This window comes from Coenobita brevimanus, chromosome 74, assembly GCF_032717465.1.
Source record: "Coenobita brevimanus isolate Jiangsu-jjx chromosome 74, ASM3271746v2, whole genome shotgun sequence".
Taxonomy (NCBI): Eukaryota; Metazoa; Arthropoda; class Malacostraca; order Decapoda; family Coenobitidae; genus Coenobita; species Coenobita brevimanus.
In genome coordinates this window covers 7,862,464-7,934,552 of record NC_137027.1, presented here as the reverse complement: position 1 = coordinate 7,934,552, position 72,089 = coordinate 7,862,464, and the positions used below count along the sequence as shown (strand labels likewise).

General features: G+C 42.0%; 4 protein-coding genes across 5 annotated transcripts; 2 read left to right on the top strand and 2 right to left on the bottom strand.

Moving 5' to 3' along the window:
- Window positions 1–36,392: 36,392 nt before the first annotated feature.
- On the top strand, window positions 36,393–37,523 carry LOC145407736 (actin-3, muscle-specific-like). The gene has a single exon (XM_080278610.1). It carries the CDS (start codon window positions 36,393–36,395, stop codon window positions 37,521–37,523), a length of 1,131 nt encoding a protein of 376 aa, XP_080134736.1.
- A 12,906-nt stretch (window positions 37,524–50,429) lies between these two features.
- On the top strand, window positions 50,430–55,777 carry LOC145407741 (actin, muscle-like). 2 transcript variants are annotated; one of them, XM_080278614.1, is made up of 2 exons: window positions 50,445–51,511; window positions 55,731–55,777. In XM_080278614.1, the coding sequence occupies exons 1-2, from the start codon at window positions 50,445–50,447 to the stop codon at window positions 55,759–55,761; spliced, it is 1,098 nt and encodes a 365-aa protein (XP_080134740.1). In that variant the 3' UTR covers window positions 55,762–55,777. The 2 variants fall into 2 exon arrangements, with proteins under 2 accessions (XP_080134742.1, XP_080134740.1); XM_080278616.1 differs by lacking the exon at window positions 55,731–55,777 and having other exon boundaries at window positions 50,430–51,575.
- Window positions 55,619–56,749, bottom strand: LOC145407725 (actin, muscle). Its single transcript, XM_080278597.1, has one exon. The coding sequence runs from the start codon at window positions 56,747–56,749 to the stop codon at window positions 55,619–55,621; it is 1,131 nt and encodes a 376-aa protein (XP_080134723.1).
- An 11,290-nt stretch (window positions 56,750–68,039) lies between these two features.
- LOC145407758 (actin, muscle-like) lies at window positions 68,040–69,170 on the bottom strand. The gene has a single exon (XM_080278629.1). It carries the CDS (start codon window positions 69,168–69,170, stop codon window positions 68,040–68,042), a length of 1,131 nt encoding a protein of 376 aa, XP_080134755.1.
- Between the last annotated feature and the right edge of the window lie 2,919 nt (window positions 69,171–72,089).

Below are 72,089 nucleotides of genomic sequence, written 5' to 3'. Positions count from 1 at the left end.
TCATTCACCTCTAATACCTAATCTACCCATTATTACCTTCTTATATAACAGTAGCATCAGATTAAGGTATACTCGGATAGTGAGTCTGTTTTACCTTTTGTTTCAGATATTAAGATAACACGGGATGGTTACGGTGCCCTTAGTGTGATATGTTTTCAGCCTTCAACCTTCTCCACCACCCAGCGTCTCTCCCAAGCTGAGTAAAATCGTCTGGTAGTAACAAGATTAAGATGAATAGCACGTCCTCGGATGGAAGGGGCTCAGGGAGATCTTTTGTTCTAGTGAAGGCGATACCGACACCCTCCTGTTGGCAAAAGCCTCTCCTAAGATGCATAAAATCTTTGTGCACTCCCCATAGTAAGAAAAATAACGTTTTGGGGCTGTTTATATATTAATTGATTGGTTATTAGTATTATTATTATTATTCTATCTAGCTATCTATTGCCAGACGCCTTAATCACGTAAGGAGTGGCCACAGTCAAATCGCCTCCTTGTCACTCTGACCCCTGCCATTTCACTGCCCTTCCCCAGCTCACACACCTCTCATATACCTACCCACTCCATCCCATCATCTCATCCTTGGCCTCCCCCTCCCTGTCTCCCCGTCCACCTCACTCACATACTCTCCTTGTCAGTCTCTCACTCTCCATCTTCCATTATTATTATTATTATTATTATTATTATTATTTCATTTATCAGTATGTGTTAGTGTGGATATAATAAATGACTGGGATATTCTCACAGCTTTATTTTTCGTCTTTGTCATTAGGTAACGAGAGAGAGAGAGAGAGAGAGAGAGAGAGAGAGAGAGAGAGAGAGAGAGAGAGAGAGAGAGAGAGAATCATCCTAAAGAATTCAAGGATATTCCCCCGTTTTTATTATAACAGGTAAATCAAAACAGCATAGGAATAAAGATTTGCCTGTGATTTTTATTTTTACACATAAATTCAGATAACAGTAAAGTTACCTCTTCTCTAGTGAAGGGTTAGTAAAGGCTTTAACTAATCCCCCCTGCTGTTCCAATATTCTCTCTCTCTCTCTCTCTCTCTCTCTCAGCTTAATAAAATTGTCTGAAGGCAGCAAGACACACTAACAGGGACGCCACTTGGACTAAAAGGATTTAAGAAAGTACTGTAACCTCTTCAAAATAAAGGTCAAATGAAAGAAAACAATACTAAGGTCAATGTTTTTTTTTTTTTCCTATATATAAGTAGATATTATATACTCTTTTCATTTTCACTAAGTACAGATTTCGTTCTTTTGCTGCACTTCTTCATGACTATCATTAAATTACTTATATATTCTAAGTGGCTATGGAGGTTTCCTGACACCTCTTCCTTAGCGGCTTTGCACGTTTCACTTCAGTCCCCCCTGTATATGACGTTATAGTATTCCGTTCTTTTTTATTGGTACGAAAGAAATAAAATATGGTAGGTGTTTTTAGCCGCAACTCTACGGGAGCGAGGTAGCATGGTCAGTTTAGAGCTGGCCTGCGAATGTAGAGGACCTGAGTTCGATTCCCGATGGGCTCAGAGGTATATTTAAAACTTTGTGAAGGCGCTCCCTGACATAGGAAGTTTGCGTAGCAGACCTCCTGGGACACGTACACACACGTCACTAACCAGACATGCACATCCCGCTGACATACACATCTCATACACACACCAGACCTAAGTGAACACGTACGCAGTGATGGGTATGTACAAAAAGAGCGAAGTGAGAATGGAGGGGTTTTATTAAAGAGTCGGATACAGCCATTTCAGTCGGGAAATTTTTTTAACCTCCCCCTGCTTTCTATATTTCCGGTCTCCCTCAGGCTCCTATGACCCACTCAACTGGACCAAATCATCTGGCATCAGCTGGAACATAATATACTAGAGTTATGCCGGTCATGTGAGGGGGTTAATGATGACCGTATTAACACTCAGGCTCCCATGACTCACTCCCAGCCGAATAAAATCGTCTGAGCCAGCTGGAATGGCATACTAGAGTTCTCCCAAGCATTGGGGGGTTAAGGATATACCTTCTTTAACCCCCTAATGCTAGGATCTACTCTAGTTCTTTATTCCGGCTGACGAGAGAGAATTTTATTCGGCTGAGAGTGTGTCCAAGGAGCCTGAGAGAGTTAATACCGTCACCATTAACCCCCTCACAGTCGGCATAACTCTAGCATTATGTTCCAGCTGACGCCAGACGATTTTAGTCAGCAGAAAGTGAGTCATAGGAGCCTGAGAGAGAGATAACAAAATGCTATACATTGTTCATCTTAACTAGGCGAAAAAATCTGTCCACTCTCTACCTTGATTTTTGACCTGTAGCGATACATGAACACTAAAATACGATGCTAGTCACGAAGAAGTGCTATGGAAAGGATGCAGAGCCGTAGGACAAATTCTGCCACTGAGCTACGGAAAATAAGCCACAAAAGGACGAAAAATTCCGCCTAGTTAAGGTGAATTAACAATAGGTAAAAAATACAGTAGGTGAAAAATTGCATGGTGTCGTCTGCTTGGCCTCTTCTCTTCGCAGCAGTGTACCGGTGACGCCATCTTGTGCGTGGAATGCTTGAAGTCCATTCTCTTCTCGACCGGATGGGGTCTGCAGCCGTGGGAGACTGAGTAATAATCTGTCGTCAGCCTGAAAATAATAATAATAATAATAATAATAACAAAACATCAAAAACAATAATTATAAATGATGATGATGATAATAATGATGATGATGATGAAGACGATGACGATGCATTTTTGTACATTTTTCGAAAAGGGGGGTTAAATATGTCTCACAGCCCTTCCAACCTAAAGCTGAATAAAATTGTCTGAATGTAGCAAGAATAAAACATAAAGCATGTCAACTTAAGCAATGAGTAGTCAGTTAAGCAGTCTAAATAATAAAGGTGTATGTCAGTCTAATCTACTAAGGTCAGTGTATCTACCAAATAATCAGTTAATCAGTCAACCATTTCATCAACTGTCCAACTTATCTGTCAATATACTTTAGTCAATCGGTTAGTCTCCCAGTTATTAGAAAGTTGTGTGTGTGTGTGTGTGTGTGATAATTATCGTGATGCAAGTAACTAACAAATCCTATTTATTAGAGCATAGGGGCACGAGGCTTAGTCCAGAACATTTAAGGGTAGGACACCAACCTACGCCCAGGTAACCTCTACATGATATAAAAACATCTGGTCACCTCCGGGCCTCGAACCGGCATAGGACAAAGCGTGCTCAATCTCCTGACGTCATTTACACTCTTATTCTTTGCTAGTTTCAGACGATTTCATGCAGTTTCAGGAAACCCTCTCAGGATGATGGGAGAGAAACATTGACCTCTTCAGACTTAGAACGACTTATTTACTATGTTCAAAGTAACCGCGATTTTATTCAGCTTAGGTGATCCCCAGGAAGTGAAGGGGTTGATGATGGCTGTATCCTCTAATTCCAAGTCTCTCCAGAGCTAATGAGAATTGTCCAAGTTAGAAGGAACAATAAAATAAAGATACTGTTAAAGGGTTTCATTGAGGTATGCTTGGGTAGAGCAGGGTACGGTAGGGTCAGTTATGGCAGTGTAAGGTAGGACCGGAAGATGTAGGGTAGAGTAGGGTAGAGTAGGATAGGGTAGGGACAGTTCGGGGAGGGCAGGGCAGGGTAGGGTAGGGAAGGGAAAGTTATGGTACTGTAGCCTGGGGTAGGTAGCGTTAGGTAGGCTGGGGTATGGTAGGGTAGGGTAGACTGTGGTACGGTAATGTAAGGTATGAAAATGTCAGATAGGGTAGGTTAGTTTAGGCTAAGGCAGGGCAGAACAGAGGGGGAGATAAAACATGTCCACTGCAGGACCAAGAATTATATATTAGTTACCCATGTAACTGCTGCTTTCTATAGTCATCCGAGTTTGTGGTGGTGATGATGATGATGTCACAAATAACTATCAAATTCTATTTATTAGAGAGTGGGAACACAAGGCTAGGCTACCGTTAGTTCAGAACATTTAACGGCAGGACACCAACCTACGTTCTAGCAACGTCTACGTGATATAAAAACATTTGGCCACCTCCAGACCTCGAACTGTGGCTCGTAGGACACAGCGCGCTCAATCTGTTGACGTCATTTTTACTCTTACTCTTTGCTAGGTTCAGACGATTTCTTGCAGCTTTAGGAAACCCTCTCAGGATGATGGGACAGAAACATTGATCCCTTCAGACTGAGAACGACTTAATTACTTTGTTCAAGCAAACTCTACGATTTTATTTTGCTTAGGAAGAGACCCTGGTAATGCTGGGGTTAATTATGGCTGCATCTATCTCTGCATATTGATGGACTAATCAACTAACTATCTCTTGCCTATGTTGGCATGCCATATATTTTATTCTTGCTACTTTCAGGCGATTTTTTTCAGCATAAGGTAGTCCTGTCATATGGAAGGACTCAGTGAAACATATCAGACTTCTCGAGTTAGAAAAATAACCAACAGAATGCATCATAACGGTGAAGGAATAAAATCTATTGTTTGACAGACAGACTGAATTTAAGCAGCAGCAACAGCAGCATCACCTTCGTGACTTTATAGAAAACAGTAAGTTACATGGATACCTAAGATATAATTTTCGTTCCTGCTATAGGCACACTTTGTCCCCCTCCTGTTCTGCCATGCAGGGCTGGCTTTAATCCAACTGGACCAATTGCTCCCAGTTGGGCCACACGCCTAAGGGGGCCCCTCACTAGGGAGCTAAGGTAAGCCAGATCTAATTTAGTCTTGTGACGCACGCACAATGGTACATTGCAACCTACACCCAGCACCACACTGCAGGTTTTGCAGAGAACTAAGTACTTTTCAAAGGTCATCAATACATTTTGTTTGTTTAATTGTAGGCTTACATGTATGCAGTTTTAAAACGTAGCTTAGATCTATTTGGTCCATTAACTCACACACACTTTTTAAGTGCCATTTTGATTGCTTTCCATTCTACCATAAAGATATAAAGTCTATAACAGACTTTATATCTCTGTGATTCTACAGACCTTGGCTGCGAACCTGGGGGCCCCACCGATAATGTTCCCAGTTGGGCCCCGCAGCTCCTAAGGCCGGCCCTGCTGCCCTGCCTTGGCCTAAACCAACATACTTTATCCAACTTTTCGCTGCCCTACCCTGCCGTACCCCAGCCTACCCTATCCTGCCGTACCCCGGCCTACCTTACCCTGCCGTACCCAAGCTTACCCTACCTTGCCGTACCCCAGCTTCCCCTACCCTGCCGTACCCCAGCCTATCCTACCCTGCTGTACCCAAGCTTATACTTCCTTGCCGTACCCCAGCTTACCCTACCCTGCCGTACCCCAGCCTACCCTACCCTACCGTACCCCAGCCTACATTAGCATAACTTTCCCTACCTTACCCTACCCTATTCTAACTTTCCCTACCCTGACCTAACCTATCCTATTCTACCTTACATTACCCTGCCTCTGCCTACCCTACCTTACACTGCCATAACCGACCCAAGCATACCCTACGCAAGCATACCCTATTTGGCCACTTAAATATATATTTTTTCTAACTGATGAGAGTTTTCTTCCCATCTTGAACTGGAGGGGTTAGATAGTCATACTCAACTCTTCACTACCTGGAATCTCCTAAGCTGAATAAATTCATGCGGTTAGCTACAACAAATCAAGTCATTCACGGTCTGAAGAGGTCAATGTTTCTGTCCCATCATCCTAAGAGGGTTTCCTAAGGCTGCATGAAATCGTCCGAGGTAAGAGTTAAAATGATGTCCGCAGATTGAGCGCGCTGTACCTTACGCACCACGGTTCAAGTCCATAAGGTGGCCAAATGTTTTTAAGTCACGTAGTTGTTACCAGAACATAGGTGGATGTCCTACTTTTAAATGTTCTGAACTAACGGGAGCCTAGCCTCGTGCCCCTACGCTCTAATAAATAGGATTTCTTTGTTACTGGCATCATATTATCTCTCTCTCTCTCTCTCTCTCTCTCTCTCTCTCACACACACACACACACACACACAAATATTTCTTCCCTTCCTTGTAATCTGCATGCCTATCATACTGCCATATCCTATAAGCATGCAAGACAACACCTATATTTTATAAGTCATTTTTAAAAAAGATGGTTCACCTCTTTTTATAATACAGTCCTGAGAACTATGATGATGATGATGATGATGATGATGATGAGGGAAAAAATGGGTGATATGAGGATAATGAGAGAGAGAAGGCTGAAGGTGATAGTGAATATTATGTATATTAACGTGACAAATGCAATACTAAGCAGGCCAGGGAGAGGTGCTAGGGAGCCTAACCCTACCGTGACATCTTCCATGCATTTATTAATTTTGATGCCACAAGATGGTTTTATTAATCTTAGTAGCTATCCATTGTAGTGAATGGGTTAATGCACACTGCTTGTATCACCTTGATGACGAGAAATCTATCTTAAGCTCAGCAAACTCGCCTGGTGTGTGTGTGTGTGTGTGTGTGTGTGTGTGTGAGAGAGAGAGAGAGAGAGAGAGAGAGAGAGAGAGAGAGAGAGAGAGAGAGAGAGAGAGAGTATCAGTAAGATATCTCCAGAATGAAGGGGTTGATAAAATGATGTGAAAATGCTACGTGTCTTATAACCACTCACCTGTAGGCTATTGTCAGAATTTCACCTCTTGATCATTCTTCTTCAGTCTGCCTCTCTCCCTGCCTTCCATCTCTATTCTTCTGAGGCAGTGTGTCCAGGCTTGGCCTTGACTTTGGCTTGCTTAGGTGTTCAGCTTTTGGTTCCTTCTCTCTGAAAAAAAAAAATAATAATAATAGCATCAGTATAGTGTACTACTACTTTTTACTGTTAGGAATGAGGCGGGCAGGAACAGGCAGGAGAAAAAGGTAAAAAATAAAAATAAATAAATAGAGAAGGCAGACTTGTCATAGGGGTATCCAGTAAACTGGCCTTTAGTTCCTTCCTATTTGTATGAAAAAATATGCATAGAGATATAAGTTTCATGATAATGTTAGGCTTTATTCTTAAAACGAAGAGACAAAATGAGTAAGAAAGACTACAATTTTTGACGGACACTAATGTCCGTGCATCAGATTTAGAAGCCTGCATCCCACATTTTGAGTTCATCATGAAAATATACAAGTACAATCATTAAATGTCATCATAACAGGTGAATAATATCTGGGGTAGTTTTATATTTTCCTGAAAATTCTTTACTTCCTCGATAACATGACGCTTTATATTTTTTATTCTTGTACAAAGTGGGATAATAAGTGCCTTAGGGGTGAACTCTCCTCGTAAATGGGTTGTCAGCAGTCTCCAGCAACCTAGTCGGCTACCAGAGATCTCTTCTACGATGGATAATACCGTACCGATTGGCTTAATATATGTACACAATTTTTGCAAAGTCTATGCGTGGTAGAGACAGAAGATGAGGCTGTGTGTGTATGAGTGTGTGTGTGTGGTAGGAGACAGGTGAGGCTGCGTGTGTGTGTGTGTGTGTGTGTGTGTGTGTGTGTTATAATTAACGTGATGTAACTAATAAATCCTATTTATTTGATCGTAGGGGCACGAGGCTAGGCTCCCGTTAGTCCAGAACATTTAATTGTATGATACCAACCTACTCCCTGGTAACGTCTACATGATATAAAAGCATCTGGCCAGTTCCATTATTCAAACTGTGGCCCGCAGGACACAGCTCTTTTACTCTTACTCTTTGCTAGTTTCAGACGATTTCATGCAGCTTTAGGAAACCCTCTCAGGATGATGGGACAGAAGCATTAATCCCTTCAGACTGAGAACGGTTATTTACTTTATTCCAGCTAACCCTACGGTTTTATTCATCTTTGGGGATCCCCTGGTAGTGAAGGGGTTGATGATGGCTGTATTTAACGCCTGTTGTTCGATAAGTCTCTCCAGAGCTGATGAATATTGTCTTGAGTTAATAAGAATAAAAAAAAGGCATAGTGCTAAAGAGGTCAGATAAGGCATACTTTGGCAGTGTAGGGTAGGGTAGGGTAGGGATGGGTCGGTTATGGCAGTGTAACATAGCGTAGGCAGAGGTAGGGTAGTGTAGGGTAAAGTTGGGGTGGGAAGGTTAGGGTAGAGAAAGTTAGGGTAGGGTAGGATAGGGAAAGCTAGAGTAGGGTAGGATAGGGAAAGTTATGGTAGTGTAGACCGGGGTAAGGTAGGGTAAGATAAGTTGGGATATGGCACGGTAGATTAAGCTGGGGTACGGTAGGGTAGTACAGGTTAGGGTAGGCTGAGGAAGCGCAGAATAGGACGGAATAAAAGAAGATTTTTGCAGGAACCAAAATTATATATTAGTTATCCATGCAATTGCTATTTTCTAGGAAGTCATGAAGGTAATGCTGCTGCTGTGTTGAAGTCACTCAGTCAACAATAAATTTCAGTCCCTTTAGCATGACAACGGATTTCTACAGGTTATTTTTCTAACTGAAGGAGTTAGATATGTTTCACTGAGCCTTTCTAAATGACAGGACTTCCAAATGCTGCATAAAATCATCTGAAGGTAGCAAGAATAAAATATAAAGCATGTCATCGCAGGCAAAAGGTTGACAGTTGATTGGTCTATCAATATGCAAAGTCAGACACATCCATCATCAACCCCTCAACTATCAGGGTTATTTCCTAAGGTGAACAAAATCGTGCGGTTCACTAGGACAAATTAAATACGTCGCCCTCGGTCTGAAGTTGTCAATGCTTCTGTCCCATCACCCTGAGAGGGCTTCCTAAAGCTGCATGAAATCGTCTGAAGCTGACAAAGAATAAGAGTAAAAAATGAAGCCAGTAGATGAGCATGTTACGTCCAATGCGTCACGGTACGAGTCCTGGAGGTGGCCAGATGTTTTTTTATAAAGTAGACGTTAACAGAGCGTAGCTTGGTATCTTATCCTTAAATACTGTGAACTAACGGCAGCCTAGCCTCGTGTCCCTGCGTTCCAATAAATAGGATTTTTTAGTTTCTTGCGTCACGTTTAATTATTACACCTTCCCCTCCCCCCCCCCAACACCACACAACACACAGTTATAGATACTTCAGTAACTTTTTGTTTCTGTTTTACTTGCTGTATGAATAACTTGATTGTTGCTTTCCGCACACACACACACACACACACACACACACACACACACACACACACACAGTTATTCTACCCTTACTTGTATTTAGCAGGCCTTTCGTACTGCCATATCTTATGAACTTGCAGAACAACGCATACTATAATTTGTGTCACATGTAAGAAAGATGGATCACCCCTTTTATAACACAGTACTGGGAAATATAATGATGATGATGAGAGAGAGAGAGAGAGAGAGAGAGAGAGAGAGAGAGAGTATTGGACGTCATCAGAAAAATGGGTTTGATGAAATGATGTGAAAATGCTGTCTTATAATTACTAACCTGCATTACAAGTGTTTCACCTCCTGAGCATCCATCCTCAGTCTGCCTCTCTTCCGGCCTCCCACCTCCATCCTTCTAGTGCAGTGTGTCTAGGAATGGTTTTGACTTTGGCTTGCATTTGCTTGACTCTACCTTCAGTACAAACTTGCATAGATGTTCAGCTTTTGGTTCCTTCTTCCTGAAAAAAAATATATACTATTACTACTGAATGTTAGGAATGAGGCAGACAGGAACTAGCAGGAAAAAGGAAAAAAATGAAAATAATAATTAATAAAACAATAATGAATAAAAAAAATGATGGAGACCTGTCATCGGGATATCCAATAAAATAGCCTTGGGTTCCTTCTTCCTTGAATGAAAAAATATATACAGTACATAGAAGTAATATAGATTGCCTATCAATGTTCATCTTAAGTTAGGCCATATTCTTAAAACTTAGAGGCTAAAGAAGTTTGGAAAAACACAATTTTTGAAGGTCACAAATGGAAGACTTGTGAGCATCAGACTTATAAGCCTGCATGCCACATTTTGAGTTCATAATCAAAATATCATACACATATAATCTGTGAATGGCATCAGCATAGGGTTTTACGTTTTTCTGACTTTTTTTTTTTTTACATTTTCAGAGCCATGACGTCTTTTACTACTATTCTTGGCACAAATTGGCGATTATATATGCCAAAGGGGTGAACTCTGCAGGTAAATGGGTTGTAAACAGTCTCCACTGACGCTGTCGGCTACGAGAAACCTCTCCTAAGATGGATAAGACTGTAATGAAGGGTTTTATATTATGTACAAAGTGTTAGAAAAGTCTCTGTATTGTAGGAGACTGAAAGTGAGGCTGCGCGCGCGCGCGTGCGTGTGTGTGTGTGTGTGTGTGTGTGTGTGTGTGTGTGTGTGTGTGTGTGTGTGTGTGTGTGTGTGTGTGTGTGTGTGTGTGTGTGTGTGTGTGTGTGTGTGTGTGTGTGTGTGTGTGTGTGTGTGTGTGTGTGTGTGTGTGTGTGTGTGTGTGTGTGTGTGTGTGTGTGTGTGTGTGTTTGTGCGTGTGTGTGTGAGTAAGAATGTGTGTATATATGCGTGTACGCGTATGTGTGTGTGAATAGTGGTGTTGCTGTGTGTATGGAGGTGTGGCTGTGTGTGTGGAAGAGTTGCTGTGTGTGTGGAAGTGTTGCTGTGTGTGGGGGGCTGTTGTTGTGTGTGCGAAAGTGGGGCTGTGTGTGTGGGGGGGTGGCTGTGTGTGTGTGTGTGTGTGTGTGTGTGTGTGTGTGTGTGTGTGTGTGTGTGTGTGTGTGTGTGTGTGTGTGTGGAGGTGTGGTTATGGGTGTGGAGGTGTGAATATGTTTGTGTGGAGGTGTGGTTATGTGTGTGGAGGTGTGGTTATGTGTGTGGAGGTGTGGGTATGTGTGTGGAGGTGTGGGTATGTGTGTGGAGGTGTGGGTATGTGTGTGGAGGTGTGGGTATGTGTGTGGAGATGTGGCTGTGTGTGGAGGTGTGAATATGTGTGTGGAGGTGTTGCTGTGTGTGTGGTGCGGCTATGTGTGTGTGGTGCGGCTATGTGTGTATGGTGTGGTTATGTGTGGAGGTATGGGTATGTGTGTGGAGGTGTGGCTGTGTGTGTGTGTGGAGGTGTGGCTGTGTGTGTGTGTGTGGAGGTGTGGTTGTGTGTGTGTGTGGAGGTGTGGCTCTGTGTGTGTAGGTGTGGTTATGTGTGTGGAGGTGTGGTTATGTGTGTGTAGGTGTGGTATGTGTGTGGAGGTGTGGTTATGTGTGTGGAGGCGTGGTTATTTGTGTGGAGGTGTGGGTATGTGTGTTGAGGTGTGGCTGTGTGTGTGTGGAGGTGTGGTTATGTGTGTGGAGGTGTGGTTATGTGTGTAGAGGTGTGGCTCTGTGTGTGTGGAGGTGTGGCTGTGTTTGTGTGGAGGTGTGGTTACGTGTGTGGGGGTGTGGTTATATGTATGGGTGTGTGGTTATGTGTGTGGAAGTGTGGTTGTGTGTGTGGAGGTGTGGTTATGTGTGTGGAGGTGTGGTTATTTTTGTGGAGGTGTGGGTATGAGTGTGGAGGTGTGGCTGTGTGTGTGTGGAGGTGTGGTTATGTGTGTGGAGGTGTGGTTATGGGTGTGGAGATGTGGCTGTGTGTGTGGAGGTGTGGTTATGGGTGTGAAGGTGTGGCTGTGTGTGTGGCGTTATGTATATATGTCTCTGTAGGATAATATTACATAAGCCGTCTCCATAATTCGTTGCATCTAAATATACCAACATTGGGTAAAAACTCTTATTTTCTTGGTACAGAATGGTCCATTGTCTCTTAAGAAACATAATTAACATATACTTGCGTTACTCACAATATTAGTTCTACCAATGACACATGCAGAGTCTGACACACACACACACACACACATATATATATATATATATATATATATATATATATATATATATATATATATATATATATATATATATATATATATATATATATATATATATATATATATAAAACCAATTTTCATCAATACTTCCACTTTAACATAGATCATTCCTTTTACACTCACCCTTTTCCCAACCGTACCTCGCCAGGATGGGGGAGAGTTAATTCTGCCTATTACTCTCCCTCCAGTTACACAATGCTCCACAGTCATATGCAGCATCCTACCAACAGACGCCCCTTTCTCGTTAGTATATAGCCAGCATGGGCAAGGGTTAATTCTGGGTCTTATTCGACCTTTGGGTACACAGTTCTGTCACATGCATTGCTCTACCTCCAGTCACCTCTTTCCCATTCGTACTTTTCTCGTTAGTATATAGCCAGCATGGGCAAGGGTTAATTCTGGGTCTTATTCGACCTTTGGATACACAGTTCTGTCACATGCATTGCTCTACCTCCAGTCACCTCTTTCCCATTCGTACTTCGTTAGCATAGGAAAGTATTAATTCTCGCCATCACTCTCCCCCACGTAGAAGGTCCGGTCTTACACTGAACCTAACATAAATCGATGGAGATAAAGATACAGATTAAAGCTAACCTCCAGGATTATACAGTTAAACTGTGAGAAGACAACAGCAAAAAAGAAAAAAAATCTCGATTGCCTCTCTGAGTACTACGGACAAAGAATTTATATCACTACTTTTTCATGTACCTTTAACGACCTTGATGTCACCCTGTCATCCATCATCAGGCTGCCCTTCCTCCATCTCACATCACACTACCGTCATTCACCGCATCCCTCCAACTCATTCACGGTCTCCCACTTTCCGTCTCCCTTTCTACCTGTCCCACAAACGGTCTCCTGTACTTATTCCATTTTAACTTGGCCGAGTATTGCCGTCTCCCAGTCTTTAATGCTGAGATATAGCAAGAAGACTACTAGAATATGATGCTAGTCAATAAGTATACTCGAATATTATGCTAGTAAAGACGAATTATTATGGCAGGAATATAGAACCGTAGCATTTTCTTTTCCTGCCACTAAACTACGTGAAAAAAACTACAAAAGGACGGAAATCTGGGCCAGGTTAAGGTGGAAGAACTTTAGGTCATCTCTCATCCTTCATTCTCTCCGCATGACCAAACCATCTCATTGCACTTCTCCCAGCACTTTCCAGCACATCCCCATCAACAACACAGAGCATCATTTAATTTTCAGACTAATACAGACGTTACGGTGCACCTGAGAGAACTCTTAGATCGTGGGACAAATGAGTAATATTCTCGTTTACCTTTCTACACCTTCAGAAGATGGGGATGCTGTTTACACACAATGTATATCACTGACGAAATAATATACACAGCTCCTGCGTCCTCCCACTCCCGAGGTTAGAGGGTGACTAATGGGATTCGAAGCTTCTAAGGTTCAAAGAGTTCCATTTCGAGACCAACGACTCGTTTTTATCATGCTAAGTAGTATTCATTATGACTATTATTCTTTCACCTTAACTTGGCCTAAAATTGACATTCTCCCGTCCGAAATATTTCTTTGTAGCAACAGATAAAAGCGACAATAAAGTGATTGTCAAAGTCGCCACCCAATCACGCGCCACTCACTTAATCTATCACTTACTCATTCACTGACTCACTCATTTACTCACTCTGCCACCCACCAATCACTCTTACTTTCATTCATTCATTCGCTCAGTTACTCATTCATCCACTCCTGCATCTCCTTACTCACTCACTCACTCACCCCTCACTCATGCGCTCCCTCACTCACTCACCCCTCACTCATGCGCTCCCTCACTCACTCACCCCTCACTCATGCGCTCCCTCACTCACACATTCACTCACCAATCCATCAGTCACTCACTCTCCACCCATTCACTCAGTCTTGCACCGTTTGAAGATGTCTGTTAGAAAAATGTAGTGTTTTGTTTTCTTTGTACTTGTGTAATGATAACTTTTGCCTCATTCATGCGTCAGTGTATCCCTTCGCTCTCGTGTCCCCTTCCCTTCGCTCTCATGTCCCCTTCCCTTTGCTCTCATGTCCCCTTCCCTTTGCTCTCATGTCCCCTTCCCTTTCCTCTCATGTCTCCTTCCCTTTGTTCTCATGTACCCTTCTCTTTGCTCTCATGTACCCTTCCCTTTGTTCTCATGCACCCTTCCCTTTGCTCTCATGCACCCTTCCCTCTCATGTGCTCTTCCCTGCTTTTCCTTCAGTGGCAAAGTTCCTTAGAGTGATGGGGTTTGTACTGAATGGTAAATAAAGAATCTAAATGGGAGAGAGAGAGAGAGAGAGAGAGAGAGAGAGAGAGAGAGAGAGAGAGAGAGAGAGAGAGAGAGAGTAGTAAAGATACCTAAATATTCTTTCTTTTTCTTTCCTGAGTTGTCGATTTTCTAAGCACCGAGTCGAACGGCTGTAATCAGGATTATGAAATGGTCTACCAGCTATATAAACTAACTTGCGATAATGCACAGTAGTAAAGTTAGTTAATCCTTCCAACTGATGTGTGTGTGTGTGTGTGTGTGTGTGTGTGTGTGTGTGTGTGTGTGTGTGTGTGTGTGTGTCGCGGATCGGAGAGAGCGGGGATGGGAGAATATTGTCATTACTCTCAGAACTCACTCTGTTTCCGTTATTTAATGCATCCTACCATATTAATTTTTGTAAGTTGATTATCATTATGGGAATCAATACTTTTGTCTTAGTTATACCAAGATTATAATACAGGATCGTTTTCTTTGAGGCAGGTATTTTAAAGAAAATGGTTGTTTTAACCATAACTGCAGTAGCATTTTTTCAGACGGTTGTTCCAACAATTGGGAGGGGGGGGGATGATGAGGTAGAGGTATGGGGAAAGTTCCCCCTTCCCCCCTTGTTATTTTTTTTTAGTTTTCAACTGTCTGCGTAGAGGTGAATATATTTGCTAGTTACGTAGACTGATTACGAACACTGAACTATCCAAGTTAATCTTTTCTGTATGACACCGTTTTTATTTGTTTGCTTCATCCAGACGATTTTAGTCAATTTTAAATTTTCTCTCGTACTCAAGAATTACCAACAACTTTCCCTAATTTTACAGTACAAAGAAAATTTTTTCCAGTTAGTGATTAGCTGTCATTTAGGACGCTATACTGTATTGACTTATCTTATAGTATTATATCGTATCGTATTATATCGTATCGTTTATAAAGGCTCCAACATGGTTGCATGCGTCGGCCTTAGTCAATTAAATGATGTCAATATTCCCATATCCACTACAATTGATATCCTAGGTGTTACTCTAAACCCCAACCTAAGCTGGACAGCTTATGTTATATCCCTTGCTAAAAATGCTTCCAAAAAATTGGGACTTATGTACAGAGTTCGTGAGTTCTTCACTGACAAGCAGATGGCCACAATATACAAGTCATGTGCGTTCTCAGATCGAATACTGTTCACCACTGTGGAGTGGATGTGGAGCTGTTGCATTGAGGCAGTTGGACAAAATTCAAAATGAAGCCTTTAGATTAATCAATAATCCTGCCATTACGCAGGACCTTCCTTCTTTATCAGTACGAAGAGATGTTGCTTCTTTAGCATTATTTTATCGATATTTTTACCGTAGGTGCTCTGACGAACTAGCTTCAATTGTGCCTCCCCTTCACATTTTCTCCCGAAATACTCGGGCAGCTGGGAGCGTCCATGAATCCACACTCTCTCCCCTGCAATGCAGAACCTCTGCTTATCAAAATTCATTTATCCCCAAAACTACTACTCTCTGGAATTCACTTCCTGGGAGTTGTTTCCCACAAACATTTAATCCACTTCAATTCAAATCCAGTTGTTATAAATATTTTATGAATGAAGGATGCCTTTAGGCACATGAACTTTTTTTTTTCGTTTTTCCTTCCTCCATTCATTATTAAAAAAAAAAAAAAGTATGTACAGTATGTAGTTTAAATTTAATTCTGGCTAATGTATGTTCCTATTAACACTTTCTGCACTAAGGGTAATGACTCTCCTCTGAATGTTTAAGATCATATAATATGAACTGAATTCTCTACCTAGGAGATTTGAAAAAAAAAAAAAATGTTTTTGGTCATAAAGATTTATGTGAATTCTTATGTATTACACATGATAGGATTTAAAAAGCCAGGGAGGTTTATATGCCGTCATCAGATAAACAGTGAATGCAAAAATGAAGGAAATCCTTCAGAAGAGCACGTGGAGTTACATGGAGAGTCAGACTCACAAATGAGGAAGTGAAGGAACATTGTGGTGTGGAAGAGGATGTGATAGAGAGCATTAGGATAAATACATTAAGGTGGTTTGACCATGTGGAAAGGATGTTGAGTGAACGACTGACTAGGGGAGTGTCTGAGAGTGAAGTGAAGGGGAGAGAGACAAAGGCACACCGAGGATGAAAGGATGGAGAGGAGAGATATATGAGAGGGGATGAAAGTTGGGGGAGGGCAGCGAAATTGCAGGGGACGGGGGGGACTTGGAGGCACTGTTTGTGGCCACCCCTTACAGCCTTAAGGCGTCTGGCCATAGATAGATATATACAGCCACACAGGGGATGGTCCTTCCAGTTTCCAAACCTTGCCGTAGGTCAGTCTTGGTTATGGTGAGTTATATGCCCAAATTCCTGACTAATGTGTGTGATGTTTTGCATTGACTTTATCTGTCTATTGCCAGATGCCTTAATCCCGCAAGGGGTGGCCAAAAGTATGGGATTCGATCTGGGGTCTTTTAATTTTCGGTCACGCACTTCACCCACCATGCCATCGGGCAGACTTTATACTTTTAAAACGTGATGTACCCTGGACCTGGTCCAGTGCAATGAAGAACACCTTTGAAAAAACATCAAAGGCCAGAGTGTTGATCCTTCCCTGCTGGTGGCCTATGGCTGTACTAAAGGGTTAATACTGGGAATGATGCTGCTGAAATTGGAATCTGTTAAATTATGTTCCAGGAAGGAAAACCTATTGCCTTTGCCAGTACTCAAAGGCTTGAGTGTTGTTATTTCACTGTTCGTGTTCCATGACCCCATGAAAGGGTTAGCACTGAGAATGATGCTACTGATTTTGGACTGCTCAATAAGTTTGTCAGAAGGAAAACATATTGCCTTTGCGAGTGGTCAAAGGCATGAGTGTTGGTACTTCTGTGCTAATGGTCTATCTATCTATCTATCTATTGCCAGACGCCTCAATCCCGTTTGGGGTGGCCACAAACAAATCGCCTCCAAGTCGCCCTGTCCCCCGCCATTTCACTGCCCTGCTCCCAACTCGCACCCCCCTCTCTCATATACCTCTCCACCCCATCCCTCCATCTCATCCTCGGCCTCCCCCTCCCTCTTCCCCCCTCCACCTCACTCACATACACTCTCTTCGTCAGTCTTTCACCCTCCATCCTCTCCACATGGCCAAACCACCTCAGTGTGTTCCTCTGTGGTCTACTACCCCATTAAAGGGTTAACCCTGAGAATGATGCTACTGGGTTTGGACTCTACTCAGTGTTTTTGCAGGAAGAAAAGCCTATTTCTTTTGCCAGATGTCAAAGGCATGAGTGTTTTTACATCCTTGTTGGTGTTCTATGACCGCATTAAAGAGTTAACACAGAGTGATGCTACTGGGTTTGGACTCTGCTCAGTGCTTTTGCAGGAAGGAAAACCTATTGCCTTTGGCAGTAGGTCAATAAGTAAGACAGAGAATAGCTACGCACAAATTGAGAAAAAAATATTGACAATTGTCTATGATCTTGAGAAGCTTCGGCATAACACATATGGTTACATGATTCATATAATTACTGGTCACAATACACTTAACACTAAGGTAAAAGCTGTCCCCTACCCTAAAACGACTGCAAGCACTGCTAATAAAAACATAAGAGAATCAATATAAACAGCCACAAACGTTGCCATGCTTTATCCACAGCCCCTGTAGATGCATCCCAGGAAGTCCTGTTGTCACTTTACAAACCTGGCAGCTTGTGTCAACTTAGTCACGCCATTGAGAGAGGTAGAGTCAACTAGGTCACGTTTTGAAAGTGTGGCCATTTGACCAAAGAGATGCTTTGTGAGTGTGGCAGCCCATTTCAGCTGTAGGGATTAGATACTTGCATAAGATGATGTGTAATGGCCGGCAGAGGGTTAGAATTCACACAACACTAACGGGTAAAATTATTCACAAATACATGTGTACCATTCACCAAGAAAACCATGTTTGAGACGCCAGAGATCCGAGTTTTTGGCCAATGTTAGTATGTCCTCAGAAATAGGTAGACTAAGTGGCATTTGTGCTTCCTTGCCCAGCATATTATGCACGATGTACTGGACCAACCATCCAAGAACCCTGTAGGTCTTTGCCTGGATTGTACTGCATTGCTACAGTAAAATCCATCACCCCTGGGGGTTCGCGTAAGAAATTTTCATCGATGTGAGGTTTTATTTTTACCAGGGATGGACCTCTTCCTCACTCTCCAATTCCTTACAACCCATTGCTATCAACATTTATTTCAGTGCCCATATGTGGTGCCATGGAAAAAGTTCAGAAGTTAACCAAACCGAATCTGATCTCTTCCTCCTTCTGCGCGTCTTTCGCTAAAATAACCCAGGTCTCTGTAAAACTAATGTGATCAAAATGCAGCCAAAAATCCAATCCAAATAACGGTAAAGACAGTTTATCCGAGATGTATATTTGAACCGAGGCTGAGAAGGGAACTGGAACAGCATCCACTGTGACGTCTGCACGGAATGTTTTGGTGCTAACACTTCGACCGTCGAACTCGAGGAAAACAAAAGGTTTATCAAGAGGCTCCATCTTCAAACCATACTTGATGGCCAAGGCTTCTGACACAGTGCCCGACACCAAATCAAATCTCTTCTTCCTCCTTCTCCTCCTCCTCCACATCTTTCGCTAAAACAACCCCGGTCTCTGTAAAACTAATGTGATGAAAATGCATCCAAAAATCCAGTCCAAATAACGGTTCAAGAAATTTATCAGAGATGTATATTGTAACCGGGGCTGTGTAGGGAACAGGAACAGCATCCACTGTGACGTCTGCACGGCATGTTTTGTTGCTAACACTTTGACCGTCGAACTCGAGGAAAACAAAAGGTTTATCAAGAGGCACCATCTCCAAACCACACTTGATGGCCAAGGCTTCTGACATACTTACGGTGCCCGAACCCGTGTCAATTCGCCCGGAAATCTCCTGCCCGTTAATTTTAAACACAGATTCTTTTGGCCATTCTATTTTGGGCAAAACATTTGTCACAGTAAGCTGTAAATATTCGTCGTCATCGTGCAAATCCTTCATGTGACACTTGTATGTATACAAGATATCTGAACCAATGTTTGGCTCATCAAGTTCAGTATGAACCTTAACAAAAGGAAACAAAGAAATAACCTCACCGTCCAAGGTTTCGCACTGCATTTCCACATTACCGAGCACTCCAGCAACATACTCGTGGTCCAAACTATCCGGCTTCTGCATCTTATCTAGCATCCCACATTCTTTCACCATCTGCAGGGGAACCGCCGTACAGGAACAACCACAGTCAATCAGGAAATCGGTCCATTTGCCGCCAAACTTTGCCCTGATGTAAGCAAACCCATCCCTGTCCTCAAGTTGAACTTTATGCATTGTGCGTTGAAGAAGTACTAACAATTAAACAGGTACTTCGAAGTTAATTCAAAGAATATACAACTTACTAAGAGATCAGCGAAGTTCTGCTACGAGTATCACCCAACACGTCTTACCTTGCTGGTATCAGGTGAATAATGAACCAGGAGGCATCGTGCACCCCTTTATATAGCCCGTTCCAGGTTAGCCCTTCTACACTAGAGAAAATTGTTGTAAGTTGTCTTTATATTAACTTCCGATTAATGTCCACATATAAAATAACTCCGTATCAATCATATGATACATTACTTATATTATTACAACTTCAAGAATTTTATTAGCATTTGTGATAATTTTTATTGTATAACTCCCTGCTGTTACCCGCCTTGTCCTACTAAACAGCACCCGAGATAAGCGATGTCTTTTCCTTAACCCGGAGTTCATTTGATAATTTCGCTGTTTGACGATATAATTAACTCTTGGAGATCATCCTTTTCGAAGGGGGTTACTTTAAATACTCTGTCTGTCAAAACTTGTACAAATAATAAATATTGTTGTTATTATAGCAAAGTCTTTTAGAAGAATATTTAGATCTGTATATACTTCCCAGTTAGTGATCCGGGAACAGGTTGGAAATTCAAAAATTTAAATTCAACCAGTGCACACAGAAGCTAGGTCAGACGTTCTGTCTCAGTGTTGGCTACTGATTCTTGTTAATTATAGAAAGATTAGTCATCAATGCACCTCTACTTGAAGAAGAAACTGTGGATTTTAATTAGATCTATATTATGACGAGTGCCTACAACGTTATAAAACTGTTGTTACTTCTCATTAAACAACTTTATAATATGTGCATAGGCCTATCATATTTTTGTTTATATTTGCCATACTTCCATAAGTTCAGCTATACTTAACCCCTCCTTTCTCTTTTACGGCCTTTTGTCCTACGGTAGCAGGTCACCATAGCCAAGCAGGGATTCACTAAGAACCAAGTCAGTCCAGCCAAATGGACAGAGAGAAAAATAAAATCAATCTTCAAGGAGACAGGACCACCTCGTAAATATTATAATTTACCAACCTTTGAAATACTCTCCCCTTCGATGAAGCAGCCGCACGAAGTCTGTCTTGCCTATTTGGTGTTGTTAAAACCACTGGCTTGGCCTTCGTGGAATAGTTTGCCAACGGTAGGGTTGGTGCAGCTGACATGCATTGTGGGAAGAAAAATGGCAAGACTGGTGCGCAAGTGTACCTTCACTTGTCATTTGTTGACATATGGGAACTCCCTCAACCACCAAGAAGAGCCATTGTTTGGAGACTTGTGGTGTGCCTGCATCTTGTGCCCAGTCGTGATGCCTCACAAAACATCGAGGTGGCTGGAGCAGCAAGGATTAGACCCGTGTCTTTAATGAAACCTCGGTTCCTCCTTGAATTAAGACGAAATTGTGCATAGAGATCTGCTTAAGCCTAACCGCTTCTTAAGCCGTACCTACGATTGTTTGTTTACGGTGTAACGTAAGAAATCTTATTCAACGTACTGAAAGGTGGATTTCCTTTCCCAAATTCCCAGCTGGATGCCAGGTTAGTTTAGGTTAGGTTGGGTTAAGTTAGCTTAGGTTAGAATAATTATTAGGCAAAGTTTAGCTCGGTTAGATTAGATTTCGTTAAACACGTAGGTTAGGATAGTCCTTCCGCCATGTCATGAGTCACAGCCGACCAGTCAAACGAGTTGACACTGAAGGAACATAGCTAATATCAATGAGGAAACAAATATCGCATGAAACTTTTATTTACCACCCCAGAAGTGTTCAGGAATATATAACAGACTATCAGGAACAACTGATTTGGTAAGATGCTTCTACTGCCTCAAATAAAGCATATGTTTACCTAGTTTTATAACCTATATCTTTTTACATATAATAACAGTGCGTCTTAACCTTGCCTGTTTTTGTTCATTCAAGCATATATATTTCTGTAAAACATTTTTATACTGGGACAGCAAATGTTCTTTACTTTTACAATAATCTAGCATCACATATCAGTATTCAGCCAGAACATATGGCCAGCATTTTTGTACTGGGACAGCATAGTGACCTTTACTTTTACGATAATTCAGTACCACACTGTTAGAATAGTACCCGTTAAAACTACGGAACTTTTACTGGCAGCAGAGGCTGCCAACCTTTCTCTGTAAAATTTACAGCTCTTCGTAAAATGATTTACATGAAATTTTCCATAAAAGTACGGATAACTGTAATATTAAGGACAATTACTGTGATTATTTCCATGATCAGTACTTTACTTTTTTTTTTCCTTACTGTACTTGAAAAATAATAACAAATAGTCCTCAATATTCCATAATTTTAATTAATTTATACTGGTAATAAGCCACATTAATATTTAACTGGAATTGTAAGGTAGTAAACATTTACTATGACCCCAGTACCACCCATATCAGTACCATATCATATCAGTAACTAAATGAGAGTTAAGTGAAAATATCAAAGGACAATTTTAACTTTTTTAATGAAATCTGTAATATATAAAATAATAAAGCTCATATAACCCATCATCAAATAATATCATATGTGTTGGCTTCACATCACAGATAATTCTAATATGGCTTTTAATGCACAATACTCAATACATCTTCCTCACTGGCAGGAGCCAATGGGGGAACCGGTTTAGTCACCAGCGACCCGACCATGCGGCTGGTTGTACTGGGTTACATGGTACCAGTAGCAGGGAGCACCCCTGACCAGACATAATGCACAATATATATTGATAGTAAACCAAAAAATAATGCATAGTATCATTAAAAAAAAAAAAAAACGTTAGTATCAAATACCATAATGTACGTACATTCACTAAACTAAACTGGATCCTCCATATTCACAGGAAATTCATTAAGTGTATATATATATATATATATATATATATATATATATATATATATATATATATATATATATATATATATTTAACCCATAATACAAAAAAAATAGCATAAAAATAACTTTACTAATAAACTAATGTGGCAGTATGTTTTTTTGTATTACCTGTACCACCTTGGTGTTAAAGCACCTGAAATCTCACTGCACAGTCGTGGTCATAAATAATCATCCATCTATTCAACTACATTTAATGGATGGATGAATGATTATATCAACAACTGTACACATTACTAAACTAACGTGGACCCTCTATATTACAAGAAATCCATTAGTGTATAAAAACATCCTTAACCATTAACAAAAAATTATTTCACTAATAAATTAATGAGTCAGTACTTTTTCTTTTACTCTCTCCACTGAAGGTCTGCAAAAGTACTGATTATTGATAATACTTTTGGATGAACAGGTGTGTGATGGCCACGATTTTTTTTTCTTTTCTGACTTGTTTCCTCTGTCTGGGTTGATGCCAACTAAACATCTGTAATATAAACACTTGGTTTTACACACATTCAATTTTTTTTTTTTTCACACATACAAAAAACATCCACTCATACTCACACCTTTTGCCATCTCAAGGTGAGCTGGCACTCTACTGTATTATCAGACATTTGGCTTTGGCAACAGGAAACCATCTCTGTTGTATTTCTCACACCCTCCCATGAGTTCATTCCAACTTGCTTTAAAGTAATCCCTCCAATATCCGACGTAGTAGAGCCATAGGCAGGTCCGGATACTGGTCCTGTCCGGATATTGGGCCCCAGCTTATGGACTTGTACTTATGGACCCTAACTCAGAGAAACACCTATACAACTCCCTCTGGACATGCATAGCACCTATTTAATGGCGGCTCTCCACCCTTTTCGATCTTCGCCAGCCTCCCTATTCAGTCCCTTATCCCCTAGGTCACAGTGTATGACCTCGTTCCAGGTCTTTTATTTATTTATTTATTTATTTTTATTTGTCTGCCTCGCATCCCTACCTCCGACCTTCACACTTTTCACCTAAAACGCACTTCCCTCTCAACATGCCCAAGCCATCTCAATCTCCCACTCCTTATCACAACAGCAGTGCATTATTCTTTTCATCTCTTCAGTCGTAATCCTTGACCCCGCTGCTCCGCATTCAAGGACACACTACACATCCATAAAATAATTATCATTTATTTATGTTTTAGTCTACGAATTTCTTCTTCCTTTGCTGTCCAGGTCTCACTACCATACAGCATTACACGCCTATCACATGCTGCATACAAAGATCCCTTAGCTCCCAGCCTGAATAAATAACGTACTAGAAATATTGACGTGCTAGGAACTGATAAAGTCTTCTGGAGGTGGCAGGAATAAGCCAGTTAAATACATGATGAAACCTACCTGATAGGTTAACGTGAGTAGGTTTGATTTATTTATTTATCTTATATTGAGATCTCAGTAAATAACCTTTCCTGATAGAGACAAGTTTGGTATTACACATTCCTCCTGACGCCAGAATATTTTGTTCATTAGAAGTCTTATGAGCATGAAAGATTATACTGTCACCATTAACCCTTCCACGGACGCGACAACTCTTCTACTCTATACCAGCTACTGGCAGACTATTTCAGTTAGCTGAGGGTGTCACAGGCGCCTGGGAGTTTATACTGTCACCAGTAACCCTCTAATGATCAGGATAAGTCTTGTATTGCGTTACAATTTTGAGGTCATACGACTGTTCAACTGTGGGTGAGTAACTGAACCAGAAAGTGTTACTGAGATCACCATTAACCTTTTCATGATCGGCGTAAGTCTAGCGAACAACTCACTGCTTCAACACAAGATCCATTGCACCTATGTAACGTTAAGGTGCTGGAGCATTTCTAGGAGCGGCTCTGCCGAACTGTCTCTTACTAATAATTTTCGGACGACAGATGCATCACTGCCACAGATTTTAGTGACTTAAATGGAACCACATTGCACCATACCTTACCACACTACACCACAAGAAAACACACCAAATCACCCTCTCATACCACACCATACCACACCAAGGGTATTAACCTAAAGGTACTGAAGCAGATTATCGCACGAAATCAAGAGCAGGAAAAGTAAAACCAACACACATCTAAAAACTTGTTCCTACTGCACGACAACTAACGAAATATAAGAAAAACAATGCTAGCCGAATAATCCAGGGAACCACTGGTGAACAACAGGGGTCATTTTTATAAAGGATCCTAACCAGTTTTTATGGTTAAGTAGTTTCCATAGAAGTTATATATTTTCTAATCCCGAGTCATTTTAATTAGTCCTATGGTTTCATTGTAACATTCATCGTGATATGGTTGGTGAAGAGTTGGGTAGCTATTTGAAATAAGACGAGAGTATAAATAAACAAGCATTCTTATACACAACGTCGGATTAATTAAAATACTGGCCCTGAAAATGTGTTCTCCCTTCCCCCGTTCATCAATACTGCCGTCTCTCCTGGTCCAGCGTCTGTCTGTTTGTCTGTCTGACTGTTTGTCTAGCTCTTTTACCCTATGCACCCCTCCCCCCCCCTTTGTTGCCCATTACATCCAATGATAAAAAGCATGTAACACAATCATAACGAACATGTAGTAAATGCACAACTACTTACCTTTTGCAGCTGTCACCAGGTCACCGGCAGGAGGTCAAGAGGCGAGAAAACTCATAAGTCGGACTTCCAACTTAGTAAGACAGACTGGTAATTGTCCTTATCCTTGTTTGTTATAGTACTCCATGCTCGACCCAACAAAAAAGGCACATTTTTTGCTCTTTATCTCATGACTTGTATTGTTTTCGGTCATGTTGCTAGATCACATTAGTTAGCGATAAGGAGTACGACTTATTTACGAGACAGAGACAGTGAAAATAATCGAAGTGCCATTCAAGGGTCTTGTAGCACAACCTCTTAAAGGCCTCTGCTCCAGTCTTCGAGAAATTAACTGATTAAATAATTTATTCTCTGTAAATAGAGAGTTCTAGCAGACTCACTGCATCCCCCCAGAATGGCATTTTATATATCCAGCACAAAGTTTCTGAGCTTTACTAAGGGTCTTGTGGACATACTCAGTTCCTTTTAATGAAATTATAAACATTTTGAGATGCAATTCAGAGGCTGGGTGGTAAACAAAGGGGGGGAGGGGGGCTTTTGATGCTTTTCTTAGCGACTTTCGAGATGATAAGAGTGAGAGTAGTTATCCGAGTAGTTTATCTGATATTTTCCTCTTGATGCAGTTGCCATCGTTTTGCTTTCTTTCAGCCCCTAGTGTCTTCAACTTCATGGTTTTCATTGCTTTTCCTATAGACTTTCAGATCAACTTGTAACTTAATAACACAAATGAAGTTGGAATCTCTGGCAATGATTGTAGGCTAACTAAACGCCTTCAGTCCGATAAAGTATTTGTCTAAAGGGTATTTTTTTTGTCTGCCAGTCAGTTAGTTTTATTTATCTCAAGAAAAAATCCACATGTAGCGTAGGAGTTAATGAAAGAGTTTTTTTTTAAATTTAATTTTGAATGGAAAAATAAAGGACTGTACTTTATTAGGAGATATGATAAGCCTGGAGGAGAAATTTCCCACATAGTTGGTTTAATATTTATTCTTAGCCCCTTCAGCCTGAGGGCGCATTCTTCACTCCTGCCACAAGACGATTTTATTCAATTTAATAATGATATATGGTAGTGAAGCGCTTAATCTTTTGTATCCTACGTCCTTTTTTAGTTTTTGTCCTTTATTCTTGCCCTCCACAGATGATTTTATTCAGCTTAGGAAGGATTTTGAGACCGCAGGGGCTATATATAACATTAATAACCCCTTCGGTACGAAAGGCCTAAACTATGATGAATAAAATCGTCTGGAAGCAGCAAGAATAAGCTAAGAAGAAAGTCACCCGCGCATGAGGTTAAAGAAGGTTTTATGTTTTCCTGCAGTTCGCAAAGTGTCCCCTGTGCTAAATAAATGTGTCCGGGGATACCTAGAAAAACAGATAATGACCTCTTGCTGAAGGAAAAATTTTGATGAGAGAGGGGGATGTGAGTTGGGAGCAGTGCAGTGAAATGGCGGGGGACAGGGCGACTTGGAGGCGATTTGTTTGTGGCCACCCCAAACGGGATTGAGGCGTCTGGCAATAGATAGATAGATAGATAGACACAATATTACGTTGGGAGACAAACTTCATACACACAGCTCTCTCTCTCTCTCTCTCTCTCTCTCTCTCTCTCTCTCTCTCTCTCTCTCTCTCTCTCTCTCTCTTTTATGGATGTGAGGATTTCGAGAACTTGAGTGTTTGTGAAATCCATTTCACAGAACATGCTACTGATGGATCTCACGCTTTGATACTTTTTCTTTCCTTGTATCTGGATCCTTCCTCACCCTTTTCTTAGGTGGGATAAGGGTCAGGATGATGATGGTGGTGGTGGTGGTGGTGGTGGTAGTGGTAGTGGTGGTGGTGGTGGTGTTAGAGGTGACACTGATGATAATAATGATGATGATATTGGTGGTGGTGATGGTGACGGTAATGTTGTTGATGATGATGATAATTTACCGAACAGTGACTGACATACGCTGAATTAACCCTTTCAGGCTACTTACGTCATATATACTTGGTTATTACTACCAGACGATTTTATTCAGCTTTAAAAGAGCACTCTAGTAGTGAAGAAGGTTTATAAAGGCTTCATCTAACCAAACACATTTTAGCCTCTTCAGATCAAGGATGTCTTTCTGAAGCTAGATATAATTCCCCGGTGACTGCAAACATGAATCAGAAAAGACATCATCGTGGTGAAGGGGTTAGCTGTGAGAGTTAACCCTTTCCTTCTTTATGACCTGATATGTGTTATGTTTTTGCTGCTCCAAAACAGTTCTGTTCGGCTATGGAAACTGCATTAGTTTTAATTAAGAGCATATCTAATATCCACCGTTCCAAGAAAATCTCTCCTAGAATGAGCACAATCGTCTGGTAATTAAAAAATACAACAGAAAGACTATCCATGGGGTTAAGTGCCTCGAGAATTGACACTGGGCTGTCTGGCAGACCGATGGGTGGAGAAAGACCGATGATGATGGCTGTGAGAAGGCTGGGTGTTGGCATACTGAAGCTGAGAGATGCTGTCTTGTCCTCAGCTATTTTCCGAGGACTGCGTGTGATAGCTGATTGGTGACACATTGTTACAAAGAGTAGCTATATCTTCCTCTGTCTTCCTGGGAAGTGTGGTGGTGACGGTGGTGCGTCAGTGGAGAAACATCACAAGTGAGAGATGCCACCATGTCCACCGTCATCGTAGGAGAGTTATCTGAGGCTTGTGGTGGTGATGATGGAGTGTCGGTGGAGAAACATTGCAGCTAAAGAGATGCCACCTTGTCCATCGTCAGCCTAGGGCGGGGTATGGCGGCTGGGTGGTGACACTATGCAGCTAAGAGATGTTACTCAGGTTCCTAGGACGGTGTGTGACAGCTGCTTGGTGAGACAATTTTGCTAGATGCCACCTTGTGCAAAGCCAGCGTAGCAGTCATCCGTCCTCGCCGTTCTCATCTGCTAGCAGAAATGAACATTAATTTCGAATCATGGGGTTAGAGTTCATTATATATAACCAAAGACAAAGGCTATTTGTAGGCAAGCTCTGTACCTCTGTGAAAGGCATAAGTTTGTATTACACACTACTCAATTATAGAGGTTGTGAAGTCTTCCTGTAATCTCATTGAGTTTGAGAACGTATTTCTTCAATTTTATTCCCGGCATCCCAAGAGAATTTTATGCAACCTAAGAAAGACCTTTTGTGGTGACGGAGTTAATGAAGGCTATCTAACCCTTCCATAAAAAAAAAAAAAAAATGTCTCCTGGTCTGAATGAAATCGTCTTTGGATATGAAGAATCAACTAGAAAATACGTCATCATCTTGTATGGTTTAAAATACCGACATCTCAGCAGGGGAGTAAGTGCCAGGGAATAATAGCAGTGCCACTTCTCGTCCACGCCACACCTTTCCTGGTCGTTTTCTTCTCTCCCTTCCTGTCTCTTCTTCACCCCTACTCATCACGGGCTACATGTTCTTACTCCCTCACCCCATCCCACCCTCCATCCTCACCTTTGCCTCACTCCTCCTTGTTTACCGCCAGCGTGTTCACTCCTGGAACTAAAATAGGGATCTACATTGTAACTTCGACCTTCGCATGTCATAGTCCAGACGAAAACTAGATATTATTAAAAACTTATTGTTTATTTTCATCACCCTTTTATAGTCGACAGACCAAAGTCTGCATTGTTTTCTTTGCCTTTCTGTTGCTACGGTCAAAACTGTCCTGCAACCCTCTCTATCCCCAAAGCTGTCATGCAACTCAATCTACACTCGAAGCTTTGTCATGCAACCTTTTCTATACCCAAAACTTTCACGCAACCCTTTCTATACTCAAAACTGTCATGCAGTCCTTCCTATACCGAAAACATTGTCATGCAACCCCTTCAATATCCAGAGCTTTACCATGCAACCGTTGCTATATCCCAAGTTTTGCCATTTTACTCTTCCAAAACAGTGGACCTCCTAAACTGGAATATAATCGTCCTGAAGTAGTACTGATAAAACTAGAGAGATCATCGTACTCACGGGAAAAATTACAATTGCTTCTGACCTCATCCACTCAAACACTCTCCCCAGATGTGAATGTAATCGCCTAGGTGTAGCAAGAATAAAATAATGACGTCCTCGGGCTGACAGGCTCAATGTACAAATTTACTCTCAAGTCACCTCCCGCGGTTTAGTATTAGTCTTGTCACCTGCCGTCTCCCTAGTCCCGTAGTTTAGGTTACCTGTGAAATTACTGTAGATCTCTTCAAACTCTTCAGTCCGGTGAGCTCTTCTTTTTTTCTCCTATATACTGGTTACTGTTAGACGATTCTATTCAGCCTAGGAGAGCATTTCAAAACTGAAGGTGATTTATTTCGCCTTAACCATTTCATTGCTCGAGAGACATCCTACCTTAAATAACATTGCCTGGAGATGGATAAGAATAAAATAGTTGAAGTTGTACCGGGGCTCAAGACGTTAACATGACATTTCCCGGAACTCCTTTAGTTGTTGAAGTCCATCGTGAGCTTAATTACTATACAAGAGACAGAAGAGTAACAGTAAAAAAATAGGAATGTCATCGTGGTGAAGGGTTCATCTTAAATTTTTTACAGCCATTATCCTACCTACACGCCTGACATCACCACCTCCACCACCACCACCACAATCCGATCTCTACCAACCCTGTCACCGTCACCCCCATTCCATCCACTACAACCCTGCAACAGCCACTGTAATCATCACCCTTTCTCTACAACCCTGCCACCGCCACCCTTCCTCTTCAACCCAATGACCACCACCCTATCGGTTGCAACCCTGCCGCCACCACCCTTTCTCTGTAGCCTTGCCACCACTACCCTTCCTTTATAACCCTGCCACCACCGCTTCTCCTTTACAATCCTGCCACGACCACAGTATCAACTAATCCCCTACCACCACCACCATCACCCCTCTCCTTTCACCACTAGCACCACCTCTCCCCTACCACCACAACACTTATCACCCTGTCATCGTTCCTTCACTACTAACACCATCCCTTCCCTACCTACACCACCATTCCCCTACCGCCACCCCTCTTCTACAGCCAACCCTCCCCTACCACCACCCCTCCCCTACCACCACCCCTCCCCTACAGCCAATCCTCCCCTACCACCATCCCTCCCCCACCACCACCCTTCCCCCACAGCCAACCCTCCTCTACCATCACCCCTCCCCTACAGCCAATCCTCCCCTACCACCATCCCTTCCCTACCACCACCCTTCCCCCACAGCCAACCCTCCCCTACCATCACCCCTCCCCTACCACCACACCTTCCCTTCCACCACCCTGCCACCCCCTGCCACGCCCAGCACCACCCTATCCCACTAAGGGGTCGCCTTACATATCTATTTCCGTCTCGGTAACTCCTCGTCAACGCTACACTACACTATGTTTTCTGTTTACACTACACTACACTACACTACACTTTACTACACTACACTACACTACATTACATTACACTACACTAACCCCTCGACTACGCTACACTACACTACACTGGCTGTTACACTACAATACAGTAATTCCTCCTCTACTCTACACTACACTATACTCGGTTTACATTACACAACACTACATTACAGTCCACTACTACACTATTCTGCACTACACCACACTGCACTACACTACATAGGCCGTCTCATCACTCACCCAGATGTTTATTTATCATCATTCGAAACCGTACACAAATTAATTCAAAGCATCGGCCTTACAAAAGAGTTTACGTTTTCATTTTTATTTCACTTATTTATTTATTTTTTATGCAGAGAAGAAGGAAACAAAGGGTAGAAGGCCGCAGCGAGTATAGATGTTCACTGCATTATTACCGGTGTGTGTGTGAGCGTGCGGGTGTTTGTGTGTGTGTGTGTGTGTGTGTGTGTTTGTGTGTGTGTTTGTGTGTGTGTGTGTGTGTGTGTGTGAGAGAGAGAGAGAGAGAGAGAGAGAGTCTGCGTCACACATATATATATATATATATATATTTTTCTGCTTTCTATAATACGAGGCAAAGGAGAATGGTGGGTACTTTCTTGCCTCTTGTTGTTGCTATTGTTGTTGGAGAAAGCTTTGTCTTAAACCATCACATTGCCTACATGCTGGCGAACCTACAACACCCACCGTTATAGAGTGTCCTGCCCCTACCCTAATCCATCTCACACCCTCATCCCAGCCCGTCCCTCCCACTCCTCTCCACACCCCACCACACACTTTTTCCACCAACACACACACACACACACACACACACACACACACACACACACACACACACACACACACACACACACACACACACACACACACACACACACACCGAACTTCTCAGGGAAATGTTTGATGAGCCATACTGCCTCTCATACTGCAAAGGACTTCACAGGCTGTACTCGTGCTTCCTTACCCAGACACCTACTAGCATCCCACGTTACTCCGCCAACTGAATGACTGACTGATTGACTGATTAACGGAGAGACAGACTGAAATACAAATTACGTCTCTGAAGCTATTTATTTCCTTTACTATTGCTATCTCCAGTCGATTTTACTGTCTATTGGGAAGTTTTTGGAGGTCTGAGGGCCTACTGATATAATAATTTGTTACAGAGGAAAAAAAGACGGAGAAAATGATGACTATATCATTAAATTGAGGAGAGTGACATTGTGAGAGGCCGGGTAATAGGGAGGTGACAGCTGGCAGACAGTCTAAAAGGTGGAGAGGGAGAGAGAGAGAGAGAGAGAGAGAGAGAGAGAGAGAGAGAGAGAGAGAGTTAAATTAAATTAAAAGTGAAAATTAAAAATTATTTTTACAGAGAGAAAGGGAAGAGGGACAGCATGAACACAGCAAATGGACAGAAGGTTAATGTACAAGCGACAGAAGAGGAACAGTAAAAGAACAGTAAAAAAATTGACAGCAGGTAGACAGCAGTGATGGAGAATGGATTGAAATCTGTAACAGCAGAGAGACAGCAAAGGGATAAAGTTGTGATAGTAGGGTGGCAGCAGCAAAATAAGTGAGGCAGTAAAATGACAGCCAGAATAACGGTGAGAGAATGACGGAGCCAGATCGACTGTGCGACGGATAAACAGCGAAAGGAGAAGTGTGCAGAGACAGCAAAGAGCAAAGGGAAAGCAGAACAGAGAGGACGCCAGGGAAAGAGGGGACAGCGACAGGACCACAAACACAGCAGGAGACCATGGGACACTCCTCAAAATAGCACCACCTCACCACACCTCGTCCCCCTCCAAGGGTTGTGAATCTAAGAGATCCCGCTCCCTTCACTTCCCACCCTGACACCGAGGACTCCACACCCTACCACGCGTTCGCTCACCCTGCCTTGTCCACGTCCACTCACCTTGCCTGGCGTCCGTGTGTCCGTGTGTGTGTTTTGCCTTTCAGACCCTGCCAGTGTCTTCTATCCACTGATTAGTCCGGTTATATTTTTTTCACTACTAACTAATTTATCTCCTTGTCTATTTTTTTTTCACTGCCATTTTTCTGCCCTAGCTAAACTGTAACTACGTCTAGTTCTCTTGCTGCGCCTATACATTACTTCGCCCAGTCCTTGCCACTTCATTAGTCACTGTCGCTTTTTGTCCTTTCTTCAATTGTCACTTTGTCCATTTAACACAACATCTGCGTCAGTCACTCTTTCCAATCCTTGTCACTTTTTTCTTCTTTCTAGAGACTCATTTCACTCAACACTTCTGTTTTCTCCCTTGCCAATCAGACAGTCAGTCCACTCAGTTCTCGCCCGCCTCCTTTCCCTGGTATACGGCAAGTCACAGTCATTCATTCTAATCACCGTCACTCTTCCGCCCCAAGTAGTCAGTCTCACTGTACCGTCCCTGCTACAGTCTATCAGTTGCTATATCTCCGCACAGTCCCATTTCAAACATCCAAACTCTACCACCTTTTGGATCCTATACAGCTCTGTCTTTATTTCGGACCATATACGACTTTCTCCTGTCCTTGTCACCATTTCCTTGCTAATCACAAACTCCACCCAGTTCTTGTTAGTCTGTCACTCCACTTACTTTTCTTTACCACTTTATACCTCGCCAATCAGTCACTACACCCTGTCTTTTTGCCATTTTTCACGTGTAAAGCACTAACTTCATACAGTCTTTTGCCACATTTCCCCTGCTAATCAGTTACTCCGTCCAGTCCTCTGTGGCTTTATTTCCTTCTTTAGTCAGCTGCATTCCCTGACCTTGAATTTTTTGGACCGTACATAACCTTTACTCCTATTTCGGACTTTCACCTCCATCCTGCCATCTTACTTTCCTAACTTCCATACACATCTACACTGATTTCATAATTATCAACTGTACTTCCACAATCCTTTAAAAACTCTGTCTTGTCATCTTATCACATCAAATTCCGCCAGTAAACTCTTCTACTCTCACCTTGTCATCCGCTTCGACCCTGCCATCTTCTGGTTCACCAAAAGACAGGTTGGTGATATAATTATTTTGTTTGCATCAGTGTAGTGTACTCGTACCATTGTTTTTTGTTTTTGTAGCATGAAAAAATGGCTGCCTATCTGTGACTGATATAATCCCCAATAGCAGTATTATAGACAACTATAACAGACAAAATACTGGAAGCTAATATTCGGCGTATATATTACCAGTAAAACGAATTTGTCGGTGAAGTACGAGTGAGGCCATTTAAATTCGAAAGCATTAAAATGTCGCCTTACACCCCGAGAATGCCTAGAGTATATTGATGGCCATCCACCTACCAAGTTTCATACCTTTATGACAAACTGTCTAGCCTGTGGCCCTCTTTTGAGGATTTTCGACATGCTGCTCTTGGCGCGTGCCATGTGCACGCCTGACACACACATACACACTTATTATAATGTAGTTCTTCAACTGACTCGCTGAATAGAAGATATAGTAGTCGTAATGTTACTTGTTCATATAATCCTGTTTAGAAACAATACATCCTAAGATTAACTCCGGTACTACGATGACTCCTTTATTACTGTGTTTTTACTAAGGTCGGATGATTTTACTGAACTTACGATAGAACTTAGGAAAAAGAGGGATCAGAAGAGCGTTAACTGCCTAAATTCAGTGGAGTTTTGAGGCGGCAATTATGTATTAAAATTTGACTAAAACTAGACGTCCTCCTCCTCCTCACCTCCTCCTACAGCTGCTATAACTACTGCTGCTACTACTACTAATGCTACTACTGATACTGCTGATGTTGCTACTACTACTATTGATGCTACTACTGCTACTACTACTACTACTACTACTACTATTACAACTAGTACTACTACTACTACTACTTCTGTTGCTGCTGCTGCTACTGCTACTACTACTACTACTATTACTATAATAATAAGAACACCAAGAAGCAGCTAACACAAAGGCTATAAAATCTACTATATTACAAGTACGGTATATGTAGGAAGAGAAGTAAGGAAAAACAAAACAATTATTACTGTACAAAGAACACTCTTGTCACAAATTTTTATCGTGAATGCATAGGAGGAAAGCGTTAATAATCCCGTACTCCTTTACCGATTTCTCTCCTGATACCTCCCTGTTAATTTTTCTCTTGTTATCTTAAAGTTTCTGTCACAATATTCCCTTTGTTTTCTCTTCTGTTATCTCCTGGTAGTTTTTTGCTAGTTGTTGTTAGTGTTTCTCCTTTTATCTCTTTTTATTTCTCTCCTTTTCTCTCCTGTTAATTTTTATCCTGCTGTCTTTAAGTTTCTCTCTTGTCATTCCCATTTATTTTCTCGTCTGTTATACCCTTATTGGTTTTTCTCCTATCTCCTATAAATTTCTCATATGCTCTTCTCCTTTATTATCTCTCCTGTTATCTCCCGTAATTTTTTTTATCCGGATATCCCCTGTTAAATTCCCTCGCATTATCTTTTCTAGCTTTCTCTCTTGTTAGTAATTTCCTGTTATCTCCTGTTAGTTTCTCTGCCGTTACTTTATTTCCTAGTGGTTTTCATCTCCAATACGCCTTTTTATCTATTTCAATCTCCTGCCACTTTCATTCCTGTTATCTCCTGTTAATCAGTATCAAGTTATTTTAATTTCTTTCTTCTTTGTTGCTGTTTGGATATTTCTTGATGGTAACTGTCCTAATATCTCCTGCTGTTTTTTTCTTTACTGTATTCTCCTCTTAGTTTTCCTCGTTTAGTGTGTCCTGTTTTTCTCACATCATCTGTTATTTTCTCTCGTTCTGTCTCCGGTTAATTTCTTTCCTGGTAGCTAAAATATTATCTTCCAACCATTACTTCCTTGTTAATGTTTCTCCTGTTACCCCCTTTTATTTGCTGCTAGTTTATCCCTTCCTAAAAAGCCTCATGTGAAATAAAGCACTAACAGCCAGTAATTGCTTACTAGTGTGGAAGGTATACTGTTAAACGGACTATTAAAGTGAGAATGGTCTTTGCATGCATGAATAATAAGCCAGAAATTTAGTTTTTTCTGAAAGTAATGTGTGTGTGTGTGTGTGTGTGTAATTCACCGGGTCGGTCAGGATCACTTGATGGTCGTGATAGTCAGCTTTTACCCTCCCGGAAGGGAGCTGAGAGCTCATATAGTCCGATCTAAGGGTAAGGCTGTGACCTTCACACACACACACCCATCCCCTTGCTCAAGGGGGACAGTAACCACCCACTTCATCAGTGAAACTTTTCGCAACCTGAGCGAGGCGCGAACTCCCGTCCACCAGTTGGCAAGCGAGAACGTTACCACTGCACCAGCGAGCGGTGTGTGTGTGTGTGTGTGTGTGTTCTTTAACACTGGTTTCCTCTCGCCACATTAATAGTTGCATTCCTTCCCAAGACAAACCTTTCAGCTTCAGTGATTTAGGTGCTGAATAGTCTCCAGGTGTGTTCTAATAGACCTAACCTCTGAAATACATCAGTAGATTCCATAGTAAATCTGGTTTTTACTCTATAAATCTCAAATCAATGAAACGTGAAGAGAAGCGAGTTATCAAACTAAAGTCTAATGTTAAAACTGGGACATACCTGGTGACATGGTCTGCTTTGGTTATTAACTCAAGCTTCCATGAACAGGGCAGGTGTCATCTGAAAAGAATAATTATCCATTGCTAACAACGTTGGACAGTTCCTCTGATCAACTTTCAGCACAAATAATTCATTTATGAAAGGAGATTCCGAGAGTTATCAATGGTTTATAGTATATTAGCTAATTCACTCAATGAATAACTGTAAGCTATATCATCGTACTCAGATTTTAAGGAACAGCAAACAACGTTTCTTAAACAGTTCTTCTTACTGTTACCTGAGAAATTAATACATAATGAGTATGCTATCTAACTAATAAGATAGGATAAAAGCATTCGCGTATACAAAAAAAAAAAAAAATGTTTTCAGTTTCAGATAAGGACCTGGCATAATGTGTGATGATGGTGCAACTGCACTGGTTGTGGACAATGGCTCCGGCATGGTCAAGGCCGGCTTCGCCGGCGACGACGCCCCCCGCGCCGTATTCCCCTCCATCGTAGGCCGTCCTCGTCACCAGGGTGTGATGGTCGGTATGGGTCAGAAGGACGCCTACGTCGGTGATGAGGCCCAGAGCAAGAGAGGTATCCTGACTCTCAAGTACCCCATCGAGCACGGTATCATCACCAACTGGGACGACATGGAGAAGATCTGGCACCACACTTTCTACAACGAACTTCGCGTTGCTCCTGAAGAATCTCCTGTCCTCCTCACTGAGGCTCCCCTGAACCCTAAGGCCAACCGTGAAAAAATGACACAAATAATGTTTGAAACCTTTGCCACCCCAGCCATGTACGTGGCCATCCAGGCCGTGCTGTCCCTGTACGCCTCTGGTCGTACCACTGGTATCGTGCTGGACTCCGGTGATGGTGTCTCCCACACTGTCCCCATCTACGAGGGTTACGCACTTCCCCACGCCATCATGCGTCTTGACCTGGCTGGCCGTGACCTGACTGATTATCTCATGAAAATTCTCAAGGAGCGAGGCTACTCCTTCACCACAACCGCAGAACGAGAAATTGTACGCGATATGAAGGAGAAGCTTGGTTATGTTGCTTTGGAGTTCGAAAGCGAAATGAGAGAATCGGCGACGTCTTCTTCTCTGGATAAGTCGTACGAACTACCTGACGGTCAAGTAATTACCATTGGAAACGAGCGTTTTCGATGCCCAGAAGCTTTATTCCAACCTTCCTTCCTGGGAATGGAGGCATCCGGCATTCATGAGACTGTCTACAATTCCATCATGAAGTGTGACGTGGACATCAGGAAGGACCTGTATGCCAACATAGTGTTGTCAGGCGGTAGCAGCATGTATGCCGGTATGTCTGACAGGCTGCAAAAGGAGATAACATATTTGGCCCCAGCATCCATCAAAATCAAGATCATTGCTCCTCCCGAGCGCAAGTACTCCGTTTGGATCGGTGGTTCCATCTTGGCCTCTCTGTCCACCTTCCAGGCCATGTGGATTTCCAAAGAAGAATATGATGAATCTGGTCCCTGCATTGTCCACAGGAAATGTTTCTAACAATGATCTGATATGGTAACTCATATGTTCTCAAATATGCCTCTTAGATATTTATTAATTTATTTTTCTTGTACTACTGTATATTTTATATTGATTTATAACAAAATACATTAACATTCAAAATACCCTTCTCTTTCTCCCACCAGTGTTGAATTATACAGTTAATATAACTTACGTTCCAGTCTTTAAAAAAAATACTTTCAGTTTAAGACACTGACATTTTGTTCACAGTAAATGTGCAGCTGTGCTCTGGAAATCTACCGGTGAAAGATATAGTAGTTAAAAACAGAGGAAGTCAGAAAGAAAAACAACCATAGATCATTACAATGCAAGTACTGTAAGGTCTTTCAGTCTCAACAGATGTACTCTGCAGCAGAGAGTGTGTTAGGAACAGTGTATGATAAAAATTTCTTTAGCAGGATGAGAGATTACAGAGAGGTCAGTTAGAGAAGAACAAGGTGAACAGCGGAAAGAGTGTGTGGATACGATATTTCCCTGAAGAAAAATAAAGAGTGATTAAGTTAAGGGTGGATCCAAAACTTTGTTCTGAACTCTAGCATCTGGAATAGGCTTTTGACTAATAGACAGACATGCACTGGGAAGATTATTGCAATGTCTTTTTATGAAGTGGAGCTTAAGCTACTTAATCCGTTATATAGTAGGCTACGTATGATGGATCGACAGTAGCAGCAAGAGTAGATGGACAGCTTAAGGAATTCAGATAATGATACCTTCTTGGCTATTCAGAGTGTACAGAATGTGGGGCAGCTGCTGTGAATTTAAATAATAATAACTCTTGAACGAAGCCGAGAGAAAGGGAGAGAGGGAGAGAGGGAGGGAGAGAGGAACTGAGATTGAGTATAGAGACAGACAAACAGAGAGCAGGACAGACAGAGTGAAGGAAATAAATGAAAAAACGCTGATACACTGAACTCAGAAATGACTAAGAACTGGTTTATGGGTTGGCCTCTCTATAAATAAAAGGAATGACATCGTCGGTAACAGTGTGGCAACCATAAAGCGGAAAGATGAGATCAAGGAGCCAACCTGTGGTGAGTATGGGTAATTATGTCTACGTTGGTGGGAATATGAGAAGTCAGTAACAAAATCAAACAGTGTTAAGCACAGGAGTGAAAACGATGCTGATGCTGATGATGAAATAAATGAGGATGAAGGTGATGATGGTACGTGAGTGTATACATTACGGAAAAAGAACTTCAAAAGAGGTTCATATATATTACATACGCTATACATTATGTATATCAATCATTTAAGCAACCCAGTAGGAATTTCTCTCGTTTGCAAGGTACCCTATGACTTTCGGCGTATAATATCCAGACTTATCATCTTTAATACCAAAATTATCGTTACCCCCAGGCAAATTTCATTTCCAGTTTCACCCATCAAAAAGCCACACTGATCGGAAAGCTTAACAATAATAGTCAGTGAATATCAGGAAGGATCGGCACTCTTACTGCTAAACCCGGAAACATGTTAGAGTCAAGCAAATTCAGTTCGGATCGGTACGGTGCATGTTCGAGGAGACGGCTTTTTCAACTGACCTCTCTTGTTAGCTACTGTTTTTCTTGACACAGTCGATCTGCTTTCCGTTTCTTTCGCACAAAAATAGGTGGTTATTCATGACGTAAGTGAATATTCTGGCATGTGGACAAGCATATTATTCTTTATATTATCTTAGCAGGTCGTCCACTTAGCAACTGTAAATTGAGGGATTCATTATTCCTGAAACGGAAAATGGTTACACGCTCCAGAGTGGGATATCACAGAAAATAAAACTCATGTGAGGGGAAACTCACCCTGCTCAGATAAAACGACCTTAATATCAGATGACAGACCACGGTAATAACAACACACGGGTGACGTCATTTTACAGCTTAGGTTCGTATGAGCCCAGAATCGCGAACAGATTGATGGTTAATAACCTCTCGTTACCTCGATTCACCTCTCGTTACTCTGATTTAATTTTGCAGGAGACACAATAAGCATGGGAATAATCATCACTCCTCTCTCCTTGTTTTCCTGAAATACAGGCCGAATTCTGAGAGGGAGATGATCGTAATTTGTGTGCAAATCCCTGCCCAGATTGAAGGGCCTGCCAGATGTCATACACACATGAGACAAAAACAGTGAGCCATGTGGCAGCAGTACTGGCCACGTCGCACTTGTGCCGCGCCTCGCTGGTCCTTTGCCCAAACTTGACTTTTTAACATTGTCAGATGGCGACGGCGGCTTTTTTTAGGTTTATGTTATCTGTCCCTAAATAGTTTTTTCATCTTAGGAGAACGTTTCAGTAGCCAAGTAACTGAAGTGTGGTCAGATGGAGTCGCGCATTACTGCTCCACACATTCGAATTTCAGAGGTCATCGTGTGTTTTCTATAATGTAATCATTGCATGAGACGTAGGGTGGTCTGCTACTGCTTAAATTATCCGGATTACTGTAGCTTGGTCTCAGACTCTCCCAGGCTTAGATAAAGTTGACAGGAAATAGTTGAATTGTCCGTGAACCCTGTCAGTACCCAGGAAGGTGAGAGGGAATATGGGTGAACTGAGACTAACACATGTCGCTTATATATATCAGACTGAACTTCCTTCTGATCTTACGAAATGCTAGATTTAATGTCCAGTCAGTGGAAACAGCGGAAAAAAGAAAGGTTTATTTATTTATTTTTTTCATTTGTTTTTCCTTCCTCCGTTCTGTTATTAAAAAAAAAAAAATGTAAATGAAGTCTCAGATAACCTTGTGATCAGCTACCCATCACCATATTCTCCTCTTACCTAAATAACCTATTGCCGTATTAGTACAATATTTTCTTTTGAAGAGATGATGCTGATAATAATAATAATAATAATAATAATAATAATAATAATAATAATAATGATGATGATGATAATAATAATAATAATAATAATAATAATAATAATAATAATAATAATAAAAATGATCATAATAATAATAATAATGATAATAATAATAGTAATAGTAATAATAATAATAATAATAAAATAAAATCCTATGCAGTACCGGTATGTGCGATTCACTGTACGCTCTGGGGAAGCTTTATGGTAATCACTTGCTTTCTAACTCAAGGAAGACTGGGTGGGGGATTGGCCTCCTTCCTCCAAACTCCCTTCCTTACTTTGATGTCCTCTGTATTCTGCTCTTGCTACTATTAAATTCCTCTATTTAGCCAGCATAAGATACCATAGAACGACGGGGTTAGCAGTGTGTACTAAACTGTGCTCTATATGTTGTGGAAGTTTAATGCCGTGTGAGAAGGCGTTACACGATTATTTAACAAGAGAGGAAAGTATTATGGGGTGGACACGGAAAAAGCTCCTCATCTATCAACAAAAAATAATGGCGGCGAGGAACGTCTTAACCCCGCCAATTACACCAAGACAACAAATGCCTGTGACAAAAATAATTCACCAGATTCATAAATTACACTTTTTGCCCCACGCACGAGATAAACAAGAAATATGTTGTTGTTTTTTTTTTCCTTTTTTTTCAATGGTAGGGTAGGTTCTGGGGAGCGACAATAAAAAATGGTGTACTATATTTTTACAAGGAGACCTGTGAAAAAGTGTGACGTCTGGCCCCGAGTTTTATAGTGAGGTGGAATGTGGGGCAAGGGATCTTACTTCGTGCCGCATAGGAGGCTTCGTAGCACCTTTTCTCTAGCTATTTATTCTGCTTATTACACCTTTCTGCGGCATCCACAAGAGAGACAAAATCCAGCGTATGCCCCGAACAGTGTCAGTGTGCATTTTTGAAGGATGGAATCTTGCAAGTTACACCCGTAGAAATTAATGAACGTCACACTTTCGCTTCCAACGATTTTTTCCTTGTCCAACGGGGACGTGTTTGAGGTGTGTGTCTGAGGTTTGCCTGGTACACCTCTGTGGTGTCTCGAGGGGGAATGGTCATTAAAATAGGACGCCTTTTGAGATGTTGGGGATATGGTTGCATTTGGGGAGAGTGCGGCTATCAGATGTGTCCTCTGTCTTGTTATCCTCATGCGTTACATGGCCCCCTATCAGTACTTGCAATACATAAATAACATGAAAGAGACTATCAAGGGGCAATATGCATAATAAATCGCTAAAATAATGTTGCCACGAAGTCTCCATTGCCATCTAAAACACTGGCCGAGGGGAGACCAAAGGGAGAAAAAGTTACGGTATGTAATGTTACGTCACATATCCTCCCATATTCTACGAGTTAACCCCTTCAGCACAGATAAATGTTGCTCTCTCTCTCTCTCTCTCTCTCTCTCTCTCTCTCTCTCTCTCTCTCTCTCTCTCTCTCTCTCTCTCTCTCTCTCTCTCTCTCTCTCTCAAGATAGCAGAAAAAAAGATATGTCATTCCTTCTGCAGGGGGTCTGAAGAAATCTTTAACCTAAGTATAAGCGACTCTCCTTGGTCAAGAAAAAAGTAAAGAATATGGGATGGTAATGGAGGAATCAAAAGAAGTAATTGCGAGGAAAGGACCACAAATTAACGACCAGAAAATAGGCGTACAAAATGGGTGTGACTGCTTGAAAGGCAAGGGGTATGAACAAGATTAAAGTGTCTGATGGTGAAACTCATACAGGATGCCAGGCTGGATGTGATGCGTTGAAAAGGAATATTGAGTGTGAAATGGAGAATGTGCTGCTTTATTTTTATCCCGTATGTGAAGAGTGAGATGACTGAGCGTGAAATGGAGATTGTGATGGCTTATTTTTATCCCATATGAGAATGAGTAAGAGCAGATGAAATGAGTTATCTGAGAGGAGCATGTGGAGACAGGCAGACAATTGAGGAAGTAAAGGAACGTTGTGGAATTGATGTGGATGTGACTGAAAGCGTTGGAAGAAATATTCTGCGGTGGTTGGTCGTGTGGAGAGAACAGAGAATGAAAAACTGACTACAAGAGTGTATGTGAGTGAGGTGAAGAGGGAAACCAAGGATAAAATGGAAGGTTGGAGTGGAAAGATATGTGAGAGAGGGGGAGGGAGTGAGTTGGAGGGAGGGCAGTCAAAAGGCAGAGAACAGGGTTTCATTGAATTACGACGTCTGGCTGTAGATAGACAGAGAGATAGATAGATAGACAAGAAGCTAGAAAAGTTGTATATATTTCTTAGATATCGGTATACGTACATGTGGTTGTGGCAATATATCTGAGTGAGTAGTTAAAAATGTATAGAGTGAATTGTTGCCATCATAGTTCAGTTAATTTTATTCCACGTAGGATCCGAGCATTAAGTGTTTTACATAAATTCATCTTTTATTTATTTGTTTATTATTTATCTACATATAAATCAGGTGAAACAGGGGCCACTTTGATGCTGACCACTGAGAAAAGGAAACAGACAAAAACATTTGGGCTCCACTTTGGTAGCTACTGGACGTGTGAGATAAAAAGCAGACAGTATTTCTAAACAATTATCTCAAAGATGCTGAGTCCAGCATATTCTCTGTAAAGGTTCCTTGCAGTAATTATAGTGAGTTTGTAAAAGATGATTGGCAATCGTATGGCAGCCTCTTGCATTGCGTGGCACGCAAGCTAATTGCATCTACAGCTCAGTGCTATTACTTACAATAACCGTCAGAAATTATGGGATTGTCTACGCCTCCACCCTCTTTGATTATGTCCCTTTCTGCTTTTCTGTTTAATTCTTACAATAGAAAAACTATTTCATTCAGCTTAGGAGGGTCTGTTTATACTCAGAAGATTGGTAGTGATTTTTTATAACTGTTATGCCCTGACGAGTGAAGTATGCCCCCATTATACATCTGTCATTTCTACATATTTCTACCACGCCACACTAGTCATAAAACGAATGTCAGCATGGTTTTCAGGTAACTGAGTACGGTCTTGCCTCGCTTTATTTGGTGTTTGAAGGCCTACCACACTCTTCTCGGATCAAACACAGGACTGGACGACTGCCACCGCCAGTCGCCAATCACTACCACCACATCCGCTAAATGGTCCTTCGTGTTCTTCATCCTGCAACTCCTCAGGTGGCACAGTGATTATATCTGGAACTGAGTGTTCACGGCACGGCTTTACAAAAACCCCTTCATTGCTAGGGGTTTCTTAAGTTAAATACAATCATCCAGATGTAGCTAGAACAGGAGAGTGCAAGACCCACGACCTGTATGTTTGGTACTGACATAATCGGTCAAACAGCCGAACATTTGACCTTTCCCTGTGGCTTTGGCAAATGATTTTTTTTTTCTTCACTTAAAATTTGATCATATGATCCCCTAATGATTGTCAATCGTCAGTCTAAGCTCGGTGCAATTGCGTTCAATATTTTTTTTTATTTTATGTATTTAAGTTTTGTGTCCTTGACCTTAATGTTTATTCTTCCCCTCATTAATTACTTATTCCTTTAGTGTTTCATGGACATTATTCCAGATTTGGTGCAGTTCCATCTAATACTCTGTCCAGAATGTTGCTAAAAGGCAAGCAAACAAAACGACCCAGATATTATGATATCCCTATCCTTCACGCGAAGATGAAATACAATGAAACAATATTTAACGCTGTGAAAAGTTGTGAATAAGGCAGTAAAATGTAAAAACAAACTGTATGCATTTATTAGAAGAAATCGGGCCCATTCAGCTTGAGGCGTCCTGCATGTTTATAGGATGGGATACACATACTGTAGTCGTTGTAATGTGTTCCCACCCACATTAGTATCTACTATACTCCCAAATTCGATTTTCACAGCCATTTTTAGCTCCGCAGGTGTAAGTATTGCTATCAGTGTGCAAGCACTGAAATCATACTAATGAACCTAGACTGAGATTATTTCTTCCCTTAGCTTGGTTCATCCGCCAAGAATGGGGGACCTGGATATAAAATCGACTGTTTCGGATCGTATTCTAGGGGAAGACTGAGGCATAGCAAAATATTATTGTCTGCCTTAATGACCCTCGTGGAGTCGATATGTACTCATCAAAATCTTCTTTAGGCTGAGGAACTTGCAAATCGGCAAAAAGACGACTGTGAAAATGATCAATATGGTTATACTCGTTTTACTTGAACTTGGCCCAAATTTTCCTCAATCTTGCAGCTTATTATACGTAGTTCAGTAGCAGAAAAAGGCAATATTAAGAGCTATATCATTTTCAAAGCACTTTTTCGTAATTAATAGCATGTTCTAGTATTAATCTACTGTTACAACTCAGCATTCAAGATGGAGAGGTGACAATTTTGGACCAAGTTAGAGTAAGAAAGAGTATAAAATAAACGCTAACAGTATTGAGAATTGGCATAATTAAGCTACATACTGTACATTAAAGCTCTGAAATCGGTCCATTGTGCAATAAACCTGTCACTCAAGAATGATGATCACAGGAAAGGCATTGAGTACAGTCGAGGTGATGGTGTGGGTCGGGGTGTGGTTGGGAAGTTGCGATGTGCTGTAGTGTTGGGAATGTGTGTGATTCATGTAGTATGATGTAGCATGAGGTGGAGGAAGGCAGGGTGTATTTTAGTGGGATGACGGTGCGGTGAGGTCCGGTGGGATGAAGATGTGGATATGTGATGTGGTGTGGAGGGACGAAAGAGTGGGAATGTAGTGTGGTGTGGTGGAATGAAAGTGTGGTGATGTGATATGGTGAGGTTGGATGATGGTGTGGGGATGTGGTGTGGTGTGGTATGGTGTGGTGGGATGGTGTGGGGCCTGGCGTTGTGTGTTGGAATGAAGGTATGGCATTCTGGTGAGGTATGGTGAAATAATAATGTCTGACTGTGATGTAGTGCAGTGATGAAGGTGTGGGGGTGTGGTGTGTTATGGTGAGGCTGGGTGATATTGTGATGGGTGATAATGTAATGATGTGGTGTTGTGGTATGGTGTGTGGTGTGGGCTGGGGCGGTGTGGTGTAGGGTGGGAGTGTAGGGTGTGGCTGGATGATGGTGTAAGGATTTGGGGTTGTGATGTGTTGTGGTACAGTGGGGTAATAGCGTGTAGCTCTGATGTAGCACGATGTAGTGTGGTGTGGTGAGAACTGAGACGGTGGTGTAGTGCGGTGGGGTGAAGGTGTGGGGCTGTGGTATGATGGGGTGAGAGTGCTGGACTGGCGTGTGGTGTGGTGTGTTGAAGTATGGTGACGTAAGGTGATGATGGAGAATAATGATGTTATCTAGTGATGGTTTGGTGTGGCGAACTGTGGTGATGATATGGTACACTGTGGTTCGATGATAATATAATGATGTATTGAGTCATGCCGTGGTGATGTGATGATGATATGCTCTGATACAGGGTTGATGTAAGGTGACTGATGGTGTACTGAAGATGAAATAATGGTGTGATATTGTGGAAGATTTGGTGGCGTAATAGTGGTATATATTGGTAATAGCGTTATGGCTGAGTAGCGTGATAGTGATAATGGCGTGGTGATAGTATGGTCGGGGGTATGGTGTAGTAGGGGTGATGCTGAAATGACTGTAGTGACTATGATAAGGGGATGGAGTGGTGTAGTGTGGTGGTGGTGTTGTAGTTTGGTCATTTTGTGGTACAGTGTGGTGCATGTGGGTAGACTGTAGGATGATTGTGTCAAAATAGGTTGGTGTGGCGAAGGAGTGGTGATGGTATGGTGGTGGTCTGGCGTGGTGAGGGGGAGGACGTGTGGTGCGATGGTGTGCAGTGGTGAGGAGGGGAAAGTGTGGTTAGGTGATGGTCGACTGTGCTGATGTAATGCTGTGTTGGAGAGACGAGTGTGCCAGGGTGGTGTCAATAGCCAGAGGTAAAGTAAGGGTGATGAGTGTGTAATTTGATGTAGGCAGGCAGGAGGGTTATTGGCTGGGCAGAGGATGGGATATTTAGGTCGGTAGGGGAGTTAAACAGGTAATTGGGTATAGGCAGGCAGAGGGTTTAGGCAGGCACCGAGTGTAGGCAGGCAAAAGTGTACGTAGGCATGGAGTTTTAGGAAGGTAAGGTTGTTGGTATATAAGCATCCAGTAGGGTGTAAGAGAGAGTGTAGGCAAGTAGAGGGCAAAGTTGGTAGAGAGTGTAGGCAGACAGGGGTGGTGTAAGCAGGGGAGGTTTGAGGCAAGTAGGAAGAATAGGGGGTAGTAAAGAAGACAGGGATGGTGTAGGCAGGTAGGGAGACCAAGCCATGACAGGTGAGGATGTAGGGAGGCAGGGGGTTTAGGCAGACGTAGGATGCAGATAGCCAGGCAGGCAGGCGTAGGCATGGCAGATGTACAACAGAGAGAGATGCAGCAAGGTATGGTGGAGGAAGGAGAGTGTTGGTAGGTGAGAGTTGTTTGGGCAGGAAGAGATAAAGGGAGACAGTGTGGCTTAGGTAAGGCACGGGGTGTAGACAGGCAAGCAGGGAGACTTAGGCAAGGCTGGGGGTATTGTTAAGGCAGCGGGGATAGGTAAGGTATGGGGGATATAGCCTAGGGAAGAGGGAATATGCAAGGCAGGAAGAAGCATAAGATTAAAGTGCAGCAAGGTGCAGTGAAAGAGGGACAAGGAATGACAGGTATCTCCCTTACCAATAATCGCAGTCAGTCTCCTGTCATGGGCAGTGTGCATCTGAGGTATGACACGCCCAGCCCTCACATACATGGAAAAGGAACCACCACTCACTGTAATGCTACTGTCTGTTGACCCAGTAAACACCCGGGAAACTGCGCATACAAACTCATGCACACACACACACACACACACACACACACACACACACACACACACACACACACACACACACACACACACACACACACACACACACACAATAATCTCATCCACTTGCACCGCACTCTGACATAAACATATACAAACAAACAAACACACATAAATGAGGGAATGTATGATAAAATAGTAAGAGAAATAAAAAAGCCTGACTCAGAGATACAAAAATACAACTAGTTAAGAATACTTAGTTATGAACATTCTGTATTACTAGTCGTCTATTGAACTATTAATCTTCTTGGAAACTAGGCGCTCACCGTAATTCCTAGCTGTCTGTTGATCTGGTAGTCCCCGAGGAAACAAACACAGACAAGCCCACAAACAGACACAAACACACTCACACTTCAATCCTGGTCGTCTGCTGCCCCACGTGAGCCACATCTTCGTGGGATCAAGAGACTGACTCCATTGTTTCAAATTATATGGTTCGAGATTTCTGTGACTCATTTTCTCAGCTGCACAGAATCATCATCATTATTTTCATCCTCTCTCTTATCCCATCCTTATTAGTAACTTAGAAACAATAGCAGTAAAACGAAAATTTATAACTATCAACAATGTCCAACGAAAACGGGCTATTTACTCATATGCCTATCATTTAGGCTTGCGATATTCGCTTCAACACATATACAGTAATTGCTCAAAGTTTTCTGTTAGGGATATTCCATCAGGAATGGCGTGAGAATATCCATGATTAATAGTGCAGAGCTGAAGATTTGCACGGTAAAATAAACTCCACCCCTTCCCTCAGCGAAGAAAATAATCTTTTATACTTTACCCCATGAAACCGATTATGCATTTTTCATTTGATTGTTGGTGCCTTCAAATGATTAAATTTAGCTTGAAAGGAACTTTTCGAAGTGGAGGAGTTGGATATGACCGTAGATCATCCTTTTATTAATACAGGTAATTGAGTCTTTTAATACATTCGTCTGGTGGTAACTTGATCAACAGGGAAAATAAGGTGTCCGAGAGAGGGGGTTAATCTTGAATTCTGCCACACTGTGCTTTGAAGAAATCCCTGGGACTGGAAAAAAAAATATAAGCAATATCAGTTAACTTCTGGTAAAATGCCTGTTACTTTATTCTTGATATAACCACACAGTTATACTCAGCTCGTCAGAGACAACTACTAGTGGCAGAATGTGATGAAGTATTTCTTTTATTTGGATAGCGCTAAAGATTTCATGAACTTAAAAATGGCCCGTCGCAGTGAAAGGTTTAAAATTCATTCTCAGTAACACTTTCTGTAACACTAATCTCCTTTCAAACAGGCAGCGTAAAGAATATGACCTGAGCATACCGCCTGCGTGTGAGTCTCGGCTGCCTTAGAGTTTTTGAGGACTAGTCTTACCTGCCATCACTCTTGCCGTCACTTGGGCATCCCACCGCGGCACTAACTCTCCCCGTCACCTCCCTTCTATCATTACCATCTTCTGCTTACTCTGGGGTATCCATATTAGATTTCTCATTTGATATTCACATCTTACTGGTAAAAAGTAACGAGGCTGATTTGATACGGATGTTTTAGCATCTTGAGCATTTTAAAAATGTAATTATAATTCAATGCGCTCTTAAAACATGACAGTTAATTCTAGCCCTGGCAGCCCCGATCCCGTGCTGCCGCTCCGCAAAAGGTTGGCCTAAAAATATATACGACGTATGACCCAGTCCTGAGTATCTGGTAAAGGGCCAGTCGTCCAGCACGACTCACAACGGCAGGTGCGACACTTGGGAGCTCTGGCAGTGGTGCACCCTAGCACCATCCACTCCTCACACTTCCTTCGGTCATCTCCTGCGTCATAGCTATCAGGTAAGAATGAGATATGAAGTTCGCTCCTTTAACTTGGCCTAGACTTGCCTTATCTGTATCTTATACCTCCCTCAGTGATCCTCTTCAGTGTCATAAGCATTAGACAGGAATATAATACTCTAACAGGTAGCAGTGACAGATGTTGCAGGTCGTTCTTGGGGTCATAGTGCGTTAACTCTCTCAGGCTTATGTGATTCAGTCCTAGCTAAGTAAGATCGTGTGGCGTTAGCTGGAGCAGAATACTAGAGTTATCGTAACCATAAGAAAGATAACCTGTCATATGCTTTGTACTTGCCAGTGACAGACGCAGCAGTGTGATGGCTGAGATTCCACCATGTATGAGGTGATACAAGGTCTGCACATAACAACGCGTGTCAGAGAATTAACCTTCCATTGGCAGGGACAACAGTATTGTCCTATTCCACCTAATGTGAGGCAGTTGTATTAAGCTGAGAATGAAGCACAGAGGCCTGAGAGAGTAAAGGAGCATCACTAGAAAGTAGATGTGACTGTGCTGCCTGAGTGTTGCAGATTACTTGTATGTTATTTAACTATCTATCTATTTATTTATTTTTTGCTGATTTAAATAACTATTCATATGCTCTTTCAAAATTTGGAATTTTTAAATTTTGTTTGTACAAGAGCTCGACAGAAATCATATACATGATTCTCTCTCTCTCTCTCTCTCTCTCTCCCTCCAATCACACTACACTTGGTAAAAAAAAAAAAAATCTTTGTAGCTTCCAGGATTATCAGAACTGTTCACATGACGAGCAAAAGTTTTACCTCACAAACATTTATTAATGATCAGGATAGACTTAACTTCGAGGCAGGTGAAAATCAGGTCAAACGAATTGGTTCTATCTTAACCCTTGGCGAAAGAGTCTAAGGTAAGACATCTGGATATCATGAAGGACTTACCTGAGTAAGCTACCTTGAAAGGGAAATTGCAAGGTTTTAGAATCATCTATTTGCGATATGTCAGTGCGGTGTGAGAGATGAGAGATGATCAGTCAGCTGATGAGCTGAGGCTGTTTTCTGAAAGACATATGTTATATAAGTGAGATTTTGAGCACATAGTATTGCTCCTCGCAGTCAAAATGAAAATCCATAACTTGATTTCCATATAAGAATATTCACCGTTTTTCCATAGGCCTGTGAAATCCTGAAATCATCCCCACCAAAACAGTCACATCAGTCGTAGGTCAGATAAGCACATAATCCAAAAACATATATTTTTCAATCTTTCTACAGATAAAAAAAAGTCTACTTAAATTATTTTAAGCACATGATTTTGCTTTGACAATTTTTTCCCATGAGGCAAGTGAATAAATGCAATATACCAAGGTATTTTCTTCCCGTTACAGAGAACGCAGAATTAAAGCACAATGTGTGACGACGACGCAACTGCGCTGGTCTGTGACAATGGCTCTGGTCTCTGCAAGGCCGGCTTCGCCGGTGACGATGCCCCCCGCGCCGTCTTCCCCTCCATCGTCGGCCGTCCTCGTCACCAGGGTGTGATGGTCGGTATGGGTCAGAAGGACGCCTACGTCGGTGATGAGGCCCAGAGCAAGAGAGGTATCCTGACTCTCAAGTACCCCATCGAGCACGGTATCATCACCAACTGGGACGACATGGAAAAGATCTGGCATCACACTTTCTACAACGAACTTCGTGTCGCCCCTGAGGAGTCACCAACATTGTTGACTGAGGCTCCCCTCAACCCCAAGGCCAACCGAGAGAAGATGACACAGATCATGTTCGAGACATTCAGCTGTCCAGCCATGTACGTGGCCATCCAGGCCGTGCTGTCCCTGTACGCCTCTGGTCGTACCACTGGTATCGTGCTGGACTCTGGTGATGGTGTGTCCCACACTGTTCCCATCTACGAGGGTTACGCACTTCCCCACGCCATCATGCGTCTTGACCTGGCTGGCCGTGACCTGACTGATTATCTCATGAAAATTCTTACTGAACGAGGTTACTCCTTTACCACCACAGCTGAGCGAGAAATTGTTCGTGACATTAAGGAGAAGCTCTGTTACGTCGCCCTGGACTTTGAAAATGAAATGGCTCAGGCCGCTGCCTCAACTTCTCTGGACAAGTCATATGAGCTCCCCGATGGTCAGGTCATCACCATTGGCAATGAACGATTCCGTGCCCCTGAAGCTCTCTTCCAACCTTCTTTCCTTGGTATGGAGTCCCACGGTGTCCATGAGACGGTTCACACATCTATCATGAGGTGCGACATTGACATCAGGAAGGACTTGTTCGCCAACACCGTCATGTCTGGTGGCACCACCATGTACCCTGGTATTGCTGACCGCATGCAGAAGGAAATTACGTCTTTGGCTCCCTCCACCATCAAGATCAAGATCATTGCTCCTCCTGAGCGCAAGTACTCCGTCTGGATCGGTGGCTCCATCCTGGCCTCTCTGTCCACCTTCCAGGCCATGTGGGTGACGAAGGAGGAGTACGATGAATCCGGCCCTGGCATAGTTCACCGCAAGTGCTTCTAAAGTAACTTAAATTCCTCGAGATCAAAGGGTTTAAAATGCTTTGTTATAATGAGTATTTAAGAAATCATTGCTCACTCCCGTGATGCAAAAATTTATCCTGCTCTATAATGAGCATTTGTTTGTTATTCCAGTTAATAAATCCACTTTATCTATGGTTTTTATTCTCTTCTGCATCAGAAATTTAGAAAATATTGCATGTTAACTTATTCATTCAATAGCTTTCACAGAATAATCTTTCCTGGAGGCTAGTTTCCTCAGCTAATTAGGAGTGTTTGTCATTATCCATAATGCAATAATAATTGTACCACTGGCTTCTGAAGGAACTGAAATAAGTTTACGTACCTTTATGGCATGAATAAGTGTGGATGCTATTTGCAGTTTATCTCATTTCAGTAAATGTCTGCTAAGCGTGGAGCGGAGAGAGGCTGATTTAAAAAAGATAAGTAACATTCAGAAACTGTTTCTACAGTACTGAAAAAAATGATTAGCTTAATCTCGCACGAATCTCCTTTATATGCAAATGGTAATCTGGTTTAATGTAAATGCTTTTTTTTTCTTTGGTAAAAATTATAACAAGCCAGTTATTTTGCAGAATGGCTCATTGACACTTGTATTAATAACACTGACTTGGGTGTAGCTGTGATACATTTTCAAACACAAGAATAATTTATATCTCTTAGTAGCATACGTTAGCCAGCAAAATTATTTCTAGAAGTCAGTGGTTATAAAACTATAAAATAAAATACACATCATCGTCATCATCATCAGCCTGAGCCAGTCCAGTGCAGGACACAGGTCTCTCACAGCCTTCCTCGACTTTGACGTTTGTGGCATTCAATTCCACGAAACTTCAATTCTCATATCTCCGTAACACATTCAACTGACTAAGTTTTACTGATTCACAGTTATTGGCCCAATGATTTTCTGGTACTATACTCCGGATACGTCAAGGCAATCTTTAGGTAAACGGGAACCCCATGCAGGGAAATGGGGTTAAAAAATAAACATATCTTGCCACCATTACAGAAAACTGGTCACAATGGACACAAAACATTTCATAAAGGAGACATAGATACCTTTAGCTCCCACTCATCCCAAGACGAGAGACACCTGGCCACACTGTAGGGAATCTTGTGCCAGGCTTCTCCGGGTGACAAATGGGCCTATTTATTGCGAAGGAGAGGCCCATCTGTCATCACGTTGCCTTCACCTACGTTATGTTAAGGCACTGAATAAAGGTCTGAGAAAGATGCCTGCAGATACCTGGTAGTAATAATAACTTTCCCACTACAGCGGCGCAGAAAGAAAACAAATTGCGAGAGAACACACACACACACACACACACACACACACACACACACACACACACACACACACACACACACACACACATACACTAATATCATGGCGTCTGGCTGTAGAGCTAAACGCAAATAGTTAGATACAATTTTCCCGTCTCTTTGCTCATACCTCGCTTGCTCACACCTTTACCCGCCTTACAAATTTGTGTTGTTCCTCGTCTTCCGTGCCTCATCCCGCCATCAAATTCACTCACATCATCTGTACACCACCTTATGTGCTCCTTCCCCCTCACCACACACTCATCAATAGAATTCCTTATATCTCTTCTATCTGGACCTCAGTATCTCTTGCCTGTCTAATTTATACACTTCACATAGTATATCCAGCGAGCCTAATTTCTCTGCTCTTGCCCTAGCCATTCATTCTCCTGTCATACCAATGTCTTGTATCCATGAAAGCACAATTTTGTTTTAGTCTTTATCTCTAGAACCAGAGTGTATTTCCCTTATTTTCTTAAATGGTCTGTATCATCATCATCATCATCATCATCATCATCATCATCTGAACCCTCTTTTTCAGCAATACATGAAGCTGGGGGAATAAAATCTATTTAATCTCCATAAACCCATAGCAGGGTGTTCTTCCTTCGATTTCCAACCATATGACCTTAGAATTTTAAGTCCCCGAAATCTACGGTTATTTCACACCATACATCACGCCACGTCCAAGCTATATGGAAAGGTAGAAGCGGTGATGGATGGCGAAGGTAATATAGCAAGAAAATTCAGCTTTACGGATGTATTTTCTTGAATACTGACGATATCGAAACACATCTCCCTTAGAGCTTTATCCTGCAAATTACACCTCAGTATCCTCCTGTATGTTATTAATGCAAATAAAGATAAGTAAAATACAAAAGATGTAATAAGTAAGATAAATTGCTAAAGAAGAGGTGCTACGATTCGTCCTGTGCCTACTACAATACGACCCAAAGAGGAAGAAGAATAACAGGTGGAAGTGCGAATGAGGCCGTCGTTCTTCTTTCCTTCTACCATATTAAATGAAGCTTGCCTGGTGTGTGATTTTCATTGAAGAAAGGAAAAGGTCAACCAAAGATGATGGCAAGGAGATGTTCATTTAAATAAGTCGGGGAAGCAATGAGTTCACTATACACAGAATTTGCAACACGGATGCATTACAAAGAACAGATGATTAAGTTTTGTGATCATGTTGTGGAGGCTGTAGTTGCACGCCCCCCCTTCTTTTTTTTTGGGGGAGGGGCAAATCACAGGATCATTCAGGTTACTTTGTGCCTGTATTTAAAGAAACCCAGCAAAATGTATAGTTGCAAACAAAAGTTCTGTTCCTCTTCGTTTCCATTGGAAGCTCATAAAATTACAACAGTTTTCGCTGTTAGATAAGTGTGACTCTTTAACTAGCCAAACATATTACACTGGTAACTTTACCCGGACAAATACGATGTTACGGGTTGTTGAAGTTCAGGGGGAGGAACGGAACTTTTGCACGGTACTGCACATTTACCATGGGTTGCTCTCATAACAAAAGCGAAACACAAAATACAGTCAGTCGTATTTGAGGCTATGTGCCAACATATGTTACTTGATGGTTATTCACTTCAATCACGACATTGGCAGCAACCACAAGTTAGGCCATAGAAGTATCTCCTTAGGTTCAACATAAATAATTCTTCGCTCCTCATCAAAACTACTATCACGTATATGCAAATTATCATCATCATCATCATCATCATCATCATCAGCAGCAGCAGCAGCAGCAGCAGCAGCAGCAACAACAACAACAACAGCAGAAGCACCAGCAGGCAGCAACAGCATAAATCTGCTTACTGAGGCGGAGAATGTAGAGAAAAGGTGACTGATCCATTTCAAAACATGGAGTAAGGGAGGAGGAATATTCCCTCACGTAAGATATACAACCTTACTTATGACCGTCTGTCCAAATATTCACTCTAAGCCCATTGTGAAGATTAGCACAACAAAAACAAACAAGGTATTGATTTCTTCAGTGATCTGACATTCTTGTCAACTAAAGTAACTTGATTCATTTTTCCAACAAGAGCAAGTACTATATGTCACTGCTCTCATCATACCAGGACATACAAAACTGATGATTGTGACTGATATATCAATAACAAATACACTGTAACTCTGGCAGTAATATTCTTAAAACAGGCTGAGGATTTTGTTGCCATTGTACATAGGTAATGACTTGGGAATCACAGTAATCGTCAGTGTATGAGGACAGTACGGTTAAAAGTATGGGCGACAAGTGTTGACCCTTCGGTGAAGAACTATAAGTGTTCAAGCAGTTGTCTTACTTTATTATTCTGTCCACTGCCTTGAGCTATAGTTGTCGCCGATTTATTTGGAACAGAGGTTCTTATGCTTCTTTGGCCTTTCTTCTCATATGCAGGTGTTGAACGTAGTTATTCATATTTCATTTGTGAAGCAAGTCTGGAGAGGAATAATTCAAGAATAACCCATGTTGGCCATATTTATTCCAATGTCGTTGTTACAACATATCACGTTAGCTCAACAAAAAAAATGAAGCATCTCACAGCATTGTTCATTAGAAATAATGTAGTTAGTAAAGTTCCGCCACAGTTATCTAATAAGAAATAGTTTGAACTGAAGTGCAGAAGATGACAGGAAAATGTTGTTGTACGAAATCATACCAAAGACAGCATTTTGACGTGGGAGCATTTAGAAGCATTTCCTGTGGACAATGCCGGGGCCGGACTCGTCGTACTCCTCCTTGGTGATCCACATTGACTGGAAGGTGGACAGAGAGGCTAGGATGGAACCACCGATCCAGACGGAGTACTTGCGCTCGGGAGGAGCAATGATCTTGATCTTGATGGTGGAGGGAGCCAAAGTTGTTATCTCTTTCTGCATGCGGTCAGCAATACCAGGGTACATGGTGGTTCCGCCGGACAGCACAGTGTTTGCATACAGGTCCTTCCTGATATCGACGTCACACTTCATGATAGATTGATAAACAGTCTCGTGGATGCCGCAGGACTCCATGCCAAGGAAAGAAGGTTGGAAGAGAGCCTCTGGGCAGCGGAAACGTTCATTTCCAATAGTGATGACCTGGCCGTCAGGGAGTTCATAGGATTTCTCGATTGCCGTTGATGCTGCTGCCTGTGCCATTTCTCCTTCAAAATCTAGTGCCACATAACAAAGCTTTTCTTTGATATCACGTACAATCTCGCGTTCAGCTGTAGTGGTGAAGGAGTAGCCTCGTTCAGTCAGAATCCTCATCAGATAGTCAGTCAGGTCACGGCCAGCTAGGTCAAGACGCATGATAGCGTGAGGAAGAGCATAACCTTCATAGATGGGGACAGTATGAGTAACACCATCACCGGAGTCTAGCACGATACCAGTGGTACGACCAGAGGCGTACAGGGACAACACGGCCTGGATGGCCACGTACATGGCTGGACAGCTGAAAGTTTCGAACATGATTTGTGTCATTTTTTCACGGTTGGCTTTAGGGTTGAGGGGAGCCTCAGTGAGGAGGACAGGAGACTCTTCAGGGGCGACACGAAGTTCGTTGTAGAAAGTGTGGTGCCAGATCTTCTCCATGTCGTCCCAGTTGGTGATGATACCGTGCTCGATGGGGTACTTGAGAGTCAGGATACCTCTCTTGCTCTGGGCCTCATCACCGACGTAGGCGTCCTTCTGACCCATACCGACCATCACACCCTGGTGACGAGGACGGCCTACGATGGAGGGGAATACGGCGCGGGGTGCGTCGTCGCCGGCGAAGCCTGCCTTGCAGAGACCAGAGCCATTGTCGCAGACCAGCGCTGTTGCGTCGTCGTCACACATGGTAGTGGACTATTATGTCGTGCACTGAAAAATATACATAAAATTTGTTTTTTCATTTATGTCAGGAAATGAGAAAAGACGGTACGTGCTATTGATATAAAGAATGTTTACACCTTACTGTATACAGATACTGAAACCGATGAGGTTATGTACTGAGAGCTGTTGATGTAAATAGGGGATATAAACAACTAATTTTCTTATAATATACGTATCATAATGCCGTGTTGAAAAACAAGATTGCTTAAAGAACTTTATATTGATTGTTATTAAGATTTATCATAAGGATGTCTCAAGAATATCTAAGGAACTTAAGTAAGACCTAATAGTGAATGGTGAGTGATGGCATGCAAGAATATTCAGCATGGGTACAACTGATGTTATTCTGCTTGATAACATTGTAGAGAACGAGATTTTAGCAGCCTGGTTCAAAGCATTGCCAATGTAATTCATCGCAGAAGCACTTTCCCTACACAGCATTGGCCTCATTCAAAAGACGTTTATCGATGCAGACGGGCTTGCTGTTGCCATAAGCCATGTGAGAATATGATTAAATTTTATCTTCCGACTCATTTATCTAAGTTCTGTTATGCTTGGTGTGACTTGCTTTTACCGTTTTAATTTTCGGAAATTCTGCAATAAACTTGATTTTATACTTATGTGACTGTCAATGAAGATATACCTTTAGACAACGTGGACCGTACTGTACATAAAAATGGGCACGATTTAACTTACACATTTCATAGACTGGCCAGGTCAAACTTGCTTTTCATGAACTGTGTAATATGGAGAAACGGGAAACAAGCAGTGATATCTATATCTATATCTATATCTATATCTATCTATCTATCTATCTATCTATACGGTATAATAAATTCGTGTTTCAAGAGTCGTAAAGGGTTACTGACCTCTTGGGTTAACCCTCGAGAAGCCAGCGTTTATTAATTATGACGGTTAATCGATGGTAAAGCCTAAAGTTTGGACTTACAAGCTTTGCAACTGTGAGTTGGTAGGCTAAGGGCGGTAAGCAAAGAACTTCCCCGCATCCTCCCATGAGCAACAGTCTCCGGGATCTGGAGGGTTAAGTGACAACTATTTCTGTCACTGTGTAAGTAGTCTGCCTCCAGAATAATCAGCACACAGGAATACAGCGTGTGCAGGAAGGTATTTTTTTCCTAATGTATTTGATACGAAGTGCATAAGGAAATGTGGTCTGTTGGAATGGCAGCTGTTCATTAGTAGGACAGTCTGTATTTAAAATAAAGACAGCCTATTAGACTGAGTGAGAACATGTTAGATAACACAGGTACATGCTACTGCATCATGTTACTATGTGTGGCTCTCTCCGGAAGAAATAAAATCCATATTCCGGAGCAGCGCCAGACAAGCATGCTGATTTTTGACCACCGAATGCTCCTCAGGATGAAAATATACCACATACGATTAGATGCTGAAAGTGATTGTTGTCTGACGTTATGTTTATGTATAGTATATCAGAGACTGTACGAGTATTTTACCTTGTTGCTTTATTTAAAACCTGTGCATGAAAAGTCATCTATCACGTAAGGTTAGCATCTATAACACTTAGTAATTATTCTCAGAAATTTCGTGAGCCATAATGAAATACATATTCCTGTTGTTATTGTTTTTGTTTAACATTGATCTGTTTGGCCAAGTAGACCCGTCTACTACAGGTAAGTAACTGCTGCTGCAATGCCCTCCTACAGGTACAGTACAGCACATACACCGTACAGGGATCCGGCGCCCCCTTGTGGCAGACAGCGCCTAACAGCGCCTAACCAGGGTCGGACCAGAGTCCTTCCCACGGTGAAGTGCAGAGAAATATGTGAAGATATTTCCCTGGTGGACGCAGCAGTTGCTCCAGCCAAGGTGCACAGCATCACCACGTGTACGCTCCTTGCTGACACATGTATATCTCTGTACAGCTACTAAACAGAGTACCAAAAATCGGATATTTTAAGATGAATTTTTTTCGACAGAGAGGAAACATTTTCTCGACTGCTCTAAGATCTTAATGGCATGCTTAATAGATAACAGACAGTAAATATAACTTTCATATTTCCTATAGGATGCAGTTGTGTCCTGTACAGACGAACCCATTATTTATCTAAATTTTGATCACACACATGGTAACATTGAATATTCCCGAATGCATAAACTTACTTATGATATTTATCTGTTAAGTTTCTGATTCGCTAAAACTGAGCCATAAATTTAGGTATTACTATACACAGGCAGAGTACTTCAGCTATTGTACTGCATATATTGATTTTTGCTGCATGTTTTGTGAATTGTAAGAATATTATCGGTGTAGAGGTTTAAGGCATTGCAGCTGGTGGTGAAAACTCGCATAAGAATGAGCAATAAGGATAACGAATGGATTTAGGTGATGCCTGTGATCTGTCTATCTATCTGTCTGTCTATATATGTTACAGGAAATTTGTGTAACTAGTGATTTCATGAAATCCCTAGTGAATTCGTAATTACGGTTAAGTTAATTTAGGCTGCGGTTAGGTTAGTCTGGGATAATCTAGGTTAAGCTTAGGCTAGATTAGGCTAGGTTAATTTGGTTAGGTAGGCTTAGGTTAATTTAGACGTATGCTAAGTTATCATAAGCGTTCATCTACCTAACCTAACATAACCCAACTAACCTAGCCCAAACTTAACCTAGATTATCCCAGCCTAACCTAACCGCAGCCTAATTAACCTAACCTTAATTCACCCATTCTAGTGAAAACTCATTTCACGAATTCCATAGGGATTTCATGAAATCACTGGTTACACAAATTCTCTGTAACATATATATACACAAATTCCCTGTAGGAAATATATATATATATATATATATATATATATATATATATATATATATATATATATATATATATATATATATATATATATATATATATATATATATATATATATCAATATATATATATTTTCATAACCCAATGTCCCACATTCACTATGAAGTGGAGGGCTCTAAAAGGGGGTATTTGATCTCTGTGGCCATGAGTCACAATAGAAAAGACGTCTGCAGTAAAGTTTCCTCTTCTGAGTCGTGAGAGTTGCAAGGCAGCCCCAGACCAAAGCCAGACCATGAGTTTTCACACCAACATACCAAATATACAAATGCAAAGTGAATGGAACAATAATCCCACACTACCCCTTCTTTAAGTCCACCTTTACTTCGTGTTTTTATAGACAAGGAGAACGTTACAGTATTCTCTTTCCCAAACCTCAAGCATAATCGCTTTCCTTACCCTCGATATGGGATTGTTTAGTTGTTATGTACAAGCGAATGCATGTTTTTCAATCCATTTTTTTTTTTTTTATTCATGTGATTTCGTACAATTTCTGGAATATTGTTCACTTCCTTTTTCAATGTGATGTAATCCGGATGAATATCATTCAGTTCCCATCAAGACTGTCAGAGTCTAAGTGAATAATTGAGTAACGGGTAACTTCAATCACGCGTCATCGTTGTCATTTACCACACAGAACAAATCTTCTTCTGTCCAACACAAACCATTTGACGGTAATGGACTCCTGGCGGTTGGGGGTGTGAACGTCTGCAGCGGGAGGGTTACCTGGGCCAGCGAGCGTCCGGGAGTCCTCGGCGAGACTGCTAGGATGGAGCGTGCTCTCAGGCAGTATTAATGATTACGGGGGCTATATATATACACGTAACACCTTGGAGGCGACCACATGGGAGGGGGGCAGGGTGAGACATCGCCCCTACGGTGTCGTAGGGGGCGACCGTTCCTTATGTGTTCCGTCAAGTGGTTACCGACTCGGTGAGAGACACGTCACCATAGCACTATATTTTCCTCTTAGTCATACAAGGCCCGGGCTGCCAACCAGATTCCTTATGCTATCATGCCCTTCATGTCAACTTCCACCCAGGCACGTCGGGGCGGCGCCCTGGGTAATTACCACTGCCCACCTGAAGCCTCCCGTCCTCTTGCGTCCCTCTTTCCTCTGTCCTGTAGTGTCCCTCTTCCCCTCGTCCTCTTGCGTCCCTTTTCCCCTCGTCCTCTTGTTTTTCTCTTCCCCTCGTCCATTTGAATTCCCCTTCCCCCTTGTGACTCAACCCTTCCCTTCCCCTTTGTTCTTTACCTTTCTTTTCTGTTCCTTTTCTTCCTGTATTACTAATACTCTACGCACCCGGGGCATCGTTCCTGCTAAGTCTCCTTTCCGTTTACGCTCCCTCCTGCCCCTCTCTTCTTCTCCCTTTCCTCCTGTGTTACCTGTGTCTCTCTCCTTCTTGTGTCTTCCATTCCTCCATTCTCTTCAGTTTCCATCTCTCTTACGTCTTTCCCTTCTGCTCTCTCCCTCTTGAGTCCCTCTCCACCCCGAGTACCCAATTCCTCTTGTTTCCCTGTCCCCTAAGTTCTGTGCCTCCTCCATTTCTGTCCCCCTGTCCCTCCAGTTCTGTGTTACTGCTCCCCTTTCCTTTCTGTCCCTCTGTCCCTCCGAATCAGTGTCCCTTTTCTTTCTGTCCCCCTGTCCCCCAAATTCTGCGCCCTCTTCCCTTCTGTCCCCCTACTTTCCGAGTCCCCCATTCTCAAGTACTTCTTTTAGTAACGTCAATAGCGGCAGCCAAGGTCTAAGGTGGTGATGACAACATAATGAAGAGAAATGAGCATCGGTACTCAGACGGGAGAGAGATTTATGTCAAGTCGCCAATATACAGTTCTTCTCTTAACTGGGGAGAGAGGAGGGGTGTTGGTTAATGCATTCAGTTCGTAATTAGATGAACCCAAAGTTTGATTCTCAAACTGGTCAGACTCTTGAGCGAAGTTTCTTTCCTCCTTGTCCTTGTTCACCCAGCAGTATGACGAACTTGAATATAACATCGACTATTGCACTTTGTATTTCGTGTCAGATGTGCATTCACTGTTTTCCTTAAATACCTTCGTACAGTCGATAGGCATAAATCAAATCTATCTTCTCTTTCCTCAGTGTCCCCTTCTGCCTGTGCCTTTCGATAGGTCCTCTGCCTCAGTAGCTTTCAAGTTCCGGAAATGTGATGAAAACAAGCCTATCACGTAATGGTGGACTTGGTAAAACATCCCAAGCTGGCTTAATGGCTACTTCTTGTAGATGACTCTTTTGTAACTGTTTTCCGTAAAATACAGTCGAAAATCATATGTAAAGCTGTAAAATATATTTCCCTTTCATTATCCTGAGGTCCTATACGTTCTGTACGAGACAGCCTACTGTACAGGAGGTAAACTGTGAAGTGCTTTCAATCTAGGATACAACTCCTAAAAAAAAACTGAATAAGTAAATAAAAAAACAAGAATAAATATTAAAAGCAAAACACTTCGTTTTCATGAAAATCCTTCTCCACCAAGAATTAACTTATTCTGAAGCACTGAATAAAAATATCTCCATTTAATCCATTATATACCGGTATATATATATATATATATATATATATATATATATATATATATATATATATATATATATATATATATATATATATATATATATATATATATATATATATGTGTGTGTGTATGTGTGTGTGTGTGTGTGTGTATGCATTAATATCTATCTATCAATCAATCAATCTATCTATCTGTCTATCTCTATATTTTTTATACACATACATACACACACACACACACACATCTGTAAATCTATCAACAACGTTCTACGACAAAATCAACATGTGCTCGCTTTCGGGCGAGCGAATTATGCTGTTTATATGCTATAGTAGCAGTCTAATACAAAGATCCATTGCGTGATACATCCAATGCCCAGTTAACAGCGAGGCCAGACTTCATCTTTACAGACGACAGGAGTTGACTGGTACTGCTAAGCATCCACAAATTTCATGGCAAATATTATATCTACTACTGTGACTAAGATTAGCACATCGTTAATGCCACAAGGTCGGAGTTGTTGGTCAGTGTAAGAAATGATGACAGTCGTTGCTATGTGGCATGAATACTATTAACACGAAAACTCTGTGAGTTGCATAACAGAGATTATTGCCAATACTTCCGCGTGAAAACTTAGTACCGGTGGTCCTACCCAGCCATAACTTGCAACTTGACCTTAAGGTATGGTGGCGATCACGCTGCGAGTGTGGCATGGCAATGAGATGTGTAAGGGCGGCTCGGCTTGAGTTATGGGAGCCATTATGACATACTACAGTACCTTTCATATTCCTTTGACCATCCGCTCTAACTTACTTATATCTGACATCAGCTGGCATTGCGCTGACTAATTCTCGATCATTTTTCATGAAGATGAATTAGCTTAAAGATTTTTTTGCCAATACACTTACGACATGACAATTTTGACACCTCGCTATCTATCATGCTGTGCTAAAAGAAATTCCATTCCTGGGGAATATATATATATATAGAAAGACAGGCAAATTACATAATATTAGTTGATGATGACATCACCTTTGAAAACTAAAATTAATTCCATTCGTATACAAAGGTTGTGTTATATAATGTCCTTTCAGGTCATTGTGGAGGGGTGATGTTAGAATCGAAATTATTAAAATCTATAATTATACTTCTCTATCATCCATCCTTCATTACACCATTAACAGTGTCACAGATGGGGGCAAGGCTACTTTGTCTCGGCACTTAAGGCGAGAGTGATCAGTCGATCGTCCTTGAGTGGTATTATGTGAACAATACTCGTAAACCCGTATCATCCCTCAGATAGTTTTACTGCACGAGACCACAAGGCGTGTAGTTGTATAGTGACCACTTCTTGTTTTTGTTACTGCTGCTATTGTGCTGCTGCTGTTGTTGTCGTTGCCGTTGTTGTTGTTGTTGTTGCATAACCACGGTTTGCCTGACCGAACAGACCCGTCGACTGCAGGTCGACCCATAGGGTCTTTACAATGACACTAATAACTATAGTAACTGTAATGAACTTTTTAAATACAGTTACCCCTGAACGCAATAAAGGGATTCCTGGCCTGCAAGAAACCACTTGCCGTGTCGCTAAGTGTAGAGTCAATCGGAAATAGTAGTACATTAAGTGAATGGATAGTGCTCGACCCACGCTAGTAATTTCTGTGTGATAATAGACTTCGACATCCACAATAAAATTCTGTTCTGAGCCACCACCACAACCACCATCATCATCATACTCTTTCATACCTGTTGATGGACTGGTGTGGGATCCAGGCATAGGAAAAACGAATGTACAAAAGTGGAAGTACTGTCAACGAGATGCTCAGTTAAATAGTCCAGACATTCATCCCAACATTAAAGCCTCCGGAATCCTGACTCCACCTTACAGAAATAGCTACATTTTCCAAATGCGCATCATATAGATAACTGTCAGGCATTCTGGTAATCATCAAGTTGAATGTACTCATATTCTATTCTACGTGGCGTATTTGAAGCAACACTGTGCAGAGACGTAGCCTGGATTATCTAGAGGTGGCGGGAGGAGCCATGAGTGTGGGGGGTGGGGGGAGAGGAATTCATATTATGGGGCCAACATTTTATCCCAAATACTTGATATGATGTTACTGCAAATACAGACCCTCCTAAATGAAACAGGGGACTTCCATTTTTGACGGAGCCGAAATGACAGGTACAGAGTACATCTTACTCGTACATGAGATGAAAGGCGTAGGGCAAAGCTTTCATTTGTGTCGACGAGTAACTTCGGAGTGAAAGGACAGACGTTAGGGCCCTCAGTTTATCCCAGAGACCGTCGAAAATACAATACGTGGCCTCCACAATTGCCGGAGAGAATGTTAATCCATAAATCACCCCTTCCTCTCGCCCTCATTATCTCTACATCCTTCAAACAGCTTAGTAATTATAATGAGAATGGGTTAATGGAACGCCCAGTATCAGCTGAAAACACTTTAATATTGCTGAATTTTAATACTGCCTCTTTAGGAGTAATAATTGGTAGTAACTGGTAACAAAATTATAAGAAATTCGAGATAATGGCACACAGAAACGTCTCCTAGATCAATGTTGGTAGTCAGTTCTCTCTCTCTCTCTCTCTCTCTCTCTTTACCTGTGTTTGTGTGTGTGTGTGTGTGTGTGTGTGTGTGTGTGTGTGTGTGTGTGTGTGTGTTTGTACGTATGCGTGTGTGTGTGTGTGTTTACTATAAATAAATAAATACATACGGTCAAGTATCCTGAGGGGCCACAGCGTTGCAACCACATGGGGAAGGGGGGAGAAGCCATTAGAACATGATACCAGCTCAGTTATCACTCCTCCTCGCTCCACTTGCCTCCCCTGCGTCACTCACTTCGTACCTGCCTCTCCTACCCTTCTCTCTTTATTTTCCTTTGCTCTATGAAGGAACCAGTGCATATTATTGTCTAGCTGACGCAAAAACAAGGTAAAAAAAAAAAGGGTACGATTAGTTTATAAAATCTTCTGACTGATGGAACAATGAAGTAAAAAACTGGACGTTCATTGACCTGCTTAGTACCGCCTATCTTTGTAAGCAATAAAACAAGGACTGCTCAGAGGGTGCAACTTCCGCGCCCACCTAACGAAAGAAGGGTCGAACATTTGAGTCTACCCTGTAAACTGGACATTCAACTGAGTACTCTCAAACTCGAGTAACTTCATTCTTGATTGACCTTTAACATTTCCAGTACGTTTGATGCGGATCGGATCGAAACTGTTTTAGGTGACCTCCATTGTGACCTTGAAGTTTTATCTTTCTTCGTGGTCTTGGTCTTTAATTAACTATTTTCAAAATCGATTCCCTTTATCCTTACATTAACTTGAAAACTTAAACAAAGCTTGGTCTAAACTGGATACAAACTGTTTAAACCGATCTTGCCATGTGGTCTTCTTCTTTGACGCACAGTTAAACAGTGATACGTCAACCGACTGAATGATTCTCAGTCCTTCCGAGTCAGATTTAATTTGTTTTACTTGCTCTGTTCACAGACACATGGGTCAAACTTTGACCTTGTTCTGTGACCTAGGCCTTTGACTGATTTTTCTCAGAATCGAATATTTTCGCCCTGCCTTGCCCTTAACTCTTGGTCTAAATCGGATAAAAACTGGTTAAGTTGACCTTGCCAAGTCAAACTTTGACCTATCCCTGTGACCTTAACATTTGGCCTATTTTTCTAAAAAAAAAATAAAAAAAAATGGCTGTCTCAACCAAACATTAGTGAAATTGGATAAAAATTGCTAGTTACTTTGTTCACAAACTTACCCACCCACCCACCCAACAACTCCCCCCCCCCAAACACGAAATAATATCTGCCTTCGTTTTGCAAACGCAGGTGTAAAATGATAATGCTGGGGCAAATGAGGACTGTAATAGTTTCGCCAAGGAGTCAGTGCGTAAAATAGTCTGATTGTTGCAAGAATGAAGTGATTAAACTTATTTTTAATGAAGGGGCTAATGGAAATTGCTTCCCCTATGCTATGAGACACGAAAATTAAAATATGAAACTTTATGGAGAGGTAAATGGAGATCGTTTTTTGCTCAGACACCCACATGAAAAGCATTATTCCCTAAATACAACTACTTATGCCTGTCATCAGAAACGTTCATGAAATGAATTTTTATGCTTGCTTACTACAGCATTCAACTTTCTGTCATTATTTTACTTCTCTCTCTGGAGCTAAGGTGGCCTGGTGTTAGTGTGTTCGTCTTTCAAAGCATGTGCCCCTACTCATAGTTCAAAACCCAAGCCGTGGCGGACATTCTAAGTGGACGTTCGCATAAACAAACTTCGGCCCATATTAACGAAACCGCTACAACACTTCATCTTTCACAAGGTTAACTCTCCCTACAGACACCCATTCCTCATTCGCAGTTAGCTAGTAAGCAGAAGGGTCCATTTTATCAACCACCCTCCTTCCGATGTGACATCCATTCCTAGAGTGGACCTAACATAGTTTGCTACAGTATTTTCTTCTCCCTCTGTCATGTTCTACCAAAGCCATTTTTAATATCCTCTTCCTTCTTCTTCCTCTTGCCTGTCACTTTGGTGCACTCCCCACCTATCGTCAACCCCATCCAGCTGCCATCCCTTCTCCCATTTGACATCAGGTAATAATTCACTCGTATGTCACATGTCGCTGTGGGTAAATATAACCCAGCAGGGAAGATGAGACGGACTGACGGCTTGAGCATCATATTCTTACCCGAGCTTCCCGTTCAGCAGTGTTATTCCCATTTTCTCTGTATTGCCCCTCTTGGTTGAGCATCTGTCTCGCTTCTGTTATTCCCATTCTATTTGCATCAGTTCTCGTAGTCCAGTTCCTCTTGTACCCCTGTAGTTCCCTTCATCTTTGCATCCTGAATTATGTATATTTCATTTACTTGCTCTCTGTCTACACCCCCACCACCACCACCACCACTATCATCATCATCATCGTCATACCTGCCTACAGTTCACACCTTTCTTAGTTATATTTCTACCTTGATATTCACTTTCTGGTAACCTTACATTAGCTTTGGTGTATAGCCGTGGCCTAATTTTCTAACTTCCCTGTTTGCATGCAGTGATAATACGTCGCAAATTCAGCATCATAACAGCCTTCAGAGCATTAATATAGCGTAACTTTCGCCCATTTTATAGCTATCATTCATTTTCTAAGTCAATCTGTACTATGGTTGCTGTTTTGCATGATGTACAGTTCGGTGGATTACGTGTAAGAGTAAGAAAAATTGCATTAGATGATCATATTAATCATCAAGAACTGTTTTTATTCATGCGATGATCTTAAAGCTATTCCCTTGACCATTCGTTCTTTATATCCCTATTTATCAATCCTTGTGTCCTTGCCCCTCCTTTTTTTCTTTCCTTTTGCGCCTCCTGTCTCTCGTTCGTCATCTATTCATTTTCTTTTTGTCTTCCTTCTTATTTCCCTCCTCTTTTCTTCCCATTGTTCTTTCCTCTTCCTACTCATCCATTTCTTTCCCTTTTCTAACCCTCATCACAACTATATCATAATTATCCACTCATTGTTATTTACTTACTTCATGTCAGTGCAGCAGTGATGAGGATTTGATGAAGACAAGTCATGAAAAAAATTTATTTTTGGCAGTGTCAGTAAACATATTTATTCCAACGAAAACATCCATAAATCCCAAAAGGATAGCATAAGATACTAACAGTGCGATATGATGGTGTGAAGATAAATTAACCATTTTTAAAACATATTACTGACATAATATAAATGACAGAATAAATATGAGAGAAAAAAGTGAAGTCGAGCGGGAAGATATGAAATGAAGTGGAAAGAAGATATTCTGGATAACCTCCAATACTGCCGTCATTTAGAAACATTTGCGGTGGACTATACCCGGACCTGACTCTTCATATTCCTCCTTGGATATCCACATGGACTGGAAGGTGGAAAGAGAGGCCAGGATGGAGCCACCGATCCAGACTGAGTACTTGCGTTCGGGAGGAGCAATGATCTTGATCTTGATGGTGGAGGGAGCCAGGGACGTGATTTCCTTCTGCATGCGGTCAGCAATACCAGGGTACATGGTGGTGCCACCAGACATGACGGTGTTGGCATACAGGTCCTTCCTGATGTCCACATCGCACTTCATGATGGACTGATACACAGTCTCGTGCACACCTGAAGACTCCATACCCAGGAAGGAAGGCTGGTAAAGTGCCTCTGGACACCTAAATCTTTCATTTCCAATGGTGATTACTTGGCCATCTGGAAGCTCATAAGACTTTTCCAAGGAAGTAGTTGCAGCAGCCTGAGCCATTTCATTCTCGAAGTCGAGAGCGACGTAGCACAGCTTCTCCTTGATGTCACGAACGATCTCTCGCTCGGCCGTGGTGGTGAATGAGTAACCTCTCTCAGTCATGATCTTCATGAGATAGTCGGTCAGGTCACGGCCAGCCAGGTCAAGACGCATGATGGCGTGAGGGAGAGCATAACCTTCATAGATGGGGACAGTATGAGTGACACCATCACCGGAGTCCAGCACGATACCAGTGGTACGACCAGACGCGTACAGGGACAACACGGCCTGGATGGCCACGTACATGGCTGGACAGCTGAAAGTCTCAAACATGATCTGTGTCATCTTTTCACGGTTGGCCTTGGGGTTGAGAGGAGCCTCAGTGAGTAGAACAGGGGATTCCTCAGGAGCGATACGGAGCTCATTGTAAAAAGTGTGATGCCAGATCTTCTCCATGTCGTCCCAGTTGGTGATGATACCGTGCTCGATTGGGTATTTAATCGTCAGGATACCTCTCTTGCTCTGAGCTTCATCACCAACGTAAGCGTCCTTCTGACCCATACCGACCATCACACCCTGGTGACGAGGACGACCAACTATAGAGGGGAAGACGGCGCGGGGAGCGTCGTCGCCGGCGAAGCCGGCCTTACAAAGACCAGAACCATTGTCGCAAACCAGAGGTGTTGCGTCATCGTCACACATGGTCGATTACAGATCTGGGAAAAAGAATGGTGCAACGATAGAACGATTTGCAAAGATATAGTATTTTCATATACTAGTTGCAGTGCTATTCTATTGAGGTTAGCGATGCGGTGGTATCACAACACATGTTGCTAACAGTCTTGTAAAGACTTATCTGTTAGAGTTCCACATTAATTTAAGCATTCCGCGCAAAAAAAAACAAGTGTCACATGCAGATTAATGTGCAGTATGACATCAATGTTCAACTGTAAGATTTTAAAGATGAAATTATTCTTAAATATATTTAATCAGTTGAAAAGCCATGGTAATGTTAACGGATAACAATAGAAAGTTTGGCTGCTTTCAAAGGCAAATATGGATAATCCCTTTACTCCGTTTTCAGCTGTCTGCATGTGAAGCATTCTGTGCAAAAGCAGCAAATAAACTCCGGTGCTTGTATTACAAAATTAATGACAGCGAAGCTGTGTTGTTACGTGAATATGTCCAACCTCAGCGCAGCGAGGAGCTCCCTGCGGCGTCACCCCCGGCGTGTCACTCACTGGTGGTCGGTGAGGCACGACACGTCCTGCAATATATATATGAGCGTGAAGCCAGCCTCTCCATATAAGCTTCAAGAGGGCAGGCAAGAGGGTAGGTGGTGGTGGTGGGGGGAGATACAGGGAGGCAAAGGGAGGACTAAAACCCAGGGACGGATGGATAAGGTGGGGATGCGAGCTACAAGAAGGGTGAACAGGCAAGAGGGGCAAGCAGGTAGACAGGGCAAGGTTGTAGATAGGGCAAGGTGCAAGGTGGGTAGGACAAGGTGGTAGGTAGTTAGGCCGAGGAGAGGTGGGAGGGGGGCCCTGTGAGTGGTTCTGGCCCGTCAGGAGGTTGTCCACGGGGAGTAATGAGGTAACGTCATTGGTCAGGCCAAGTGTGGTGGGGCACACACTGGTTTATCAGGAGTGCATCAGTCAACCAGCATCATGGAGCCAAGTACCTCACATGCCTGCCAAAATGGTTCACGTCCACCATAGCTTTGATATCAATGTTGCCGGCTACATGTGTTATTGTTATTGTTATTATGAAGGACTTGACACGTACAGTATATGACAAGGGAAAACAGGAAAAAGAAACAACCAGACACTGCATTCTTCTGTATCCGCAGATACACTAGTACTGTATATACCGGTAGGGAAGTGTCATAGCTTTTATATACCGGTATGTCACTGCTTAGCTCTGTGTACCGGTATAAAAGTGTCAAAGTCATATAAACCGGGATGTAGTTATCAGTCTTATAAACCGGTATGAAAGTTTTATAGATTTGTACTACGTCAGTGTATTTTTGAAGGACCATTTTCGACCAACTTACAAGCGCTTGGCAAAGTGCTCAGGAGTGAAGGAATAATGAGTATTTGTGTGTCTTGGTGATGAGTGCAGTACTTGTGGCAGATACAGGAATTTGTATATATCTAATAGCAGGTTACACTCACTAATAATATATTACGGTATAAACTCTTTTTCAAGTATCAGATTCAAAGTTTTTTTTTTTTTTTCCATAAACTATATTAAACAGGTGGAGAGAGCCACCTTCCACTCACTTGATGTAGTGCAATTTTCAGGTGATTTTATAAAGAGTGACAAGCCAAATGGTTTCTTGTAGCCAAGGAATCCGTGTGATACACTAGATTGTACCCACATAATCAAATGGACGCCTGGTGATCTAGTGAGTCAAGGCACTACAGCAAGGGAAAGGGACGAGAAGGAAAATGAACACTTGAAGAAACAGCGACTTCATGAGGAAAAAAGACACACTAGTCAGAAAAATTAACCAGCACCAAGTGTACGATACAGCGTACTATTATTTTATGACGGACATCCATCACACGTTAACCTAAATGAGTCGCTGCATGACCGGCCCAACGACACGAGTGCTGCAAATCATGCTTAATCGAGGACATAGAGGACAAACAGCCAAGCATTATAAAAGTCTATGTCCACTAAAGCAGTACAGTAAGTTCTCGTTGCATGTTGCTTCTTCTCAACTTTGTTTTTCCTTTGCACTGAAGGCCTAATTTAATGTAAAAAATTGCGTATTTAATTTCCATTGCTACCTATAAAATTGGTTTGGTAGTTTCCCCCAGTTAATTGTACAGCCGTATGAATACCTGGTTTGATATTTAGAACACATACCTAACATACCTCTATAACGAGAACTTACTGTACTGTGATTACTACGGTGAGAAAGGTCATATTACGCCTGCCTGCCCCAGTTCTCCTGATCAATGCGTTGGATTTGAGAAGGATCCCTCCTGCTCTGTCAACTCGTGGGGACAGTTTCTGTAACCGGTGATCACCGTATTGCGGAGTCACGGGATCTGCCAGCTCGTACTCGGCACATCATTTCTACCACCAACACAAAATCTGCCTTGGACCACTTTTCCATTAGACGCGTGGCTGATCACGGTGGGCTGAAATCCGCCAGGCCAAATAGTAGACTGCGTTATTCCGTGTACCCAGCAATACCGGAATATCATTAATCCCATAATCCAAATTCTCCACTATGAAAGTCAAATAATTGATGGCGACATGAATCTGAACCTTCTGCAAACTTTCAACTCACAAATTAACTATGGAATACCCATGGTGAAATTAGGATGGAAATAAAGAATATCCAGTTACACCTCCCGATCGCGTGCACATCATAAAAGCCATCACAAACGGACCCAGTCCACCAGTTATGGTTGTAGGGTACGTAGTCCCTCGTCCTCACCAAACACACATACCAAAAAGTATACGTCAAGTTGACTTCACCGAGAACCATGTCAAAACAACAACTGCATCATCATCATGATTGAGCTAATCTAATAACAGGGTTAAATCACCCCCAGCTTCCGCAACTACACGTTTCCAGTAACGGGGCAAAGAATCAAAGGACGA

Excerpts from the sequence above, each read along its gene's own strand:
- LOC145407758 (XM_080278629.1), bottom strand. The coding sequence starts at position 69,170 with ATGTGTGACGATGACGCAACACCTCTGGTTTGCGACAATGGTTCTGGT.
- LOC145407736 (XM_080278610.1), top strand. The coding sequence starts at position 36,393 with ATGTGTGATGATGGTGCAACTGCACTGGTTGTGGACAATGGCTCCGGC.
- LOC145407725 (XM_080278597.1), bottom strand. The coding sequence starts at position 56,749 with ATGTGTGACGACGACGCAACAGCGCTGGTCTGCGACAATGGCTCTGGT.
- LOC145407741 (XM_080278616.1), top strand. The coding sequence starts at position 50,445 with ATGTGTGACGACGACGCAACTGCGCTGGTCTGTGACAATGGCTCTGGT.